The sequence below is a fragment of the Saccopteryx bilineata genome, chromosome 1, assembly GCF_036850765.1.
Source record: "Saccopteryx bilineata isolate mSacBil1 chromosome 1, mSacBil1_pri_phased_curated, whole genome shotgun sequence".
In the NCBI taxonomy this organism is placed as follows: Eukaryota; Metazoa; Chordata; class Mammalia; order Chiroptera; family Emballonuridae; genus Saccopteryx; species Saccopteryx bilineata.
In genome coordinates, this window is record NC_089490.1 from 393,389,733 (window position 1) to 393,444,207 (window position 54,475).

General features: G+C 39.9%; 1 protein-coding gene across 6 annotated transcripts; it reads right to left on the minus strand.

The window, feature by feature from the left end:
* Positions 1-295: 295 nt before the first annotated feature.
* Positions 296-32,111, minus strand: LOC136318749 (glycine N-acyltransferase-like). Of its 6 annotated transcripts, none has more exons than XM_066251582.1 (8): positions 31,932-32,111; positions 29,104-29,211; positions 27,635-27,761; positions 10,469-10,564; positions 9,502-9,609; positions 8,381-8,507; positions 5,925-6,105; positions 296-3,783 (listed from the first exon to the last, which is right to left on the minus strand). In XM_066251582.1, exons 3-8 carry the CDS (start codon positions 27,749-27,751, stop codon positions 3,381-3,383), a joined length of 1,032 nt encoding a protein of 343 aa, XP_066107679.1. In that variant the 5' UTR covers positions 27,752-27,761; positions 29,104-29,211; positions 31,932-32,111; the 3' UTR covers positions 296-3,380. The 6 variants fall into 6 exon arrangements, with proteins under 6 accessions (XP_066107679.1, XP_066107681.1, XP_066107678.1 ...); XM_066251584.1 differs by lacking the exon at positions 31,932-32,111 and adding an exon at positions 30,237-30,265 and having other exon boundaries at positions 5,925-6,003; XM_066251581.1 differs by lacking the exon at positions 31,932-32,111 and adding an exon at positions 30,237-30,265.
* Positions 32,112-54,475: the final 22,364 nt, after the last annotated feature.

The window sequence follows — 54,475 nt, forward strand, 5'->3', positions numbered from 1 at the left end:
GAGAACCGCTGGGCTAACAGATGACCTTGATCACTACACCAGCACTTACTAAGTTTATTCTAAGACTCCAGAGGATTTACATGAGGTCGTTGGTTTGCCAGGTGTTATCAACTGGCAGCAACATTTGCAGATGCAAGGTGAGAGCATGTTTGGGGCCACTCGTGGGAAAGACATGAGACTGGTAATGAAAGGGGAGAGGTGAATTTCTGGTACTAGGGTGGCTTTTGTGTGGCAGGTATACCAGTCAACCAATGACAGGGGAAAAGAAGCTTATGCAAACTTATGCATCTGTGGATGAGGTCAAGGTTAAAGTTTATTAAAAAACAAACAAACCACACAAGGTATGCAGCTCAAGCCATATGATGCAAGAAGGAATAAAACTTCTGGTGTAATCCAAGGCCAGGGCCAAGGCAAGGGAAATTCCTCAAAAATTAAAAAAACACCTTATTAATAAGACATTGATGATTTCTCATAAGATTGATGATTGCTCACATATATGTACATTTTGGGGGGCCACTGATATTTCTTCTATGAATTACTTATTACCATTGCCAGTATTGCTTTAGCTTGTTTATCTTTTGTGCTTTTGTTTTTCTATATTTATTTCGTTTTGCAATATGAGTCACACATCACAAACTTCACCCTTTTACAGTGTACACTTTCGTGGTTATAAGTGTATTCATAAAGTTTGTCTCGTGTGGTCACAACAGTTTCTGATCAGTTAGCTTTGTGGTCAACCAAGTGGTTTCCTTCAATGACTGGAACCAGTACTCTCCCCGCCTTTGCAGAAAGATTCTGCCTTTGTGTGGAGGCGTGTCTTCAATGTGCAGGCGGGCAGCGCGCCTCCACTTTAACCATCACTTTCTGTGTGTGGACGGCCTCAAGGTCAGGCAGAGGTGAGGGCTTAGATCCTTCTCTGTGATTTCCTGGGCATGCACATAATCCTAGGCATGTACATACCCCTATACACATGTAGTCTTCTAGATTTCTTAGATATAATTAGAAGACTCAGATCCTATAAAGAAAAACTCTGAGAAGGCTGCTTGGGGCCGTTCCAAGTCCATTCTGCCCTTTCCAGTAGCTCCTAGGCTGCAGGTTTTCACCGAGATCATAAGGCTGTTGGTTAACATGATTCTGAAAAGCTGGAGAAATGGTGACGGGGAAACAGTGATGGGGATAGGACAAGTTACAGCCCCATAAAGCTAATCATTCTTACCAAGAGCCAGCCATTTTCTGGAATTAAATACTCCTTGATTTGATGCATACTTTGGGTTAATTTTGGAACATGACAAAGTTCTCTGAAGGAATTTTTTTTTACCCACTTCTTTGCACTCTACTTCTCCTTAACTCCCCCTCCCTTTTTCCCCTGGGCCTTTTTCTTGGTGGAAAATGATTATTTTTTTTTACCTTTAGAAGATTATAATATAAAATGGAAATAAATGAACTTATTTAACTCTACCATTAAAGAAAATGTCCACATCAGAGCCCTTCTCAACTGCTTAACCCAATTCAAGGTTTCCATGGTTCTCTACTACACATTGTTGCCTTTGCATCATTCAGGAGCAAAACAACTCTTCCCTTAAGGTCAATGACCTTCTTATGCTAGCAGCTGTGCAAAAAACAAACAAACAAACAAACAAACAAACAAAAAACAACCCCTAACCTCCCTCCCCAACTATTTGAAAGAATATAGACTTAGACGAATGGGAGTCCCCCAGAAAGGTATGAGTAAAATGATGGAGGAGTTCACAGGAGAGAGAAGTCATTTTCAAATTGGACATTTTAGGGAAGGCTCTATGATAGGAGACGCTTTGGAGAATGGTTTTGAATAATGTGTTATTTTTAAGCTCTGGCAGTGAAAAGAGCATGGGAAAAGAGAGTAGAGGGTAGGAGATGGGAGCAGGTCCTGGAGCAGGAAGGGTGGGGAACTGGAGAGGAGAAGGGACTCCATCTGACATAGAGACGATAATATCATTTTGAGACCTGCTGAGATTCCCTAGAGACCATGAAACTGTAAGAAGGGGTTAAGGGTTTCTGCTGGACGTTTTCTTTAAAGAATAAGGTTATGAACTTTTACAGGTTACAGAGCACCCTGACCGAAAGCATGCCGATTGCTTGTGAACATGTCTGCAAGATAGGCTGGTCAGGTGTTTTGTGACTTGACTGAGTGAGTCACAACCACTTCAAGGTAAAACAAAAGGATCTTACAAACCCCATCTTCTTTCTAATACAGCTGCTTAGATCATGCTGCCTCCTGTTTCTCTAACAGGAGCCTCCTCCTACCTCTGCAAGTCAAGAGTCTATCTTACACGGATCTGTAGCTACTTTCACTTTATCCTTTACACACCTCGAATTTTCTCAGAATGAGTTGACTTATGTGATGGCACTGGTGATCTCCATCTCTTTCCTTAGACGCTTTACTTATGAGGTGTGCACAGTTAGGAATCATCTGTTCTGTTCACCCTCATAGCTGCACCAGCACAGTGCCTAACACTGTGCTCTGCAAAGGTTTGCGGTATGCGTGGGTTCTGCCATCCAATCTTCTCACTCAACATTCATACTCTTTCTGTCTCCCTTTTTAAATTGCACTGACACTGCTTTGTAACATCCTATGAGTTTCAGGTGTACGGTGTTATAATTTGGCACCTGTATACATGACAGCGCTCTCACCACCAAAGGTTTGGTTTCCATCTGTCAGTATACAGCTGACTCCATTTACCATTTTGCCTCCCTCATCCCCAACCCTTTCTGTCTGGTAATCAATAACCTATAGTCTGCATCTATTAGGTTTGTTTTGTTCATTTTTAAAAAATATCTCACTCATGAGTGAAATCATACAGTATTTGGCTTTCTCCATCTGACTGAGTTCACTTGCTTCCTGCCCTCATATTATTTAGGTTGTGCATTGTATTTCTCATGATTTAATATAAAGCTTAAGAAATGACCTGGGAAAGGATGACCTGTTGAAAAGACAGGCCACTGTCCAGAGAAAAAAACAAAAAACAAAAAAAGCCAGAGAGTAAAATCAGAGTGCTACACAAAATGTTACCACCTCCTGGCCAATTGGCCAGGGTCAATGAGCCAGACTTCCAGGAAGAGCAAGATAGGACAACACGTGACTGATCATGAAGTGCGCTGAAGGTCCTGCGGTGAGGGGCATGGGCCTCTGGACAACGTCCTCCCGAGGAAACGAAGGGACTCTGTGAGGGCTGAGCGTAAGGACAGAGGCCGTCCTGTGCGTCACCCAGCACTGTCTTTCCCCAGTGCTCAGAAACCGGGTCATTTCCACTGATTCCAATTGATTGTTTCTCTTTATTCACCATATGTTCCTCTTGCCACATAATCGTCCCATCCAACACCATTTTTTATTCAAGACTGCCTCACAGAGGCTCATATTTCCACTGGTTCCAGTCAGCAGGCATAGGGACAAATGACAGTTTGAAGCACACTTTGCGCATGGCGTGGTTGGCTCTATCCACATGAGAATACATGGGGAAGTTAAATTTCTCCAGAGCCTGGACCTGGGCCCTGATGACTTGAAAAACAAGACCGTGTCTTCGGTACTCAGGCATGGTGCCCGCCATTCGCAGCTCTCCTGTCTGGTCCATCAGGTCCCAGGACACAGGAGTCCCCTCGGGTCCCAGCACACAGAAGGTGGGGAAGTTCTGGATACAGCGCTTGATGAATCTCTGGCTCTTCTCATTGCCGCCAAAACTCCAGAATTTATCCACCAGGGCAGCATGGGTGACATCCAGGGATGAGAGTTTGAACATTTCTTGGTTGCTATTGAGAATGAAGAAAAATAACAGCCCATAATAGCATACATATGGGGAAGTATTATATTTGTTTCCCTCCAGATAATCCCAGGAGGCAAATTGTAGCCAGGCTGCTTGTGTTCATCAACTGACTACTTGTGTGATTTGGAGCTGATGACTTCATCTCTCCCTTTCTTTTGTCATCTAATAAATATGAATGAGAAGCACACCTGCCTCCTAGAATCATTATGAGGCTTACAGGAGCCCATGGATATCAGTGCTGGAACCAGTACCGAGGAGAGAACAAGCACCCCAGAGAAATAAGCTGCAATTGCTTCACTTGGCCTTGAACATAACCTCCAAGCTGGATAGGGCAAGTGTTCTTATCTTCCTTTTACCCAGAAGGGAAAGGTTTCAGAGCAAATAAACAAGTGCTCCAAACCAGAGGCGAGCAATCCGTAAAGTCAGAGCTGAGAACCATGGACTCTTAGAATACTGGCGGCGAAGGGCCCCTGGCCACTGTGGGGATGCTCAAGTCCATAGGGGGCAGTGATGTGGACTGCAGGTGGCCCCTGAGGTACAGAACATGATGTCTGAAGGTTTCTGCTGTGTTGTAAGGGGGCTCTGTGGGGTATCCTGAAAAGAGCCCACAGTGTAGAACTAGAAGATAGAGACTCAAGCCCCAGTTTTGCCTTGACCTTCCTTCCACGTGACCTGAACGGGCTATAGCATCATCTGAGCCTGTTTTCTGGTAGGAAAAGGGGGATAATATCTCCTACCTTGTCTATCTCATGGGATGGGCAAGAGAATCAAATGAGATTAAAGATATGGAAGAGCTTTTCTGGCATAATGTGTGATACAGTGTGACTAAAGCTTTTCCATGCATGGTAACCCAAAGAGGGTCACAGGGACGGGGAGTCTCCAGATCAAATCTCCACCATCAGTTTTTAACTCTCTTCAGTGTTCAACTAGACCTCAATGGGAGAAAAGGTAAAACTTGTTAAAAATCCTCTCTTTTGGAAATCTTCTGTTCTGTGAATTCACTAAACAGGAATTTATTCAGCATCTACTCTGTACTAGGTGCTGTTCTAATTGTGAGTCTCTATCATTGAACAAGACAGAGAAGGTATCTGCTCTGGGTTGGGGGGGGTTGCATTGTTGCATTAAGAGAGTTCAAACATCAAATAAGTATGTAAGTTGACTAAGTTAGCTAATTCCAAATGATCACAAATTGCTATAAAGAATATAAAACTGGATCATATGTGCAAAATAACTAGGAAGTGACCTTAGGTGAGTGGTTTAGCTAACACTCTTTGGTAGTGTGCCATTTGAGAAGTCCTGAATAACAAAAGAAGTCATGTGTGTAGAGTGGGCAAGGTGGAGGGGAGGCTGCGATGAGCCATGATGATTAACATCAGGAAGACCAGCGTTGTTGGGGAAGTAAGCAAAAGAGATAAGGTCTAAAATGTCAATAAATGCTGGCTCTTCTAAGGCTGTGAAGGAGTTTGGAATTATTTCAAGGTGAGATGGGAAGTAACAGAGTCTTTTAAGAAGGGAGAGATATGTTCTAATTTATAGTTTTTACAAGAAGTTTACTCTGGCTACTTTTCAGAAAAATTGGTAAAAAAAAAAAAAAGAGTCCAAGCAAGAGCTGGAAGAGAAGTTGGGAGGCATAGTGTGCTGAATGGCATGTCTACTTAAAAGATATTTCCAGCTGGAAACTAAAAATGTGACCTTCTTTTGAAAAGGGTCTTTGCAGATGTAAAGAAATTAAGGATCTCAACCTGAAATCATCTTGGACCTTAAGTCCAATGGCAATCCTTATAACAGGCAGAAGAGAAGACACATGCACAGAGGAGAAGGCCATGTGAGTGTAAAATCAGAGACTCGAGTGATGCAGCCACAAGCCAAGGAATGCTTAGAGCTACCAGAAGCTGGAAGAGGCAAAGAAGGATTCTCTCCTACAGGCTTTAAAGGGAACACTGGCTTGCCAACACCCTCCCTTCAGACTTCCAGCCTCTATTTATTCTCTGTGAGAGAATAGCTTTCTGTGGTTTTCAGCCACCTCAGTTTGAGGTGATTTTTTTTGCAGCAGTCAGAAAACCAATACACGAACTCCTGCAGCAGTGACAGAGCTGAGCAAAGCAGAGTGGCTTCTGTCAAACTTACAGAATTGTTGTGGAATTGTATGCAGCACCATCAGGTGATAACTTCTGGGCATCCAGCAGGGAAGGAACCAATTTCTTTGCTGTTCCAGAGAGCATAAAGAGGATGCATTGTTTTAGCTTGACCTGGCCGGATTTAATAGCTGCAAGATTTTTTATCACTTCATCCAGGCTAGACTGTGAACCTAAACGAAGGAAGTGAGAAATAACCTGAGATATTACTGTTTCTTTTTAATGTCAGGGAAACAGCCTAAGAGATGAAAAATTTGTGGGTTTAGAGTCCTCAAAACTCGTGCTTGATTATGACATGGGCTCTGTAAGATAATGCTTAAATCACTTTCAGATTTTTTAAATTTAAAATTGGGATACCACTGTATAATGAACAAAATAAACTAACAAGCAAAATAGAGACAGACTCATAAATAGAGAGCAGGCTGACAACTGTTGGGTGGGGGTGGGAGATGGGTATAAGAAGGTGGAGGAAATGAGAAAAAAGGAAAAGAAAAAAACTAAAAAAAAAATTGGGATAACACTATAATTCCTGAACATGTCACTGTACACTTATGGCTATCAAAAGAGATGAGGTATAGGCCCTGGCCGGTTGGCTGAGTGGTAGAGCGTCGGCCTGGAGTGCAGAAGTCCCGGGTTTGATTCCCGGCTAGGGCACACAGGAGAAGCGCCCATCTGCTTCTCCACCCCTCCCCCTCTCCTTCCTCTCTGTCTCTCTCTTCCCCTCCCGCAGCCGAGGCTCCATTGGAGCAAAGATGGCCTGGGTACTGGAGATGGCTCCTTGGCCTCTGCCCCAGGTGCTAGAGTGGCTCTGGTCGCAACAGAGCGATGACCCGGAGGGGCAGAGCATCGCCCCCTGGTGGGCAGAGCGTCGCCCCCTCGTGGGCATGCCGGGTGGATCCCGGTTGGGCGCATGTGGGAGTCTGTCTGACTGTCTCTCCCCATTTCCAGCTTCAGAAAAATACAAAAAAAAAAAAAAAAAAAGAGATGAGGTATAAATGTGATGACCAAAATTTATCCAACAATTTCTATACATTCTATGCAGTAGATTGGTGCTACAATAACCTCGAGAGGTTCTTTTATTTTCCTCACTATCCTGATTTTTCCTCCTGGCTTACAACTCTGGGCTTAACCGTGCAACTTGCTCTAGCCAGTGGAACAGTAGTAAATGTAATCTAATAGGAAGCCTGAAAAGGGACGGTGCCCTAAATCTTGCCCTCTCTCTCTTTTTCTTTAATTTAAATTTTATTTTTCTTGGCTTCTCTTCCTGCTTTTGAAAATGACATCTCTACATGGCCCACTCCACTTCCACCAGCACAGTCAACAGCTAGCACAGACAAACCCAGCATCAGCAGCCAGGCCCGGGGCTGTGGCTAACTCTCCTACTGGCTCACAGATAACCCCTGCTGATTGCGGCCACATGGGCGAGCCCAGGAGCGACTAGCTGAAGAATCACCCAGCTGAGTCCTGTCTAAATTGCTTCCCCAAGAAATTCTGAGCTAATAAATTATTGCTGTTAGAAGTCATTGTTTTGTAATGGTTTGAAAACCAACTGGTAACACCAGACACAGCTAATGCTAAGCATCTCTCAGGCAAGACCTCATATTATCTTCAAATGGCTCTATGTTTTGAGTACCACCATCATCCTCATTTTTACCCATAAGGAAACTGATCCACGGAGAGGATGCTACTTGCCCTAGATCACATAACTAACAACAGGCCCAACGAGATCACAATCACAAGATCACATTCTTAGGTAGCTTGGTTCCAGGGAACATATTTTTAACCACCAGATTTCTCCTTTGTAAATATGACAGAATGATAAAATAAAAACAAGAGGGGGGAATTCTGCTCCTTATATGGTTGCCCCTTCACAGACCTTGGAAAAATAAATCATGAGTCATTATTATTATTATTATTATTATTATTATTTTGTTACAGAGACAGAGAGAGATAGAGAGAGGGATAGACAGACAGGAAGAGAGAGAGATGAGAAGCATCAGTTCTTTGTTGTGGCAGCAGGGGGTTACAGCAGACCAAGTGACTCCTTGTTCAAGCCAGTGGCCTTGGGGCTCAAGCTGGTGAGCCTTGCTTAAACCAGATGAGCTTGCACTGAAGCACGTGAGCTCTGGGTTTCGAACCTGGGTCCTCTGCGTCCTAGTTTGATGCTCTATCCAGTACGCCACCTCCTGGTTAGGTTAAGTCTTTAGCTCTTAAGACATTGTATTACTCATGACTTCTTTTAGAAACCCCATATATTGCCATTTTCAGATTCTAATTCACCGTGAAGGTGGCGGCAGCTGAGAGCAAGAATGGCCAGCAGGTGGAGTGTGTGGGGCTTTACGTAAAGACATATGGAATGATGTAAGGGTGTCATTCAAAGTGAAAAGCGACCCTATAGGAGTAGACATGGAAGATCCCAACAACTGACACACATCCCAGTCCCCTTACTTTGGATCTGCAAGTGCTGTTTCCAGTTGATGACTTCTGGTGAGCCAAGGAATTCCTGACAGTTCTTGGGGTCCTTGGAGTAGATTTGGTAAGTATTGGTGTAATGATCAAGGTCATCTGTCATCTCCTGTTTGGTTTGGGAAAAATAGAATCAACCAAAATGTTTGTATTTCCTGATTGCAATAACTGTTTTCCATATCCCATTATATAATAGTATGATTTTTAAAAAAATACTAAAGTATTAGGTTTTTTTTTCCTGCTTAATGAATTGCCTTTATTAGGAATTATTTATATTACAAGATCAAGTCAAAACTTCCTTACTCAATTAATAATAAAAAATTACCAGAACAAAACTTTTTTTATGTGCCTTGACCAGGCAAGCCCAGGGTTTCAAACTGGTAACCTCAGCATTCCAGGTTGATGCTTTATCCACTGCACCACCACTGGTCAGGCTCAAGGCTGGTGTTTTTAAAAGGTAGGAAATAATTTTTTCCTTTAGGTTAAGAGTTAAAAATGAACTAGGGTCTGTTTTACTACAATAAAGATGTCTAGCCTTGGAGATGTTCTTTTAACATCTTCAACAAAAGGTATGACTTTTGTCTGTGCCATCAACATACCCTTAAATTAGCATAACCTTCAATTAAGTGCCTCTGTTCCCATAAACCAGATGCAAAAAAATAACAAAGTGTGGTCTACAGCATCACCAGGATGCAGTCTGGTGTCCGCTCTTGAAAACAAACTAAAACAATGAATGAGTATGAAGATGTGTCATGTACAGTTTCATCAGCTGTGTTATACCTTTAAAAAAAATTTTAGCTTTCAATTACAGTTGACACTCAGTATTATTTTATATTAGTTTCAGCTGTATAGCATAGCGGTTAGACAATCATTATCTCATTCATTCTCCTGTTGCTGCACATTTCACAACATTCTGTAATTTATTTGTGGACTTGCCTGTATTCTCCTCCAGGCTGTGGACTTTCTGAGGACAGGGACTTGGTAATCATCCCTGTGATTTATTTCTATATACCCAGGGTCTCCCACACATCCAGGTGTGTGATAGGGACCTAGCAAACACAAATATGACCACCATTTTATGAAGCATCTGGATGGAACCTTACCTTCTCTTGAGGACGAACAACCACTGTGTTAAAATCAGGCCACTTGTCCACCAGGGCCTTTAGCTTGAATGGGTTTCCCTGGTTCATGTGAAAGACGGTCCCATAAACCTATAGTATCCCAAGAAAATGAGAGTGTCACTATACAAGGGCTGGCAAGGTAGGCTTACAGTCTTTCATATGAGAAAAGACATGGAGGTTATGATTATTGCAAGTTTTATTAACTCTGTGTTTTGTATACCCACAACTATAGATGGAATTTTGTCCATCCTTGTATTAGAAAGGAATGGTGAAGTACCTTGCTTGATCAGGACAGGGTTATTTCTATAATCATGGAATTTTGGAATTTTATAGTGCTCTAATGAGCACTTCTGCCAAACAATTTTATGTTATAGATTTTTACCCCAGTAAATATCTTTCTTAAAAATATACTCATTTTGTAAAACATTCAGACCAATATAATTAATGAATAAAAATCATAGACTCTCCATAGTAGAATTTAATAAACCCAAAACTATTGTGATGTGTGCCAAGTATACCTCAATTATAAAAAAGGCTAAAAATCTTTCAATGCATTTACTTCTATTCATTTAAACACACAACAAATTTTACAAAATGCAACATTTCAGATATGTGAGATTTTGAAATGTTTTCCCTAATTGAGTAAATACATTCTAGTCATCTTTTTCAATAAATAATAATAATTTTAATGACTGTAGAGTGTTCTGTGATATGGATGAACCAACATTCATTTTTTAAACTTGTAATTTAACTCACACCAATTAGCCAAGAGAATGCAAAGAAGCTCCATAGTCTACCTCATTTACAAAGAGGTGATGTGAACTAAGTGAGGTGCAGCATGAGTGAATTTCTGCCACAAAACAGATGCTCAGTAAAGGCTGATTCTCCTTCTCATTTCTGTCACTGGAAGACACAACCCTCTGCTTCCCTGAGATTGTCCCAGGCTCACCTTTAAGGACTCAGGGAGGCCCTTTCTCAAGGATTTTTCTAGCATCTGCAGCATCTGTGAACCCTGCAAGTGAAGCATCTGGGCAGGAATTTTAGCCTAGAGGAAGGATCAACAAACATCCAGGATGAGAAAATGCTGAACCAGTAGGAATTAGATCCACACACGTTTACCTGAAACTTAGAAGGTAACAGGTAATGTAAGTCTGCCCGCTTGTAAACACTGCCTGGAAGGGAGAGGGAGAGAAAGTAGAGCTGTTGCAGGAATCGAAGGAGGACAAAAATGTCCAGACACAAAGGAAGTAGGATTTATTTAGCTGGCAGAGCAGCATGACCCCAAAAGAGGCAATAAAACACAAGCTCCCCGAAGTTAGATTTCTTACATCTTATGTACCTTTACAGCTTTAGCTTTCACGTGACAAATGCCTGACTTCTTTGACTTCTTTGTCTGCAGGCCTACGTGACTTTTTTGTCTCTGGGAGGAGAGAGGGTGAGAGAGGGGGCCAGTGGGCCTGTCCTTGACTTATTACTTGTTCTTGTCTCTGGAGCTGTGAGTTCATTTCAAGGAACTGACAACAAGCAAGGTCCACAGCTGTGGTTTGTTATTTTTCAGACTTTTCTGTTTGCCTTTGCTCCCTCAGTCCTGAACACTGAGGTCATGGGCTGGAGTGTAAGACCCCAGACACTGATGGCCCCAGACCCTCCTCTCCTTCGCATTCTTCTGGTTTCTCCTCCTTCACAGCCACTCTACATTCCTAGCCTTACTATGAAGAAGGGCCCCATAAAAGTTCTGAGGAGACCACCTCATAGAGGACACTATGAAACAAGAGTAGCAGGATCTATGTTAATGCTCAAACCTTCTTTAGTGCCCTCTAATTGATGGCACTGTCACTGAAGTCCTCACTAACGCCAAGGGAGGAGACTGGCAGAACGCACACGGTTTTCTTTTAGAAATATTCACTTCACTTTGTTACAGTACCCTGAATTTTGACTAAATACACATTCATTTTTGATAGACAGAGATAGAGAGAGACAGAGAGAGGGACAGATAGGGACAGACAGGAAGGGAGAGAGATGAGAGGGATCAATTCTTCATTGCAGCAAATTAGTTGTTCATTGACTGCTTTCTCATATGTGCCTTGACCAGGGCACTAGAGCAAACTGAGTGACTCCTTGCTCAAACCAGTGACTTTGGGCTCAGGCCAGTGACCTTGGACATCAAGCCAGTGACCTTTGGGCTCAAACCAGCAATGATGGGGTCATGTCTAAGATCCCACACTCAAGCCAGTGACCCTGTGCTCAAGCTGGTGAGTTCATGCTCAAGCCAGATGAGTCTGCGCTAACACCTGCAACCTTGGGATTTGGAACCTGAGTCTTCTGCATCCCATTCTGAAGCTCTACCCACTGTGCCACTGCCTGGTCAAGCTGACACATTCATTTTAATAAACATATCCTTTAAGTTTCCTTCTGCATCTTTTGGGGTTACATTGCTGTCAGTGATTTCCCCAGTGCCACCACTAACAAACTTTGTAATCTTCAAAGAGTTACTTAGCCTCTTTGTATCATGGTTTACTCATTAGCTAGTCCTAATGAAAACACACTTTACATAGAAAACTATTGTCTTTCTCCCATCTTGCAAGATGGTGAGAGAGGAAGCTGAGAATTCAGATATTAAGGAGAAGGCACCTGAAGCCAAGAAAGCTTTGCTGGTGGCAAGGTTATGAAGGGTAGCCCAGAAGACCAAGAAGCGTATAAAGAGGAAACTCCACTGAAGTAAAAACTTCATCATAGTCAGAGGAATTGGCAGATATTCCTGATCGGCTCTGTATTCCTGGAAGGCTATGTCCCAGAGCACATATTCAGTAAATTCAGGATTGAAAAGAAAAAAGAGGAAGTTCTTGCAACTGTCACAAAACCAGTTGGTGGTGACAAGAATATTCCATAACATAACTCCAAAGTAGTTAAACTTTAGAAATTGCCTATATATTATTCTAGTGAAGATGTGCCTACAAAGGTGGAATTTCTGGGTTCAAAGGAAAGCTTATTTTTTTTTCTTTTTTTAAAGAGATGAGAAGCATCAATCATTAGTTTTTCATTGCGCATTGCAACACCTTAGTTGTTCATTGATTGCTTTCTCATATGTGCCTTTACCGCAGGCCTTCAGCAGACTGAGTAACCCCTTGCTCGAGCCAGCGACCTTGGGTCCAAGCCGGTGAGCTTTTGCTCAAACCAGATGAGCCCACGCTCAAGCTGGTGACCTCGGGGTCTCGAACCTGGGTCCTCGGCATCACAGTCCAACGCTCTACCCACTGCACCACCGCCTGGTCAGGCAGGAAAGCTTATTTTTTATCTTTAAAAAATACTTAAGCCTGACCAGGAGGGGGCACAATGGATAGAACATTGAACTGGGACATGGAGAACCCAGGTTCAAAATGCCGAGGTTGCCGGTCTGAGCGCAGGCTCATCAGCTTGAGTGCAGAGTTGCTGGCATGAACGTGGGATCATAGACATGACCCCATGGTCTCTGGCTTGAGCCCAAAGGTTGCTGGCATAAAGCCCAAGGTTTCTGGCTTGAGCTCAAGGTTGTTGGCTTGAGCAAGGGATCACTCGCTCTGCTGTAGCCCCCTGGTCAAGGCACATATGAGAAAGCACTTAATGAGTGCAGAAATCAAAAGATATATGCAGACAAATGAAAATGACAATACGACATATCAGAATCTATGGGATGCAGCAAAAGCAGTGATAAGAGGGAAGTTCATATCACTTCAGGCATATATGAACAAACAAGAGAGAGCCCAAGTGAACCACTTAACTTCACACCTTAAGGAACTAGAAAAAGAAGAACAAAGACAACCCAAAACCAGCCGAAGAAAGGAGATAATAAAAATCAGAGCAGAAATAAATGAAATAGAGAACAGAAAAACTATAAAAAAAATTAATAGAACAATGAGCTGATTCTTTGAAAAGATCAACAAAATTGACAAACCCTTGGCAAGACTTACCAAGGAAAAAAGGGAAAGAACTCATATAAACAAAATCTAAAATGAAAGAGAAAAAATCACCACGGACACCGTAGATATACAAAGAATTATTGTAGAATACTATGAAAAACTTTATGCCACTAAATTCAACAACCTAGAGGAAATGGATAAATTCCTAGAACAATACAACCTTCCTAGACTGAGTCAAGAAGAAGCAGAAAGTCTAAACAGACCTATTAGTAGAGAAGAAATAGAAAAAAACATTAAAAACCTCCCCAAAAATAAAAGTCCAGGCCCAGATGGCTATACCAGCGAATTTTATCAAACATTCAAAGAAGACTTGGTTCCTATTCTACTCAAAGTCTTCCAAAAAATTGAAGAAGAAGCAATACTTCCAAACACATTTTATGAGGCCAACATAACCCTCATACCAAAACCAGGCAAGGATGGCACAAAAAAAGAAAACTACAGACCAGTATCTCTAATAAATACAGATGCTAAAATACTAAACAAAATGCTAGCAAATTGAATACAACAACATATTAAAAAAATAATACATCATGATCAAGTGGGGTTCATCCCAGAATCTCAAGGATGGTTCAACATACATAAAACGGTTAACGTAATATACCATATCAACAAAACTAAGAACAAAAACCACATGATCTTATCAATAGACGCAGAAAAGGCTTTCAATAAAATACAACACAATTTTATGTTTAAGACTCTCAACAAAATGGGTATAGAAGGAAAATATCTCAACATGATAAAGGCCATATATGATAAACCATCAGCTAACATCATATTAAATGGCACAAAACTGAAGGCTTTCCCCCTTAAATCAGGAACAAGTCAGGGTTGTCCACTCTCTCCACTCTTATTTAATGTGGTACTAGAGGTTCTAGCCAGAGCAATCAGACAAGACAAAAAAATAAAAGGCATCCATATTGGGAAAGAAGAAGTAAAGGTATCACTTTTTGCAGATGATATGATCCTATACATTGAAAACCCCAAATAATCCACAAAAAGACTACTAGAAACAATAAGCCAATACAGTAAGGTCGCAGAATACAAAATTAACATACAGAAGTCAATAGCCTTTCTATATGCCAACAATGAAACATTCGAGAATGAACTCAAAAGAATAATCCTCTTCACGATTGCAACAAAAAAAATAAAATACTGGCCCTGGCCGGTTGGCTTAGTGGTAGAGCGTCGGCCTGGCATGCAGAAGTCCTGGGTTTGATTCCTGGGCAGGGCACACAGGAGAAGCACCCATCTGCTTCTCCACCCCTCCCCCTCTCCTTCCTCTCTGTCTCTCTCTTCCCCTCCCACAGCGGAGGCTCCATTGGAGCAAAGATGGCCCAGGTGCTGTGGATGGCTCCTTGGTCACTGCCCCAGGCGCTAGAGTGGCTCTGGTCGCAACAGAGCGACGCCCCGGAGGGGCAGAGCATCTCCCCCTGGTGGGCAGAGCATCGCCCCCTGGTGGGCATGCCGGGTGGATCCCAGTCGGGCGCATGCAGGAGTCTGTCTGACTGTCTCTCCCTGTTTCTAGCTTCAGAAAAATACAAAAATAAAATAAAATAAAATACTTAGGAATAAACATAACAAAGAGTGTAAAGGACTTATATAATGAAAACTATAAACCATTGTTAAGGGAAATAAAAAAAGATATAATGAGATGGAAGAATATTCCTTGTTCTTGGTTAGGAAGAATAAATATAATCAAGGTGGCCATATTACCCAAAGCAATATACAAATATAATGCAATTCCCATCAAAATTCCAATGACATTTTTCAAAGAAATGGAGCAAAAAAATAATCAGATTTATATGGAACTATAAAAAACCCCGAATAGCCAAAGCAATCCTAAAGAAAAAGAATGAAGCTGGGGGCATTACAATACCTGACTTCAAACTATATTATAGGGCCACGACAATCAAAATAGCATGTTATTGGCAGAAAAATAGACACTCAGACTAATGGAACAGAATAGAAAACCTAGAAATAAAACCACATATATATAGTCAAATAATTTTTGATAAAGGGGCCAACAACACACAATGGAGAAAAGAAAGCCTCTTCAATAAATGGTGCTGGGAAAACTGGAAAGCCACATGCAAAAGAATGAAACTGGACTACAGTTTGTCCCCCTGTACTAAAATTAACTCAAAATGGATCAAAGATCTAAACATAAGACCTGAAACAATAAATAAAGTACATAGAAGAAGACATAGGTACTAAACTCATGAACCTGGGTTTTAAAGAGCATTTTATGAATTTGACTCCAAAGGCAAGAGAAGTGAAGGCAAAAATTAATGAATGGGACTACATCAGACTAAGAAGTTTTTGCTCAGCAAGAGAAACTGATAACAAAATAAACAGACAGCCAACTAAATGGGAAATGATATTTTCAAACAACAGCTCAGATAAGGGCGTAATATCCAAAATATACAAAGAACTCATAAAACTCAACAACAAACAAACAAACAATCCAACAAAAAAATGGGAAGAGGACATGAACAGACATTTCTCCCAGGAAGAAATACAAATGGCCAACAGATATATGAAAAGATGCTCATCTTCTTTAGTTATTAGAGAAATGCAAATCAAAACTGCAATGAAATACCACCTCACACCTGTTAGATTAGCTATTATTAACAAGACAGGTAATAGCAAATGTTGGAGAGGCTGTGGAGAAAAAGGAACCCTCATCCACTGTTGGTGGGAATGTAAAGTAGTACAACCATTATGGAAGAAAGTATGGTGGTTCCTCAAAAAACTGAAAATAGAACTACCTTATGACCCAGCAATCCCTCTACTGGGTATATACCCCCAAAACTCAGAAACACTGATACGTAAAGACACATGCAGCCCCATGTTCATTGCAGCATTGTTCACAGTGGCCGGGACATGGAAACAACCAAAAAGCCCATCAATAGATGACTGGATAAAGAAGATGTGGCACATATACACTATGGAATACTACTCAGCCATAAGAAATGATGACATTGGATCATTTACAGCAAAGTGGTGGGATCTTGATAACATTATACGAAGTGAAATAAGTAAATCAGAAAAAACCAGAAACTGCATTATTCCATACATAGGTGGGACATAAAAGTGAGACTAAGAGACATTGATAAGAGTGTGGTGGTTACGGGGAGAGGGGGAGAGGGAGAGGGAAAGGGGGAGGGGGAGGGGCACAAAGAAAACTAGATAGAAGGTGACAGAGGCCAATCTGACTTTGGGTGATGGGTATGCAACATAATTGAACGACAAGATAACCTGGACATGTTATCTTTGAATATATGTATCCTGATTTATTGATGTTGCCCCATTAAAAAAATAAAATTGTTTTAAAAAAAAGAAAGCACTTAATGAACAACTAAGGAAACTAAGGAGCCAAAACAAAGAATTGATGCTTCTCATCTCTCTCCCTTCCTGTCTGTCTGTCACTCTCTCTGTCTCTCTCTCTATCTCTGTAAAAAAAAACACACCTCAGAATATTTCAATTTTTTTAAGCAAAAATACTATTTTATAGTTATTGTTTACATAAAATATTTTAAATTTACTTTCTTTTTCACATGATTTAAATGAACAGTAAATGTAGCCTGCATTTGTAGTTCATATTTTACTGCATATCTCCTCTCTGATTTGAACAGAGTACTTTACTCTCCTGGTGAACATTTATACAAGGAACAAGCTGCCTCTTTTAAAATATTTCCTAAAGGAATAAGCTGAATAATGCCTGCACAGTGTCTGTAACCAGTAGCTGCTAAATAAATGTTATCAGGATCAAGCATGCTTTCTTGCCAAAGTTATTATATCTACATTCACCTACCAACTTCCAAAATCCCTTCATATCATTTATTTGTTTAGAATGAAAAGTTGACTTAGTTGTTTCAAGATTTTTTTTTTTCTGATAGTACATCTACTGGGAACATAATAGGCAAACATTTGTTGTTTCTTAAACAGAGTAGACTCCCTTTCCTGGGGTCCAAGTGCCACCAAATAATCTCAGCACTTCTGACTTGAAACCAACACGGTCACTTGACTTTTCCCACCTGTTGAAGGAGAAGACAGAGAAGGTGGTCACAAAGCAGTGGTGCTTTGCAGTGAGATGAGTTCTACCTGGAACGTTGCCTCCACATAGACTGGTCCACAGGAACAAATGAGAAACAGCAGACTTTTCCAGAATATAAAATTCCCTTTGCCCTGGATTGCTCAGCAACTTGCAAATTTGCTACAGGAATCATTACCCTGCAGCTTTTAATGTGGACCTTGCCCTTTTGAACACTTGAAACCTGTATGGTTTTGCCAACCTCTATCATCAAAAAACAAACAAACAAAAAACTCTGAAGGAAAAAGCTTCTGTTTGCTGGTGTGGGGTCCAGAGGCGTTCAGTCCTTCCGTCTGGGCAGCAGGTACAAAATGCTGGATCTTCAAGTTTGGGAGTCTGGTTGTGTCTCGGGGGTTGGATCCATTTACTAGTTCTGTGTCTTTGGCCAGTTTTCTAGCCTTTGTGCTCAGTCTCCTCATCTATACGTAGGGTAAATAATGCTGCCCACTGTCACTAGTTCTTTTTTTTTTTTTCTAATTAAATGAGCTAACATTTGTGAAATGCTATCAGAGGTGATAGTTCTGTTCTATTTTTTTTTAAAGGATATAAGTTACATGAGTGTAACCTTGTTTCAGTCCCATGAAACTGCAACTTAGGACCTGTGTATTTGTAAATTATACACCATTTTAAAAGAAAGAGAGAATCTCTGTGTATTAAACATTCTGATGAGTTCTTTTTACGCCCAGTTTGGAGTGAGATTTTGCAATCTTGAGACATTCCTCACTTTTGGAAAATCTTCTTCTCCTGTGGTTTCTGCCTCTTCTTTGATTTTCCTCCATTTACATTATTTTTATCACTCTAATTTCTCTGTTATCACTTTTTAGAATGCCATTTGGATGAATGTTCAAACTTGTTAATGTTGTTCAGTTCTCTTTTCTTTTATATTTCCAATCCCATCTTCATTTTGTGTCATGATCTGCTAGATCTAGTTTTCTAAATATCTGTCGACTGTGTCAACTTTGCTTATCAGTCCATCTACTGAGATTTTTTTACTTAAAGTTTTAATGGTTAATTTACAAAATGTTTAGGGGATTCTTTTTTAAAATGCACGTAGCATAAAATATCACAATTATACTTACCTTAAGTTTTCTACTTGTTCTATTTCTTCTTCAGTGGGTGTGAAGTCATCCACAGATTGAATCTGATGCCCCTCTTCTCCTTGTCAATTTTGTAGTCAATCTTGGTTTTCTTTTCATCTTTGAGTTTGAAAATTCTTATCCACACTTAAAAAAATTACTGTTGCCTCATAGTTTGGTAAGATGAGATAAGACACATTACATAATGTGACAATAGCTTGACATCTTTCTATGAAGCCCTTCACTCTTCCAAAGGTTAAAAGCTCTCTGTTGCTTCCCATCCCCAGGATCCTTCCTCACTGCCTCACATTTGCAAAAATTTTAACAAAAATCAGGATAGAATCAAGGGTAAAAAAACAAAACAAAACAACAACAACAAAAAACACAAGCTTTGGGCATTCTAGCTCTGATCAATAATAGCCTTGAGTTGTTTTACTTTAACTAGTGTGTTTGTTGACTCAGTGCTGATCCTCCCCCTTGTGCCATCATAGCAGATGTTTCACATATGTTATAGGTTTCTTACAGTTTCATTTGTCCATGGTCCTGATCCTTTTTACTCTCCAGCTTATAAAATTTCTCCAAAACATCTGAAGCATTAATGAATTCTGTCTTTTCTTCCCTGATTCTTATTGATGTTAATTTAATGAGGCTTAGATAAATAATGAGATAACTAGGTTTCATCTGAAATCTTGAGTAATTCTCTAACATACATGTATGCACTCCTTTTTATGTCTATTTTTACAGATGCATGCATTTTATCTGCATGTTAAAAATAGGAAACCAAACATACTGTGGTAATATGATTTGCTCAGTGTCATTCAGTGAGTGGCTGAACCACACCTGGAATTTAGACACATATTGACTTCTAGTCCTATGTTGTAACCACGTCCCTGAGCACACGATATTTAGGTATTTAAAACAATAGTCTGAATCAGGTTGAATGATGTCAGAGTAATGATTGTGTGAGAGATATTCCTGATCTCTCCCCTTAAAATTTCGAAAAATTGAACAACTATAATGCAGTAAAGGAACCCCAGCTGGGCTTGCAGGTGTGCCTGAAAGATTCATGCACTGAATGCACTAAAGGCAGGAAGGGCTGAAAATGGGGAGGGCAGAAGATAAAACACATTTGAAGTTCTCTCTGGGTAGGAGACAAACTCGGAATTGTTTTTTTTGTTGTTGTTGTTGTTTTCTGCCAGACTACAGGGAGGAGGGATGCTTGGGCTTTCTGGATTTTGTCTGAGAGGTATGGAGAGGGAAACCTGGAGTGACTGGGTCTCCTTCTTCAGGGAGGAGCGGTGAAATAAAGGGACAGAGTGGGAGATACTAAACCAAAGTGGCCAAAGTGCGGGGTCATGGCCAGTGTTCTTGTGGTCTGCCTGCAGCCTGCACTTTGGGCAGAGTCAGAGAAAACCAAAGTGTGGCCCTCAACCTCCCAGATTTTGCCTCCATCATCTTGCAGTACCGAGAGTGGCAGAGACAGACCCCACAGCTAACTCTCCAGAGCCACTCTCTCCTCTGAAGAATGGAGGTGCTTCACATCTGGTCTCCTGGTCTGTTCAGATGTGGGCAAAAGCACCTAGAGGCCCAAGATCACTATTACTAAGGCCATAGAGCCATAAAGCTAAAGCTGTAAAGCCATCACAACATGCCCCACCCACCAAGGTGACTGCAGCCCCACCTACATTATTGCAATAGCAACATCTCAGTGGAGGACAGCCCAGGAATTTCACAGAACTAAAACCTACAGTACAGTGACACTTACTGAAAAAAAAAACACAGTAATCTCTCAAAACTGAAATATATTTTTCCTTTATTACCCATTTTCCCTTTTTCTCTTTTGAATTTCATTTCCCTTCTTTTTGTATTTTTTTGAAGTGAGAAACAGGGAAGCAGAAAGACAACCTCCTACGTGCCCCCAACTGGGGTCCACCCTGCATGCTCACTAAGGGGTGATGCTCTGCCCATCTGGGGTGTTGTTCCATTGCAACTGGAGCCATTCTAGCACTTGAGGCAGAGGCCATGGGGCCATCCTCAGCATCTGGGCCAACTTTGCTCCACTGGAGCCTTTGCTATGGGAGAGGAAGAGAGAGGTAGAGAGAAAGGAGAGGGGGAAGGGTGGAGAAGCAGATGGGTGCTTCTCCCATGTGCCCTGGTTGGGAATCGAACCCAGGACTTCCACACACCAGGCTAATGCTCTACCACTGAGCCAACTAGCCAGGGCTGAGTTTCATTTTCTTTAATTTTTATATTTTTATTTTTATTTTTTGTGGGTCTTTTATTGGTTTTTTATTTTTTTGGTTTTCTATTTTATTTTACTTTATTTAGAAAATTAAATTTATCAGGGTAACATTGGTCAATAAGAGTGTATAGGTTTCAGCATTTGAGCTGTTGATTATGTTGTATACTTATCACCTGAAGTCAAATCATTTTCCTTCACCATATAGTTGTCTCTCCTTAAACCCAGCTTAAAAGGCATATTGGGTGATTGATTTATATTTATGAAATATTACAGTTGAAATCTTCTTAGAGTTGTGCTTTAATATTACAAGAACCCATAAAAGTTTTGATATACTGTGTGTGTAAGTTTTAAAAGTTATTTCATCAGAATTACAAGAATACTTAGTATTTAGAAATAGTTTATTTGTTGACAAAATTGGCATCTTAAAAGGGAAGATAAATATAGAGATAGAGCATAAGTTTCTTAATTAATTTTGTTTATAATCTAAGTGGGAGCAAATGTTATTTAAAGGGTCCTTAAAGAGCATAGTTTTAAAGTTGCAAACTTTTAAATTATTTGTAAACAAAATAATGGAATTCACCAGCTGAATTTAAAGCACAGACGCAATCCTTCATTTCACCCATCTACTCTAAGCCCTGTCCCAGAACAGAAGTCCTTACCCTGCCTCATCCACAGAAGACTGAGTGAAATCTTCAACAAGTCCATGGAGGCTGCATAGATATGTGGAATCAAGAAGCTCAGAATTTATGTGGGTATTATAGCGGCAGCAGGAAGACTTCCTCTCTACCCCTCATTATGTCCACCTCCCTCAATGGTCCCCTGCTGTATGGTAAACATGACCTTCTCCAGAAAACATACTTTAGCTTAATGGATAGTAAATGTAAATAAATAGATACATTTTATCTTCACAGAGGAGGAATGTAATGAGGGAATCAGCCACCTTGCTATAAAACAGCACTGAATATCTGTAGACCAAGAAAAAAAAAAAAAGATTTAACAAATTGAGGGATAAAAAACGCTTCATTCTCTTCTGAGTGCCATATGGTAGGCAACCCTTTCAAGTAGCTTTTTAAGGATGGCTGCCTGATGAATACCAAACCCACCCTCACTTTGTCTACTGTGATCCACAATACATCCTATTGGTTTCATGTATGTCACAAGATTGCCCTTCGTGCTTGTGTCACGAGGTGCTTTTCTTTACCTAAACCTGAGGTCCTTCTTCCTATCTCAGTGTCATCAGCCTCTTCCCCTCCCTGACCACAGGGACCTCTTGGAAGAGAGTCTTAGCTTGTTCTCATATAGAAATGAAAGCCTGTGGTTTTGTAGTGTTAAGGTGTTGAGTTGTGGACCTCTCTTCTCCACTGGGTGTTTAACACTCTCTCTATTCTTTCTGCAATACGATTTTTCTCAGTACCCAAGTCTTAAATGTTGTATCTACTGTGTAGTTTTTTTCCCCTTCAATCAATAGTATTATTTTATGTGGGGGTCTTAATTCAGCTTGACAGTAAAGTATATCTACAATTTAAAGAATAAGGTCTTTTTCTGCTCTTGACAAAGTCACTAAAAAAACAGTCTGCTTCCATGTGAGGAAGTCCCAGTTTGGTTCTCAAAGCACTTAGAATGCCAGACTGTGGATGCAATTGAGCTTGGGGAGGGTTGAAGGAGGCTCATGACAAGTAGTTGGAGAGCTGTGCTGGGGCTGAGCAGTACAGACAGAAAATGTGCCCCTAAATATGGGACCATGGAGGACGGTGAAAATGTCACCTTGAACATGAAAGATCCTTCAGGGACAATTTTAAACAACCTTGTTGAATATACATGCTTGACAAGTCTTAGCACTCAAAAGTCTGTGTTTTTTTCTTTTCCTTTTTGTTTTTTCCTGCACAACCCTCAAGAACTGAATATCTTTTATCTTATTTTAAAAGAAAAATCCCTTGTGTTTTCTAGTTGTCAGGTTTTATGGAAAAATAGTAAAAAGTTAGTTGATGCCTGTGTATTACACTTTTTAGTAACAACATTTGTATAAGCTTTAAGAATTATTTATGATGGACCTAGAGTATATTAGGCTAATTAAAATAAGTCAGAGAAAGATAAATACCACATGATTTCACCTTTATATGGAATCTAAAGAACAAAATAAGTGAACAACAACAACAAAAAGAAACAAGCACATAGATACAGAGAACAAACTAATTTTTGCCGTGGGAGGTTTGGAGGGCTCAGTAGAAAAGGCTAAGGGATCAGGAAGTACAAAATAGGTAGTTACAACATAGTCATGGTGATGTAAAAGACAGCATAAAAATACAGTCAATATTATTGTAATAACAGTGTATGGAGCCAGCTGGCTACTAGACCTATTGAGGAGATCATGTTGTAAATTTTACAAATGTCTGCTCACTCCACTACACACCAAAAGTTAATGTAAAAGAACATTTAAAGACATCTCTTTATTGAAAACAATTTTAAAATGAAATACTAAAAATCAATTAGACCACAACTTTACATTGATAACTACTATAGGAAGACAATGTACCTAATAGTGTGCAATATGAATTCTCATCTATAGGTCTAGAGAATAAGATATGTTCTATCATTTCACCAAGTTGGTGGTTTTTAATGTGTGGCTTCTGGACAGGAAGCAACAGGATTACCTGGGAACTTGTTAGAAATGTAAGTTATGGTACTCTACATTAAGTCTCCTTGTTGGAGGAAAGCCAAAGCACCGAGTGACTTTCTGTTCCCATCCTGAGGAAGTGAAGGTCGAGACCAAGCATACATGACTGAAAGCAGTCGCATCCAGGGAAGGTCCAAGGACGCAGATGCTTGGCCCTGCTGGAGCTTTCTGCAGGTCAGGAATCAGACAGCAGATGGTGTGGTGTTATGTCTCAGAAAGGGCAAGAGAAATCCAATCAGTTTTGCAAAACTAAATAATAAAATGCTACACTGTATTCTATTTGTTAATTTCTTACTCATTTTTGCTTAATAAATTGGATACCTGATCTCTCTAAGGCACCACAATCCTGGAGAGATTGGGGTCCTCCACTTGCAGTATTATTGCTGCCTCATTCCTTTGTGGCTCTTCTTCATGAAACCCTGAATATTAATAACATCTCCTGAATCAGAAAATCTAGGGGTGAAGCCCACAATCTGTATAAACAACCCTGCTCAGTAATCTTGATGCATCTTCAAGTGAGAGAACCTCTATTCTGGATCCAGTGGTTCTCAGCCAGAGGTGATTTTGCCTCCAAGGGATATTATTAACAGCTGAGACATGTTTGTTGTCATAACTGGAATGGAGGTTGCTACTGGCATGCAGTGGCGAGAAGCAGAGATCCTGGTACGTATCCTATAAATACACAGGATGACCCTTTAGGAAAGAATTGTCCACTCTAAAATGTCCACTGTGCCAAGGTTGAGCAAACTTATACTATTCTAAGCCTCCTCTCTCTTGGCTGGCCAAGAAAGTAAGCATTCATCATTGGTTTTTCTGTGTGTGGGGGCTTCATCCCCAATTTCATAGCTTAGTTTCAGGCATTCATGAACCAAAAAAGAACAGGTTCCTAATCCAGATGTGACTACCTTCGGTCCAGTGTTCTCTCTGTTGCAGAGTTTCAAAGTTGAGTACTGTTTCTCTTGAAATATCAGGACATTAAACTCTCCCAGCTACCCTGTCCCAACCAGTAAACAGATTCTTCCCTGTGACTGTTATCTGAACCACATAGAATTCAAGCATCCTGAACCAATGTGCCAGGTTCAAGTTAAACAGTAGGTACCCTGTTGTAGTGCCCTGCCCCTCAACATTCATTTCTTCTCAATAACTCTCTACCCTCCTGGTTCTAGGTCCTCCTACTCTCCATAAAATCAACCCAGACTCTTCTCACCATGAACCGTTAAACACCAACTTCTACAATCAAACACAAATCCTTTTATTGTTTGGGGGTATGGGTGGATTTAGGAAGCTCTGCTTTTAGAACCAGTTTTGAATCATTTTTCCAGGTGTGGGAGTGAGAAGAGGATAGACTAATCTAGTCTTTTTTTAGTAACCCTCCTTGTTATATTGTATAATTATGTTTAACTGAATATTTCAACTATATTTGTTCCTAATTATTTAATGTAACAACAAGTCACCAATTAGAGGAGAGGATAATCTCTGCATTCTCGTGAGCAGAGTTCACTTATTGACTATGAAGAGAAAGGCCATAGAATAGAGAAGAATGAGTCATAATGCCCAGAAATTACTACCCTACTCTGGATAATCTGGCAGGGCTCTACTGATCCCTGCAGTGGGGCTCCAGGAGAAGCCATTTGGGGCTACATGGAGCTGTTGAATGTGTCCCGTAGATCCCAGAGTTGTGGAAAACTGAACTATGTGGCATCCCTGGGATTGCTCCACACAGAGAACTTGAAGGGAAGCCCATTATGTCTTGAATAAAGAGACCTTAGTGGTTGATCATTCACATGCCTCCTCAGAGTAAACTACTTTAGTGATGACCACAAGTACAATTTATTTTTTTCTCCCTGACTAGCCATCCACTGCTCCAACCACATGCTTGTGCCCATTGACAATGTCTTGTGTGTAGGATGGCATCACAGGGGTATGCAGTGCCACTGGTTCCAGTCACAGGACAGGCGGATATGATGCAGATTGTAACTCATAGTCTGTATAATTTTGTTGTTCTTGTCTGTGTGGAAATACACAGGGAAGCCGAGTTTGGTCAGAGCCTGGGACTCAGTATAGTTGAGATAGGTGATGAGGCCCTGGCCCCTGTACTCCGGCACGGTGCCTCCCATCCGCATCTCTCCTGTCTGGTCCATCAGGGACCAGCACACAGGAGTCCCTTCGGGTCCCAGCAGACAGAAGGTGGGGAAGTTCTGGATACAGCGCTCGATGAATCTCTGACTCCTGTCATTGCCACCAAAATGCCATATTTCATTTACCAGGGCAGCGTGGGTGACATCCAGGGATGAGAGTTTGAGCATTTCTTGATTGCTATAGAGGTTCCAAGAGAAAAGTAATGTTTATGAGCACTTACTATATTTCTTCTTACCCCTATTGTATAACTTGCATTTCTGAAAATGACTCCTCTGGCTGCTCTGAGGAATATTGAGTGTAGGGAGACCAGAGTGAAAGCAGGAAGAGAAGTTGGGAGGTGACCTCAGAAATGAGAGGGGTGAGCAGTGCAGTGACTTTCAGCAAACTTACATGGCCTTGGGTTTGCCATCGCCAGGTGGTAAGTTCCTTACATCCAACAGGGAAGGAATCAGTTTCTTGATGGTGTCAAACGACATGTAGAGAAAGCACTGTGTTTGTTTGACTTGGAAGGATTTTGTGGCTGCAAGATTTTGTATTACCTCATTCAGGCTGGACTGTGAACCTAGAAGGGATTTTCAGGAGAGATGCAATGGTTTCAGAGCATCCTGTGGAGAAGCTGTGCAGTGGAGTAGGAAGTGCCTGCACATGCAGTCCCAGAGCCCTGGGTTTGGGTTGGTGCTGCCGCTGTGTGACTGGGGTCTCATTGTCAGGATTTGTGCCATGAACGTGCTCAGACATTCATGCAGCCATGGTCATAGCATTTGTGACAATATCAAGACTGAAACTAAGTTTCCTTCAGCTACATGATCATGTAGTTTTGAAAATCACAGCATATGAGGTATAAAAACAATAGTGGCCACAACCTATTGTGTACGTATTCTGTTCCCAGTGTGTTTTATTATTGTAAGAATGACCCATAGTTTACCCACAACTTTTTGTATCCATTCCCTAGGACAGTCCCCACCTGCTCTGCATCTGACACTGGTACAGGACTTGCTTTTGTCAATGGGAAAGAGTAAATTTGACACAGAGAGTGGCTTAAGAGTGCTTGCACATTAGGGCTTTCTCTTTCTTTGTGCTCCTGAGTACTTTGACACCAGCATGATACAAATAGGTTTAGGCTCACTTACTAAGTAAGGTCTTGTGCTCCTATCATGCTGTCACCGTAGCGGTCACAACAGACAGCCATGACCATCATTCAGACATGTGAATGAGGCCATGCTAGAGCCATCAGCCCATAGTCCATCCATTAACAGATCACAGCTGCATGAGTAAAGCGAGATGAAACCAGCAGAAGAGCTGCCTTGCAAAGCCTAACCCAAATGTGAGTTCACAGATTATGAGGTTTGCTCTGCAGTGCAAGTCAATTGAGACATCCAGGTATTGTGTTAAGTAATTCTTAGGTAAAATTTTATCTAATCTTTTAATCACACCCGTGTTTCAGCTACCATTAGTTACCTCATTTTTATATATGATATCAGTGAGGATAAGTCATGTGCCTAGGATCATATAGCAAATAACAGACAAATGCCATTCTAGGAAGTCTATTCTGGGGGGCATGTTCGTAACTATGACAGTTGTCTTTTATGACCATAAAAGTGCTTTATGAAACGAATTATCATTCTTTTTTCAGGCATAGAGGGACCTAGGGAAAACTCTACTTTTGCACCCAACCAACCTAAGGGATCTTGAACATATTTGAAAATTATGCCATATATTCTTGGCTATCCAGGAATTATACTGTGTTTTCCTTTATGAAGCCTACTCTTAGCAAGTTTTGAGGGTGTTTTTTCCACTTTACAAGTATAGTCACAACTGAGGCAAAAAATTGACACAGGCTGAGGGTCTGAAGAATGGGGAGAGGGGACATGAGTCATAGGGATAATTATTCAGGACAGAGAAGTGAGGAGCACCTTTCCCGTTCCTCTGACTTACTTTGGATCTGCAGATGCTGTTTCCAGTTGATGACTTCTGGTGCACCAAACAGTTCCTGACAGTTCTCAGGGTCCTTGGAGTAGATTTGGTAAGTGTTGGTGTAGTGATCAGAGTCATCTACCATCTCCTGTTGTCATTGGAGAAAGGGAAATAAAGCCAATTTCATGTAGTTCATGACTGCGATTCTTATTTCCAAATTTCATTACACCGTGAGTACTGGCATATTGGTGCAGTACTATGATTTCTAAATCATTTAAATCATGATACCAAGATAAGAGAACTAAGTATTCAATTTATGGTGGGAGATGGCAGGACAATACTATTTTCTACCACAGAATTGCGTTAGAATATCAAAACAAAGACACAACAGTTTACAAAGCATTCTTCTGTATTTCCATCATCCTCAACAGGAAGATGGGACAAGCAATTCACAAAGAGTAGCTTCTGTTAAAAATTAATTTTACTACAGTTTAAATAGTTGGGTAACTCTGGATTATAACCTCTCTCTATAGTTAAAGAAGTCAAAAAAGATGGAAAAATACTATAGTTAAATGAATTGTGTTCCAAAAGAATAAGGAATCTTCTTGTTTTAGAAAGATCCCCTTAAATATTAAATAAGAGATGTGATTCCTAAAAAGAAAAAGGCACAGGAAAATATTACCAAGACTAGTGAAAGAAGTAGAAAGCCTTTTTTAAATGGTTAGAAAATGTAGAAAATACACTCACAAGTCCACCATGATACCACTAAGTCATTTAAGGCCACAATCAAGATAAAAAGATATATAATTTCATATTAGTTTTTATTATAATAAAATTACAACTACAGTATAAATGTCTTCATTTTATATACTGTTTTAATTAGTGGTCTTAAAATAATTCTTAGGTGTCTGAGATATATACTACTTGTATTTTTCTAAACTCATAATTTTACTAAATGTTTTCAAGTAAGGTTAGATTTTTTTTTTAAATGGAGTTGTACTAATTCTTAAATGTTTCCAAACATGTTTATCAAAATTCTAGTGTTATAAATTTGCTTTATACAATTATGCCGACAAATTGCCTATTTTACATCTTCCTGCCTTTGGCCTTATCATGTGTTCTTTTCCTTATCAGCTTAACAAAAATATAATAATCTACAAAATGCCATTCAGGGGGACCTTCTACTAATAGACATGTCTAACCATATCCTGTGACCGCCATCTTCAACCTCCGTAGTGTAATCAGCTTCTGTCTGTGCTATTTCTGTATGTTGTGCACCTTCCTTTCTTACACACTAGGTACCACATTGTAATTCACTTGCTCATGTGCCTTTTCCTTCAGGCCATGAGCTGCCTGAGGACAAGGACTTGTTCACCATCACTGCGATTTATTCCTGTGACCCCAGGCCCTACCACATTTCCAGGGACGTGGTGGGCTCATAGCAATCAAGAACACTGAGAAGTGTATTCATTCCACATCTGGCACCTTACCTGCTCCTGAGGGCGGACAACCACTGTAGTAAAGTCAGGCCACTTGTCCACCAGGGCCTTTAGCTTGAATGGGTTTCTCTGGTTCATGTGGAAGACTGTCCCATAAACCTTTAGGATTCCAAGGAAGTTGGTAATATACCAGATGGCCAAAGTAGGTTAGAGTAGTTCGTATGGAAAAAGACATGTAGGTTATGATCAGTATAGTAGTTTTGTAAACTATGGTTCTTTCCTGTTCTTTCTATTTTTCTGAGAGAGGCAGGAAGAGAGAGATACAGAGAGACAGGAACATCGAGCTGTTCTTGTGTGTGTTCTGACCAGGGGTTGAACCAGCAATTCATGCACTTCAGAATGATGCACCAACTAATCAAGCTATCCAGCCAGGACTAAAGTAACTGTGTCTCCCATACTCACAACTGTAAACCTCTTTTTGCCCACCTGTGTATTAAGAAGGAGTGGTGAAGTACCTTGCTTGATCGGGATAGCGTTATTTCTATGAAACCATGGTATTTTAGAATAGAAATGTAGCTAATGAGCACTTCTGTCACCTAATTTTAAATATTTTTTGCCACAATATGTATATCTTTGAAAATATATTTATATTGTATAACATTCAAATGCTTAAAATTTATGAATAAATATCATAAACTCACTCATTGTAGAATTTAGTATGCCTGAACCTGATGTATGTCAACTATACCTCAACTTAAGAAATGCAAATTAATATTTTAATAGATTTCCTTAATTCATATACACACACACATGAAATTATGGAAAACAAAAAAATAAATTAGGTACATGTGATTTTAAAATATTTTCCCTATTGAAAAAATATATTTTGTTCATATATTTTATTTAATAATAATTTTATTATTAATAAAGTAGAGCATTATGTGATATGGATGAACCAATCTTCATTTCTTAAACTTTTTATCTAAGTCAAACAATGTAGCAAAGATAGTACAAAGGGATTCCATAGCATAACTCCATCATAAAGAGGTGATGTGAACTAAGTGAGATGCAGCCTGGGTGAAATTCTGCCACAAAACAGATGCTCAGCAAAGGCTCATTCTCCTTCTCACTTCTGTCACTGGAAGACACAACCCTCTGCTTTCCTGAGATTGTCCCAGGCTCACCTTTAAGGACTCAGGGAGGCCCTTCCTCAAGGATTTTTCTAGCATCTGCAGCATCTGTGAACCCTGCAAGTGAAGCATCTGGGCAGGAATTTTAGCCTAGAGGGAGGATCAACAAACATCCGGGATGAGAAAATGCTGAACCAGTAGGAATTAGATCCACACATGTTTACTTGAAACTTAGAAGGTTGAACAGGTAATGTAAGTCTGCCCATTGTAAAGTCACTGCCTGGAAGGGAGAGGGAGAGAAAGTAGAGCCACTCTACATTTCTAGCCTTACTATGAAGGAGGGCACCATACAAGTTCTGAGGAGACCACCTCATAGAGGACACCATGAAACAAGAGTAGTAGGTTCTATGGTAATGCCCACACCTTCCTCAGTGCCCTCTACTGGTGGCACTGTCACTGAAGTCCTCATTAACGCAAAGGAAAAAGGAGACTGGCAGAATGCACATGGCTCTCTTTCAGAGATATTCACTTTGTCACACTACCCTGAATTTTTACTAAAGACACAGTTATTTTATTAAACATTCTTGAAGTTTCCTTGTACATCTTAGGATGACATTGCTGTCAGCGATTTCCCCAATACCACCTCTAATAAGCTCTGTAACCTTCAAAGAGTTACCTACCCTCTTTGAACCATAGTTTTTACTCATTAGCTAATCCTAATGAAAACAGACTCTACCTAGATAATTATTGTCTGTGTCCCATTTTGCAAAATGGAAGGTGAGGAAGCTGAGAAGCCAGATAGGAAGGAGAAGACACCTGAAGCCCAGAAAGCTGATGATGGTGGCTAGGTCAAGAAGGGTAACCCCAAGGCCAAGAATCCGAAGAAGAAGAAGACCCACTGCAGCCAAAACTTTATCCTGTTCAGAGGAATCATCAGATATTCCCGATCGACTCTGTATTTCTGAAGGCCATGTCCCAGGGCAAGTATTCAGCCGGGGAATGTGGGATTGAGAAGAAAAGAGAGCAGGTTCTTGCAACTGTCACAAAACCAGCTGGTGGTAACAAGAACAGTGGTACCTGAGTGGTTACACTTTGCAAATTGGCTAGGGACCATACTAGTGAAGATGTGCCTATAAAGATGGAATTTCTAGATTCAAAGAAAGCTTCTTTTTTAACTTTAAAGAATACTCAAAATATTAAAAAAATTTAAAGTAAAAAAGAAACACTATTGTATGGTTATAGTTTACACAAAATTTTTTAACTCCCCTTTCTTTTCACAGGATTTAGATAAACAGTAAATGTGGCCTGCATTCTAGTTCATATCCTGTATATTTCCTCTCTGAATTGAAGAGAGTACTTCACTCTCCTGGTGAACATTTATACAAGGAACAAGCTACCTCTTTTAGAATGTTCCCTAAAGGAATAAGTTGAATAATGCCTGCACAGTGTCTGTAACCAGTAGCTGCTAAATAAATGCTATCAGGATCAAGCATCCTTTCTCACCAATGGTATTACATCTCTATTCACCCACTAGCTTCCAAAATCTCTTCATATTATTTATTTGTTTAGAATAAAAAATTGACTTAGTCATTTCAAGATTTTTTCCCACAGTACATCTACTGTATACATAGTAGGTGCACATATGTTGTTTCTCAAATGGAGTAGACTCCCTTTCCTGGGGTTCAAGCGCCACCAAATAAGCTCAGCACTTCCAACTTGAAACCAACAAGATCATTTGACTTTTCTCACCTTTTGAAGGAGAAGGCAGAGAAGGTGGTCACAAAGCAGTGGTTCTTTGCAGTGAGATGAGTTCTACCTGGAAAGTTGTCTCCACATAGACTGGTCCACAGGAACAAATGAGAAACAGCAGACTTTTTCAGAATATAAAATTCCCTTTGCCCTGGATTGCTCGGCAGCTTGCAAATTTGCTACCAAATCATTACACTGCAGCTTTTAATGTGGACCTTGCCCTTTTGAACACTTGAAACCTGTATGGTTTTGCCAACCTCTATCATCAAAAAACAAACAAACAAAAAACTCTGAAGGAAAAAGCTTCTGTTTGCTGGTGTGGAGTCCAGAGGCGTTCAGTCGTTCCGTCTGGGCAGCAGGTGCAAAATGCTGGATCTTCAAGTTTAGGAGCCTGGTTGTGTCTCGGGGGTTGGATCCGTTTACTTGTTCTGTGTCTTTGGCCAGTTTTCTAGTCTTTGCGCTCAGTTCCCTCATCTATACGTAGGGTAAATAATACTACTCACCACTGAAATGAAACAGCAGAACTTACTTTCTCTAAAACAAAGAGACTTTCAGCAGAACTTACTTTTTTTTTTTTTTTTAAAGACTCCCTACCCTTGGCCTTGAAGCTGTGGCCTTGGGCTGGTTCTGCAAGTTTGCAGATGTTCCCAAAATGTTTCTCCCTGAATTAACCCTATAGATACACATTGTAAATGAATTTGGTTCACTGCTTTGTTTTACTCCCCATTCCCCAATCAGTGTGTGACTGTGTCTTTAAAAGCTCATTTCAAACTGTGTTCGGCCACGTGATGTGGCTGACTTAGGTGTCCTTGCGGTTGCCAGCATTTTTGTGGGGTTTTTTTGGTTGCCAGCTTTGAATAAAACACTCCTTTAAATTTGTACTTTGGTGTGGAGAACGTCTGTATACTTTCAGTGGTTTCGCTACAACACTATCACTAGTTTTTTTGTTTGTTTTTTTCATTAAATGAGCTAATGTTTGTGAAATGTTATCATAGTGATAGTTTTGTTCTATTTTTTTTGTTTGTTTGTTTGTTTTTTTTGTTTTTTTTTGTATTTTTCTGAAGCTGGAAATGGGGAGAGACAGACAGACTCCCGCATGCGCCTGACCAGGATCCACCCGGCACGCCCACCAGGGGCGATGCTCTGCCCACCAGGGGGCGATGCTCTGCCCCTCCGGGGTGTCGCTCTGTTGTGACCAGAGCCACTCTAGCACCTGGGGCAGAGGCCAAGGAGCCATCCCCAGCGCCCGGGCCATCTTTGCTCCAATGGAGCCTCGGCTGCGGGAGGGGAAGAGAGACAGAGAGGAAGGAGAGGGGGAGGAGTGGAGAAGCAGATGGGCGCTTCTCCTGTGTGCCCTGGCCGGGAATCGAACCCGGGACCTCTGCATGCCAGGCTGACGATCTACCACTGAGCCAACCGGCCAGGGCCCTATTTTTTTAAAGGCTGTAAGTTCCAGGAATGTAAGCTTGTTTTATCCCCCAGGAATGTAAGCTTGAAACTGCAACTTAAGATCTGTGTGTTTGTGGTGCTGGCCTGTTGGCTCAACAGTAGAGCACTAGTCCGCCAAGTGGAAGTCCTTGGTTTAATTCTCTGTCAGAGCACACAGAAGTGACTATCTGCTTGTCCACCCCTCCCCTCCTCTCTCTCTCTTTCCCTCCTACAGCCATGGTTCAAATGGTTTGAGCAAGTTGGCCCCAGGTGCTGAGGATGGTTCTGTGACCTTGCCTCAGGCACAGAAATAGCTCAGTTGCTAAATAGCTCAGGGCAAAAGAGCCCCAGATGGGTGGAGCATCCCTGGAAGTGGTCGTGCTGGGTGGAGGAGCACGAAGGAGTTTGTCTTTCTGCTCCTGCCTCTCACTTAATAATAATAAAGATCTCTGTGTTTGCAAATTCTACAACACTTTAAGAGGAAGAGAGAATCCCTGTGTTTTAAACTTCCTGAGTTATTGTATATAAAATTTTTAAAAATTTGTCCTTATTAGATGCTGTTTTGCCTTTCTTTTTACACATACTTAACATTTTAATTTTATAAGCATGTTTTCATTATTCTTAAATTTTTCATTACATTTAACATACAATATTATATTAGTTTCAGGTATACAACATAGAGGTTAGACATTTATGTAACTTACAAAATGATTACCCTGATCAGTCTAGTCTCCGTTTGACACCATACTTAGTTATTCCAGTACGAATGACTAAGTTCCCTATGCTGTAGTTCACATCCCCACATTTTGCCTTTCCTTATGATTGTAGGTCTAAGACCTGAAAACTTATATCACTTCTCTGTTTACTAAATACCTAGGGCTACCTGTGAGAAGTCTAAAGTCAGTGTGAGTCTTATTCTTCTGAACTTAACCAGTTTATTTTCTTTCTCTGGAATGTTATAGGATCTTGTCTACCCCTTTGGTATTCTGAAATAGCATAGTAATGTATCTGAAGAGTTCTTTTCACAGTCTGAAATGAGATCTTTTAATCTTCAGATATTCTTCACTTTTGAAAAATCTGTTTCTCCTGCTGCTTCTGCCTCTTTTTTTTTTTTTTTTTTGCTTTTTCTCCTTTTAAATTGTTTTTATCACCCTAATTTTTCTGCTGTCACTTTTTGGAATGCCATTTAGATGAATATTCAAACTTTTCCATGTTGTTCAGTTCTCTTGTCTTTTCTATTTCCCATCCCTTCTTCATCTTGTGTTATGATCCACTAGATTGTCCAGGATCTAACTGTTTTGTGAACCCTTTGCTACTCAGTCCATCTACTGAAATTTTTTTTTTTTGTATTTTTCTGAAGTTGGAAACAGGGAGGCAGTCAGACAGACTCCCGCATGTGCCCGACCGGGATCCACCCGGCATGCCCACCAGGGGATGATGCTCTGTCCATCTGGGCGTTGCTCTGTTGCAACCAGGGCCATTCTAGCACCTGAGGCAGAGGCCATGGAGCCATCCTCAGTGCCTGGGCCAACTTTGCTCCAATGGAGCATTGGCTGCGGGAGGGGAAGAGAGAGACAGGGAGGAAGGAGAGGGGGAGAGGTGGAGAAGCAGATGGGCGCTTTTCCTGTGTGCCCTGGCCGGAAATTGAACCCGGGACTCCTACACGCCAGGCCGATGCTCTACCACTGAGCCAACCGGCCAGGGCTCTACTGAGATTTTTAACTTAAAGTCCCAATGCTTAATTTTCAAAATCTTTAGGTGATTCTTTTTTAATGCATGTAGCAGAAAATTTCAAAATTACACTTAAATTCTTCTTTTTGTTCCATTTCTCTTTCAGCAAGTGTGAATTTATCCACAGGTTGTGTCTGATGCCTTTTTTTCTTGTCCATTGTATTATCTAGTTGTCAGGATTATTGGCATAGTAATTAAAGGCTAGTTTGACACTGTTTAATGACAATGTTTATACAAGTTTTAAGAATTTTTGCTTAGATGTGTTTCTTGTAGGCAGCATATAGTTGGATTTTCTTTTTTAATCCATTCTGCTACTCTGTGTCTTTTTATTGGTAAGTTTAATCCATTTACATTTAGTGTAATTATTGACACTTGTGGGTTCCCTACTGCCATTTTATAAATTGCTTTCTGTTAGTTTTGTATCTAGTTTGATTCTTCTTTTTTGTTTTTCTATCATTTGTTTTTGTTTGTTTGTGTTCCATACTTCTTTCCTCTGTTGCTACCTTTTTTAAGTCAAGTGTTTTTGTGGTGGTTTTTTTAAGGGTGGTTACCATTAAGTAATGAAAAGGGTACCTACCATATTCATTGTAGTACCCTATCTTATAAGTATTTCTGCACTTCATCATCCTTTGCTACTGTTAATCTCCATCCTCTCCCCCCTTTTTTTCCTTTGTTGTCACAGTTTAAGTTTGGTTTTATTGTGTTCTTGGTGGAGCTGTTACTTGTGGTGTTGTTTTCTTTTGTTCTTTGAATCTGGTTGGAAAACCCCCTTTAGTATTTCCTGGAGTGGGGGTTTTCTGTTGATAAATTCTCTCATCTTTTCTGTATTTGTGAATGTTTTGATATCTCCTTCATACTTGAAGGATAGCTTTGATGGGTATAGTATTCTTGGCTGAAAGTTCCTCTCTTTCAGGGCTTTAAATATTGGGGTCCACTCTCTTCTAGCTTGTAGAGTTTCTGCTGAGAAATCTGATGATAATCTAATAGGCCTTCCTTTATATGTTGTACTCTTCTTTTCCCTGGCTGCCTTGAGAATTTTTTCTTTGTCATTGGTTTGTGTCATCTTTATTATGATGTGCCTTGGAGTGGATTTGTTGGGGTTAAGAAAACTCGGTGTTCTGTTTGCTTCTTGAATTTGAGGCTTTAGTTCCTTCCACAGGCTTGGGAAGTTCTCGTCTATTATTTGTTTGAGTATATTCTCCATTCCATTTTCTTTCTCTTCTCCCTCTGATATACCTATTATTCTTATGTTATTCTTTCTGATGGAGTCAGACAATTCCTGTAGGGCTTTCTCGTTTTTTATTATTTTTGAGTCTCTTTCTTCTTCTCTCTGTTGTGCCTCAAGTTGTTTGTCTTCTATTTCACTAATCCTATCTTCAATCTGGGCTGTTCTGTTAGCTAAGCTTGTTACCTCGTTTTTCAGCTTGTGAATTGAGTTTTTCATTTCTGTTTGATTTGTTTTAATAGTTTCAATTTCCTTGGTAATATATTCTTTGTGTTCATTGAGTTGTTTTCTGATCTCCCTATATTGCCTTTCTGTGTTTTCTTGTATATCTCTGAGTATTTTTAAGATTTCTATTTTAAATTCTCTGTCATTTAGCTCCAAGGCTTCCAATATGTTAAGTCTTTTCTCCATAGATTTTTCCACATCTATTTGTGTTACCTCTCTTTCTTTTGTATCCATAATATTCGATTTCCTCTTTCTTATCGGCATCTGAGGGTGGTCTTTTTTTTTTCTTTTTTCTTTTCATTTTTCTGAAGCTGAAAACAGGGAGAGACAGTCAGACAGACTCCCGCATGCGCCCGACCGGGATCCACCCGGCACGCCCACCAGGGGCGACGCTCTGCCCACCAGGGGGCGATGCTCTGCCCATCCTGGGTGTTGCCATGTTGCGACCAGAGCCACTCTAGCGCCTGAGGCAGAGGCCACAGAGCCATCCCCAGCGCCCGGGCCATCTCTGCTCCAATGGAGCCTTGGCTGCATGAGGGGAAGAGAGAGACAGAGAGGAAAGCGCGGCGGAGGGGTGGAGAAGCAAATGGGCGCTTCTCCTGTGTGCCCTGGCCGGGAATCGAACCCGGGTCCTCCGCACGCTAGGCTGACGCTCTACCGCTGAGCCAACTGGCCAGGGCTGAGGGTGGTCTTATTGATAGCACTAATTAGAATTAATAAAGAGTAAAAAGTAAAAAAAAAAAAAAAAAAAAAAGGTAAAACACCCCACAAAAAAAAACAGTAATAATTTATTATTTCCCCCTTTTTTTCTCTCTTCTCTTTCCCTCCTCTCCCCTCCTCAGGGAAATATCATGCCTATAATGGAGGGCCTGATTTGGGGTGAAGAGTTCAAGGGGCAAAAAAAAGGGAGTAGGGACCTACTAAATGCAAAAAAAAAAAAAAAAAAAAAAGGAAGAAAATCTTAGACAAGCATAAGATGATTTGCTTGTATGTGATGGTCAACTAAGAGATATAATGAGAGGGATAAGAGGGAACCAGAAAAAAGGACCAAAAAAGAATAATAAAGAAGAAAAAATAAAAATAATAAGTAAAAATCTGTTGTATTAAGTGGAGCGAAGACTAAATACAATGGAGACCTTGGGTTGGGAGGGCCCAAAATGCCACAAAAATAAACAAACAAGAAAAAAAAATAAAAACAAAAGCAAAAAAGAGAAATAAAGCCAAAAAAAAGCCTTGAGTCCCAAATTAAATAATTTGTTCGTGATTGAGGATTATATGGGAAGAAAGTAAAATGAGAAAAGAAAAAACGAATAGAAAGGAAAAAATAAGAAAAAGAGAAAAACGAAGGAAGAAATAAAATAGGAAGAGAAAAAAACAAAATAAAGCAAGACAAAAAAAAAAAAAAGAGGAGAAAGTGAGAGTTAAGTGTTTTGGAGTATAACCTTAAAGGAGGGTGAGGATGAAGAAGAAAAATAAAATGCAACACTCATGGGTAGTGTAGTTCAAGAAAGGGGAAGCATAAGATGGGCAGAGAATAGAAGGACCGAGGTGGAGGAAATAAAGGCAAAAAGATAGAAGAAACAAACAACAACAACAACAACAACAAAAAATAGTGGATCAAGTTGTAAAGTCTGTGGGTTTTTCTTGATTTTGAGAGGTTAACTTCTTCCTTTTTCTTTTCTCTCCCTCTTCCTGGTCGGTGACTCTGTACCCCAGGCTCTGCCCCTGTGTCACTCTTAGGTAGGGATTTGCAGTTGATGGGATTCTATGGCAATGTCATATAATTGGCTTTAGTCTTGCTGGAAGTAAAGGCTTGTTGGCGTTTGCAGGGTCCAACAATGAGAGAGTTTGCTTTCCTGGATTCTCTCTCCTAGTCCCCCCTTTCTGAATTAGCAGCCTGGTGATCCAGCTATAAGGCTGCAACTGCTTCTGCCTGGGAAGTAAGAGGCTCAAAGAGCTGGGAAATCCCCACTCTATCCCCACTCAGTGCAAGGCTTTGGGAAAGGCTCTGACAGTCAGGGCCTCCAGTGTAATCAGGCGGGGGTGGGAGTCAATTGTTGTCAAGGTGACTGTTCAGCGCCTATCATTTAGTTGGACCTCTCTACCCAGGCTTTCCACACTTTGTAGCCTGTTTTTGCAGGGAAGAAGAGGCACTAGTCTCTGCTTACGACTAGTGTAGTATAGACCTTATTATCTGCCAAGTCCTTCTTGTTAGCGTTTATCCCTAAATATGGAGGCTCTATTAATCAGAAGTTGCCCCCGCCCCTTTAGCGAGAGGCACTAAAAAATATCACGCCTCTTGTCTTGGAACGCTGAATTGAGAGAGATCTTATCAATTAGAACCGAGGGTGCGCAGATTTCATGGGTTAAGCTAATTTCAGTGATTGGGTCACAGCTGTGCTTCCAAAGGTATTTTAGGCTGCCTGCGCGCGCCCCTCCCCCAACGCTTGATTGTTAGCTTGAATGGCTGGGTGAGGTGCCCCGCCCACGGAGAGAATCTCCCAAGCCTCTCCCGCTCGCCCCGCCGCTGGCGGCTGGACCGCACCAGGCGCAGGATAATGAGCCCCCTGGGTGTGCGGGCCAGCAGGGCGCCCTGGGCGCGTGGAATGCCCAAGGCACGTGCGCGAATGGGGCGCTCCGGGCACCGGTGGCCAGCGACCCCCACTCGCAGTGTGCGGGCCGCTGGGAACGTCAGCGGTGCTCAACCGGACCGGGCGCGCGCGCGGCCGCTCGCGGCGGCGGCTCGCGGGGGCTCGCGGCGGCTCGCGGTGGCGGCTCACAGCGGCTGCTCGCGGTTCCCAAGTATATGGGCTGACTCACCACAGGCGCACTTCCTTGCAGTTTGAAAGAACGTCCCTGTGGTCGATTCCTCCACACCCTCGTCTCTCAGATTCAAGTGATAACAGTCCTTTCGCTATCAGTTTGTGTGGAACTCCGGAATGCTCCGAGGATAAATTTTTCTGTTTCTAGTTGATAAATTTGTTGTGATTTAGGGGAGAGCTGTCGGACGCGCTGCTCACGGCGCCATTTCCGTGACGTCACTCCTCGGGCTGCTTCCTTCTATGCTTTAATAATACATTTAATATCTCTGTGTACAGTCCACCAGGTGATTTACTAACACAATCCTCACTTCAGTCAAGATTGGTAGAGTCTAAGACATGAGTGGGAAGCAGTGAGAAAACCATGGGGAAAAAAAAATCTCAGCTCTTACTGACCTTGAACTTTACTGCTACACTGTCAAGCTCTTTGTCAAAAAGAAAAGGGGAGGGAGTAAAAAATGTCTTTTAACCCTGAGCTGTGAGTATTTACTATGTACCATGTTCTTTCAATGGATTGTATCCTTAGGACAGCCTTCAAAGAAAAATACCAGTGTAGGGCGGGTTTATGGCCATGCAGGTTCACACTGATTCGGGCAGACGGGAAAGGAACTGTGGAGCCAGATGGTGGAACATTCTGTTTGTTAGAGTCTCCCAATGGCAGATGAGTAAGCAGGCTGGGAAGACCGCTTCTGTCTCTCTCCCTAAACTCACTAGCAAACAGATCTGGCTGGGCACAAATTGAAATGAACCAGGGTTAAAATTTTCTAGACTCAGAGCAGCAAATAAGATAGAGGGTAAAGATTTTGAGAATAAGAGAATGAGACACTTTAAATGAAATTAAGACTTCGGCGCACAAGAGAAAGGGGAAAGTCAATTAGGTTGAGGACCAATCAATTAGGAAAAGGTAAAGAAAGCAAGGGGTAAAAGCACTTTATGAGGTCATAGAATCATAGCAATGATGATAGACAGAGAGAATGTATTCAGAATGAGAGATTGGGATTAGAAATTAGGCTCCTACAGGGTAAAACTTCAGAAGTAAACCAGAAAAATAAACAGGAGTAAATCAGTTCCCAGCATATGACTGTTGACTTCTACTTCAAGAAAATAGACAAGGAGTTAATAAAGAAATAGGTATTACAAGTGTCATAGACATCACCAGGATGTCACAGGAGTTTAACGAAGAGAAGTATCTGTGAACCAGGTGCCAAATACATAAATGACTAGAGAGAAATTAGACAGAGAGAAAAGGGTAAAGATTTACTAAGCAACCTGACACAACATTCAAAGAAAAAAGAGTTTCCTACACAAATGAGCAAGTAACACTTTAGAACCATGGGTTGAAGGCCAGAAGAATGGTGACTCTTGTCTTTACTCACTGTGTTAATATGGGTGTCTGGCGGGTGACAAAGAAAGGTACACATATATCAGTAATTCATAGTACAAGGAGAGCATTACACACACTGTCCTTGTAGATTTCTTTTTTTAAGATTTTATTTATTCGTTATAGAGAGGGGGAGAGAGAGAGAGAGAGAAGGGGGGAGGAGCAGGAAGCATCAACCCCCATATGTGCCTTGACCAGGCAAGCCCAGGGTTTTGAACCGGCAACCTCAGCGTTTCCAGGTTGACGCTTTATCCACTGCACCACCACAGGTCAGGCTGTCCTTGTAGATTTTTAAAGTACTTTCCAGCTCTAGATACCTACAATTTTTTGAAGAAATGGTTCTCAATATTAAACTCTGTTTAATGCTCCTTCTTTTTTGACTTTAAATAATTTTTAGCTTTTCAGTTAGAGTTTCCACACAGCATTTTGTTAGTTTCAGGAGCACTATTAATGATGAGACATTATACAAATTACTAAGCAATCATCTCAATAAATCTTATACACATCAGACTTCATACACACTCATTACGATATTATTGACTATATACAATTGAAGGACATATCAAAAGCTTCTCAGGCAAGACAAAACTAAAGGAGTTATTCACCTCCAAACCAGCATTACATGAAATGTTAAACAGTCTTCTTTAAGAAGAAGGAAAAACTGAAGATCAAAAATAAAAAAATGACAATAAATATGTATCTATCAGTAATAAAATCTAAAAAACAAAATAAACAAGCAGGACAGAAACGGATCAGAAATACAGAGAATATGCTGACAACTGCCAGATGTTAGGGGAGTTGGGGTGGTGAGTGAAAAATATTAAGGGATTAAGAAGTACAAATTGTTAGTTACAGAATACTCATGTGGATGCAAAGAACAAATACAAATATTTTTAAGACCAGAATCCTAAGTAATTGAAAGACTAAAAATAAAGAAGAAACTTGCTGTTCAAAACAATTCTGCTAACTTGAAGTTTTGTTGTAGACCTGCATGCACACCACCTTCCACAGTCACTCAGGGTGGTGATGAAGAACCTGCTATACCCACAACCTGATAGACTCAACCACTCTAAACCTGAACTGACTTAGACTGTCACTGCTTAGCGTAAATCTCCAAAAAGTTCTAGGTTTCTAAAGAGCAAACCTGAGAAACAGTCTGCTGAAGAGAAGGCAGAGGTTTCTCGGACCAGAGGAAGGTAGGGAATGTGTTCTATATGAGACAATGTCTACAATTGTAAAAGTTTCCCACTGAAGCATTTATTTAAACATTATCACTTGTAGCTGATTGGCTCTTGCAAAGCAATAATAATAAGGCAATGTATGAAGTTGGCAGAAATTGTCTAGCTGCAGGGTTATTTAAATAGTGGCATTAAGGCAAACAGAAGACTTAAAAATTTGTTTTCACTTCAAAATACCTGACCCAATACCTTCAACCGTGTGACCTGGGAGAAGCCAAGAAATTGGTGATGTTGCTGTTAGCACATGAACTGAGCTTTGCACATGTTGTCCTCCGCTTTGTGTAATGTGAATGAAGGTGAATGGGGGAGGGAAGATTGTAAACATGAGAAAAATGAACACTTCCTGCACAAAAGTTTGGGAGAGATTAAAATTCTTTTTGGAGAAAAATATAGGTAAATATATTTTTTCAAAGTGTGCTCCTCACATTATCCACATCAAGATCATCTGGTTTGCTTAGTAGAAATACAGGAACTTCTAATCAACTGAATCTGGGCATCCAGCATGTTGGGAATCTGTGCTTTATAAAAAGCTACCTAAAAGAGTGATAAACGTGAGCATTTTGAAGACATTATGCCAGAGGAAAGGAAAAAGAAGCTACCAAATTTTACCCAGTTTCTAAAATGTTGTGAAAGAACTTCGCAAATTTTGATTATTTATGAAGCAAGAAAAAGAAAGAGTTATTTTCATACATAGTTAGAGCTAAATCCTCATTGATTGGTTTGAATAAGTCAGCCAAAGTGAATGAAGCAGGTTTGTAAGAAGAGATAATGACCATGTGTTGGGGACCACTCACTGAGAAGTACGGGTTCATTGAAAGAGCCGGGTCTTTGGATTCTGATTGGGGCACTGCTGCTGGCTACTCTTGCGACCCTGGGGAAGACATTAATTCCTTTCATCTTCATTTTACTTATTTGTGCATAAAGGCAATAATGTCAGACAGAAATTGCAATGTATTTCACTCAGTGTGCCCGCCTCTCCCACCACCCCATCACCTCCTCCACCCCTGAGATGGCAAGACCATCTTTTTATTTTATTTATTTATTTATTTGTTTATTTATTTATTTATTTATTTATTTATTTTTAAGATTTTTTTTTTAATTTATTTTTTTAAGATTTATTTAAAAAAATTTTTTTATTCATTTTAGAGAGGAGAGAGAAAGGAAGAGAGAGAGAGAGAGAGAGAGATAGAGAGACAGAGAGGGAGAGAGAGAGGAGAGAGGGAGACAGAGAGAGAAGGTGGGGAGGAGCTGGAAGCATCAACTCCCATTTGTGCCTTGACCAGGCAAGCCCAGGGTCTCGAACCAGCGACCTCAGCATTTCCAGGTCGACGCTTGATCCTCTGCACCACCACAGGTCAGGCGGCAAGACCATCTTGCGTTTTTCATTTTCCTTGACATATTTAACATGAAAACGATGAGAATGAAGGAATTTATGATGAACTACCTCTACTTAATAAATAATACATAATTATCATGCTATGCAATTAGTAAATTTGTTGTGCATGTGTGTGAGTATTTTTGTGTGAAAATCTTATAACTGATGGGAAGAACTGTATGAGACTTTATTGTGTTACTGTCGTCATCATGGTCATTGCCTGAGTATTTACTGTGCAGAATCTCATGTGCAAGACTTGTACTGAAGCAGATAGCCTATCCTCACACAGGCACAGGAGAGTGCTAATGTAGATTAATGTGTTAGTTTTCTTAGTGTTTTACAACTTGCTTTTAAAGAATTTCATTGTCATGCAGTATGCCCTCTTTCAAAATTGGAGAAACTGCATATCAGTCTAACATCAAAGAAAAGTGCTTTTTTAAAAAAATGAAACCATGTTTATAACATTATATTATTATTTTTAATTTTTGTTAATTTTATTAAGATAAATTTTTGAATGTTAGCACACTGTGAGTACTCCATGTTTTTGGTCATTACACAGTTCACTTTTTGTTTAATTGAATATTGTTGGGTGACACTGGTTAACAGAATTATACAGGTTTCAGGGAACAATTCTACAACACATCTTCTGTACACCATATTGACATATTGTGTGTTCACTTCCCCCCCAAATTGGAGTCTGCATCATATGACACTAACTCTGAAAATCATAAAGATTTATAATTATTTATTCATTAGTGCATAGGGAAGGTTACTATGAAGAAATTTTATCGATTGGCCACCATAAAGCAATCTTATTGCTACATCTTCATTATCAATGCATGAATGCATAGCTATAAATACATAGAAATTTCTCTTTAACATTATCTTTTCATTTTTGATATCTAGTGTTAGTAGTGTGTATAACACTTAGTGTTTTGTATCATACAAGACAATATTGACATACGAACTGAGAGGCAGACAATTCATCTTGGAAATGGATACATAAACTTATACATAGTTGTGATACAGCATAGTACTAGAAATGTATTTTCTCCTCTTTGTGATTTTCTTAACATTTTTTCTGTAGTTTATTTTGCTATAAGAATACAGTATATAATGAATATAACATATAAAATATGTGTTAATTGACTATTTATGTTATTGGCCAGGCTTCCAGTCAACCATAAGCTATTAGTAGTTCAGTTCTGGGGGAGTCAAAAACTGTATGTGAACTTTTACATGTTCAAGAATGTTGTTCAAGAATCAACTTACTTGATTTTTGTTCAGAGAAAGACAAATAAACATAATTGTAATAAGTTTTATTTTGAACACCATTGGGTACAATAAACCACTTATTTTCTATTCCTTTATCTAATAGATATTGGTTGAGTACACACTCTGTTAAACAGTGTCCTAGATAGAAAATGTGATAATTAAGCCAAATCTCCTGAAGAAAGAATTAGAGCCAGTCCAGTGAAGGAGTGTTGGGACATTGGAGTTGGTGAGAACTATGCTCTGGACAAAGGGACATCTGTGACTTCTCAGAGCAAGAGGGAGTCCCACACTTTGAAGGACCTAAATGAAGACTTTGAGTATGACCAAACAATAGATGGGAGGATGTCAGGTGGGAAGAGGTTTATCAGCCCTGTTAAGGAGTTTCTAATTCTTCCCCAAGCTGGTGAGAAACCATTGAAAGTTAAGATGAAAAATATGCCTGGGCAGCAGATGTCTGCTGGAGGGTCACACATAGCAGATGATAACCACCCAAGCTACTGCAGGAGCCAATGTGATGGAAAGAGGTGGATAGATCTGGGATAGCTCCAAGGTAGGATTAGCAGAATTTGGTGAATGTATGAGAAAGATTTAATCTAGGTTTATGAACAGATCTACTCGATGAAATATCAATAATATTAATTAAGAAAAAGAAAAATTATGTACATCAAAAAGTGTTATTTTACTTGAGGTCTTTAATATGTTATTATAGTGATTATAACCAAATGTCTCTCTGTTTATGAATGTACTTACTATTCAAGGACTTTCATTGTTTCAAACTTAAAGTTTGTTTTCTTGGACTTATTCTTTGTATGAAATGATATGACTCTCAATAAAAGTTCTGCAAAGGATATTATTTATTAACAAATTAGGGAAGTTATTGTGGTGACACTTGTTAATAACATAATATAGATGTCAGGTGTACATCATTCTATGATACAAAATTTGTTTATTGTCTTGTGTGTTTACCACCCCAAGTTCAGTCTTCTTCCATCATCATTTATCCACTCTTTACCCTCTTCTACCTCCCCCAAACCTATTTCATCTTGTAATGCACATAGGGTTGTTTGTGTCTATGAGTTTTTCTTTTCTTAATTAATTCACGTTTTTGCCTAGCTCTACCTTTACCTTCCCCTAATGCTTCATGAAGAAGCATTTGTTATTTTCCAGGAAAACTATTTTAATCTGCTTATGGACATGCAATTAGAAAACAGTGAAAATTTAACTAACAGAAATTTAAAGATGTCCCCACATTGCCGCACTATATATAGGTTTTGAATAATAATGGCCAACATTTATTGAGTAATTGTCAATGTACCAGGCACATTTTATCTTATTGACATACTGTTTTATTTGATCCTCACAACCACTCTATGAAGTAAGAATGACTATTCTTTACAGTTTGTAGATTATGCAACGTGCTGAATATCAAATAAAGTGGAAATAGCTGAGCCAGGGCTCCAAATCCACGTAGTCTGATTCCAAGGATGAAAGCTCTAAAATCTTTGCCCAGAGTCTCCAAATCAGATGAGAACACAAATATCATTCTGCTTCTGTCTGCCATCAGCTGCTTGAGACCACATTATCTGCCAGTGTCATCATTTCTGTGGATGTCTGATTTCCCAGACAGACCACAAAAGATAGAAATAGTAAATAAATATTAGAAATAGTTTTGTTCAGCAGTTCTATTAAAAATGAATTTCTTAAAACATAAAATGCTACTTGGTTCAATATATGAGAGATTTAAAAAATTAAATCAAGCTAGTTCAGAATACATATAGTACACAGTTTCCTGGACCCAGTACTTCTGGGAGATTAACAAATAGCTGATGAGGGAGGGGTGGGGCGAAGGGTATAAAGAGGGACAAATAAAAGGTGACAGAAAATGATTTCACTTTAGATGATGGGGATATAACATAATCAACAGTTCAAATGCTATAGAAATGTTTACCGGGAACCCGTTACTCTTATTGATCAATGTCACCCTGTTAAAGTTAATTTTGAAATAAAATTTAAAAATGAAAAATAAATGAATTTGTTATTTGTATCTGTGTTGTTTCCTGTTTTCAACATTCAGAAAATAACAATGTTTTCATGGTAATCACAGATGTCAGAAAAAAGATTAGCGGAATTTTAGGTCATCTTGCTTTTACATCTTGTTTTTTACATGAGCTTGGAGGATGCTATGATATTCTCTACGAAAGATACATTTCCAGTGCCAGTCTTTCTTGATACTCATACCTATGTTTCACCAAATCATAAAAGATGTGAGAATTTGTTGTTTTTTGCTTTATTGAAATGTTAATAAATGAATGCTTTATTCTATTCTAAAATTCCTTTTTACAAAAGAAAAAATTCATTACCTTAAATATATATTTGATAGTAATGCAAAATCCTTTCTTCTTACTTTCTGTGCTCTTAGAATGGTAGGCTGTCTTAACAGAAAATTTGAGTGTATAGTCATTCTCCTGAACATTTTTGAAGCTTTAATTTTCTAGAATGCACAAAATATTAGTACATACTATATAATGTTAGTTTGAATGTTATTTTTAATATATAATATTATTTTATTACTATTATTAAGTGAAAGGCAAGGAGACAAAGACAGATTTCTGCATGTGCCCCTCCAGGATCCACCCGACAAGCCCCCTATGAGGTGATATTCTGCCCATCTGTGGCCGCTGGTCGGTTTCTCAGCAACGGAGCCATTTCAGCACCTGAGGCAGGCCATGGAGCTGCTCTCAACGTCCGTGGCCAACGTGCTCAAACCATTTGAGCCATGGCTGTGAGATGGGAGAAGAAAGATGGAGAAAAGTGGGTTGGGTGGAGATGGTTGTTTCACTGTGTGCCCAAACTGGGAATCAAATCGGAACTTCCATGTGCCAGGCTGACCCTCTAATTCTGAGCCAACCCGTCAGAGCCAATATATTATATTCTTTATTAAATGGTATAAAATGTATTACATTTTGGTATAAAACTAATGAATATTATCAACTATGAAATCATCCTTTCACACAATAAAATATTGCATCGGAAATACCCTTCTCTACCATGTAGTCTTGTTTAATTCATCTTTGTACTACAACTTAAAACAAACTGATAACATGTTAGGTTTTATTTTTCCTTGTCCTTTTAGAAAACATTTCTATTTGCCGGATTTGTGGTGGCACAATGAATAAAGCTTTGACCTGAAATGCTGATTTCGCTGGTTCAAAACCCAACACTTAACCAGATCAAAACACATACAAGAAGCAAATACTAGGTTTTGATGCTTCCCACTCCTTCCCCACCCTTTTTTCTTTCTCCTCTCTTTAATATCAAGAAATAAATTCTTTAAAAAATAAATCAGTTATATTTAATATTTATCATTTCAATCCAGTTTATAGAATATAAATGTAATATGTGATAAAATTTCAAAAATTATATACACTTTGATAAATTTCCTTGATTTACCATAAATTAAAAAAAGTTGGCTATAGCCTAACAACTACGGTACAATTTTTTGCATATATGTTGTGTTTCTGAATATTAAGATACTAAATTGTCTTGTTATTGTAATACGACAAAGTACTTACTAAAGTCTCTGGCTCTGAGAGAAACTGAGTGACATCAGAAAAATGGCACCATAAAAGGTGATCCCAATATCTCTCCCGGAAATTTTAACAAATTCAACAACTAAAGACAGAGAAATAAATCTCTGGAGCATCTGAAATATACACACACCTCACAAAGGTATTACTGGGTGGAAAGGTGGCTGAATATATAATACTGGAAAACAATTTTTATTCCTTTTCTGTTGCATGAGGTTTTAGAACTTTTTCTATATATCTCTGCATCGCTGATTCCAAATGTGAAATTCATTTTTTGGAGCATGCTCTAGTTTTTATGCAATTTTAATTTCTTTTTGTTACAGTTAATGGCATTCATTGGTTTTTAAATTGGAGTTAAAGGGCAATGACTGTTGGATTGAACATAACCATAAGGCAATTAATGTTTTACAAACATCACTTTTATATAAGTATAGTGTTTTTAAATGTAAAAAAGTTATTATCTGATAAAAACACCCTCTTATTTTAAGATTGAATCATGGCTTCTTTGAGTAGCCGTAAATGTAAGAATAGTCCTGACACCTTCTGTTATATATGTGGCTGTTACACACTTCAACATCAAAGGCGCAATATTTCATCATTTGTGACACATGCATATATTTTCTATTTCCAAGTTCCCCTTGGTGATCAAGACAAGAATTGGGCTCCTCATATTGTGTGTCATAATTGTGAGGAAATGTTGGTGACTGGACAAAAGGAAAACGAAAAGGAATGCCTTTTGGTATTCCCATGGTTTGGCATGCCCATGGTTTTGCATGAACCTAAGGACCACAGCAGTGACTGTTATTTTTGTCTGATCCATACAAAGGGCATCGGCAAGAAAAAACGGCATATAATTACATTCCTAATATTCCTTCAGCAGTACGATCTATCCCACACTCTGAGACACTCCTGATTCCGGTTTTCAATGGTTTTATTTCCTCTAAGGACAAAGAAAGTGAACATGGTGATCAAGTGTATTTTGATAAGATGCATGAGGAAATGGTTGTAGAATCTGAAGGGTCTTCTTCTGATGCCAAGCACTCATTAACCCTTCAGCAGTTTAGCCAACCCGAATTGAATGATTTAGTAAGAGATTTGGGCCTATCAAAGAAAGCAACTGAGTTATTACCTTCCAGGATTCAAGAAAAGAATTCACTTCACCAGTCAGCTAAAGTATCCCATTTCAGGAAGTGTGAACAATTTTTTGTGGACTTTTTTCTGAAGACAGACACTTTGTTTACTGTCATAATAACAGTAGTCTTCTCAGCCAGCTAGGTGTTACCACTTAGAATCCAACAGAATGGCGTTTATTTCTTGATAGCTCTAAACGGAGTCTGAAATGTGTTCTCCTACACATGAAAATGTTTATGCAGCGGTTCCAATTGGTTATTCAACACTTCTGCGAGGAGATTATAATGACATAAAAATTGTCCTTGACTTACTGAAGTAGGAGGAGTATAACTGGGTCATTTGTGTGGATCTTAAAATGGTAAATTTCCTGCTAGGACAACAGAGAGGTTTCATGAAGTATCCTTGCTATCTGTGTTTGTGGGACAGCTGAGCTCAGGAAAAACACTGGACAGAGAAGGAGTGGCCAAAACGTGAAGCTCTGGAAGTAGGGATGCAAAATATTGTGAATGACCCTGTAGTTAATCGAGACAAGATCATTTTCTCCACTTCACATCAAACTTGGCTTAATGAAGCAGTTTATTCAGGCTTTAAATAGAGAAAGTGAATGCTTTTAAAATTATTTCTGCTTTGCCTGCTTTGTCATTCAAGAAGATAAAAGCAGGTGTATTCGATGGACCTCAGATTCGAACCCACATATGTGACAAAGAATTTGCCAGGAAGATGAATATAGAGGAGAAAACATCATGGAAGTCTTTTGTGGAAGTTACAATGAACTTCCTTGGCAACAAAAAAGCAGAAAACTATGCCGTTCTGGTTTAGAGGATGCTGTTGGCTTTCTGTGACATTGGATGTAACATGAGTGTTAAAATTCACTTTCTGAACAGTCAGTCACCTTGATAAGTTTCTCGAAAATTTTGGAGCTGTTAGTGATGAGCAGGGAGAATGCTTTCATCAAGATCTGAAGATGATTAATGAGCATTATCAGGGGCGATGGGACAGAAATATGATGGCAGACTACTGCTGGAACATCAAACGAGATTGTCCTCAACAAGTACACAAATGCAAGAGTTACAAACGCAAATTTTTGCCTAAATAGAATTTAAATAAGTTTGTTGCAAATTTTATGATTAAAATAAGTGTTTTAATATGTTCTATTTTGAAATTGTAGACAAATTCTGATGCAATAATATATTTTAGTGTATTAGTGTATTTACTGCATTGTATGAATTATTATATTTTTACAAAGATGATGCCCAAGACAACATTCTACTTCATTACGTTAAACTACAATAAATGTTGAAAATTTTACAATAAGATGAAAACCTAATATCTTGAATTGCCAAAAAACTAGCTTACAGAGGAAAACTAATGTCAGATTTAAGATAAGCAAACTCAAATTAGGTAAGAACAAGTGTTTTTGTGGAGACAACAAAAATTCTGTTTCTCAGTGAATCCACTTTGAAGGAAATAAGATGGAGAATGGAGTATTCTGCTTTCCTCTCTGATCTGAAGAAAGGCTGCATTCATCTGGAACAGGGAGAAACTAAGGATCTGGACAGAGTGAAGAAGCTGGGATAGGGTGAATGATCAAGCAGAGGAGCGAGTGTGCTGGCTTGGCATGAGATCATTGCAGAGAGACTAGCGAGGGCGGCAGGCTCTCACAAAGGTTGCCTGAGTGGGTTGCCTGTGGAGGCCGGGGTCAAAGAAGCTTTGGGCTTTGTGTGCTCCCAGATCCGCGATTGTGGGCAGTGTGCGAGTGGCTCCACCTGGCGCCTCTGGTGTGGGTGTGTTTATTCACAGGCAGTGAGGCTAGGCCCAAGACTGTCAGTGGTGGTCTTCTCCATGGGCTATAGACAGCCTGTCTGTGTGGTCCCATCTCCCTGACCAACAGCACGGGAAGTGCACAAGGGCTTGGATTTAGGCCTTGACCTGTCCAGGTGAGGCGTCTCTTTGAGCCAATATAGGTCACAAAACTCATTTCTGCATCTCCAGCACTAACTGAGATCACAGGCATTGTGACCCTAAGTGAGCAGGAGCAGACCTCTATGTGCACTGCAGATGTCATGAGGGCAGGTGCGCGCATGTAATTTGCTGGAGGCTACCAAACAGGGCACAAGGGAGAAGTCTGTGGAGATTAGACCCACAGAGATCTGAGGCATACTAGACATTTTCAGGGGCCCTTAGAAAGCAGTCTGAACAGCAATCAGGTCCCTGACCTGCCTGCTTTCACTGGCGATTCTGGTTGGCACATCCTTATCCAGAACAGTGGTTTGAGCAGTGTTGGAGGAGAAACTTGGCTGCTATTAGAGCCTCTTCCTCTGCAAGCAGTGGCTGGGGCAATCTCACAGCTAAGTTCCCAGGCTGCTAGCTCAGGAGGGAAAGATGTGGGGAGAGGCACCTAGAAAACTAACTGAGTCTTCCATTGTTGGAGCCTGCAAACCCTAACAAGCCCCACCTACCAATGGGACTGAGGCCCAACCTACATCATTGCCATAGCAACACATCAGCAAATTTCTACTCAAGAGCCCCACAGGGGCAAAACCTGTATTACAGCACAACCTGACAAAAAAAAAGAAGAAAGAAAGAAAGAAAGAAAGAAAGAAAGAAAGAAAGAAAGAAAGAAAGAAAGAAAGAAAGAAAGAAAGAAAGAGAAGAAGCTACATCTCAAAACCAGAAAAAAATTATACTTTTTATAATGTCTTTTTCTTTTTTTCTCTTTTCCTCCACTTTGGTCATTGTATCTTCTTTCCATTTTATTTTTTATTTTTTCTATTGAACTTCATTATCCAAAGTGGTTATATTTTTCATTCTTGTTTTTTTCATGAGGGTTACATTTCAAAACCCTTAACATTTATTTTTCTTTTCTGTTTTTTTTTCTTTTTCTCTCATGTGGTCGCCATTTATAACATATTATTGTATTCTGTATTCATATTTTTCTCTGTGGCATTTTGCATGTTTTTTTACTTCATTTTTTATCTCTTTGTCATTTTCCCTCAGTTCTGGCTCCTTGTTCTCTGTAGTTTTTGCTCCACTTATCATAATACAATTTTCATTTTTTTCACGGTATTTTTTCAATTTTTATTTTAGTTTTTTAATTATCTCTTACTAGTGTTATTAACAATACTACTCTCAAATGCTGTTAAGGAAAAAGCAATAAAATATCATCGTTACAAAAGACAGAGATGTAGCTCAGATACATGATGAAAAATCTCTAGGAAAATAATTCAATTGCTTGGAGACCTTGGAGTTAAATGACAGATAATTAAATATTTAAATCTTAAAAATACTCAGGGAAATACAAGAAAGCATGGAAAGGCCAGTTAGAGTGCTCAGAAAAAATTTCAATGAACAAAAAGAACACATCACCAAGGAAATAGAAACTAGAGAAAGGAATTAAACAGAGATGAAAAACTCAATACATGAACTGGAAAATGAGGTAACAAGCTTAGCTAATAGAAGAGGCCATATAAAGGAGAGAATTAGTGACATAGAAGACAGGCAACTGGAGACACTACAGAGAGAAGAGTAGAAAGACTCATAAATTTTTTATTTTATTTATTTATTTATTTAAATTAATTTTACCTGGGTGACATCAATAAATCAGGGTACATATGTTCAAAGAAAACATGTCCAGGTTATCTTGTCAATCAATTATGTTGCATACACATCAGTCAAAGTTAGATTGTCCTCCGTCACCTTCTATCTAGTTTTCTTTGTGTTCCTCCCCCTCCTCTTTTCCTCTCCCTTTCTCCCCCCCCCCGTAACCACCACACTCTTATCAATGTCTCTTAGCCTCGATTTTATGTCCCACGTACATATAGAATAATACAGTTATTTTTTTTCTGATTTACTTATTTCACTTTGTATAATATTATCATGATCCCACCATTTGGTTGTAAATGATCCAATGTCATCATTTCTTTCTTTTTTTTTTTTTTTTTTTTTTTGCATTTTTCTGAAGCTGGAAACAGGGAGAGACAGTCAGACAGACTCCCGCATGCGCCCGACTGGGATCCACCCAGCACGCCCACCATGGGGCGACGCTCTGCCCACCAGGGGACGATGCTCTGCCCATCCTGGGCGTCGCCATGTTGCGACCAGAGCCACTCTAGCGCCTGGGGCAGAGGCCAAGGAGCCATCCCCAGCGCCCGGGCCATCTTTTTGCTCCAATGGAGCCTTGGCTGCGGGAGGGGAAGAGAGAGACAGAGAGGAAGGCGCGGCGGAGGGGTGGAGAAGCAAATGGGCGCTTCTCCTGTGCACCCTGGCTGGAATCGAACCCGGGTCCTCCGCATGCTAGGCCGACACTCTACTGCTGAGCCAACCGGCCAGGGCCAATGTCATCATTTCTTATGGCTGAGTAGTATTCCATAGTGTATATGTGCCACATCTTCTTTATCCAGTCATCTATTGAAGGGCTTTTTGGTTGTTTCCATGTCTTGGCCACTGTGAACAATGCTGCAATGAACATGGGGCTGCATGTGTCTTTACATATTAATGTTTCTGAGTTTTGGGGGTATATACCCAGTAGAGGGATTGCTTTGGGTCATAAGGTAGTTCTATTTTCAGTGTTTTGAGGAACCACCATACTTTCTTCCATAATGGTTGTACTACTTTACATTCCCACCAACAGTGAATGAGGGTTCCTTTTTCTCCACAGCCTCTCCAACATTTGCTATTACCTGTCTTGTTAATAATAGCTAATCTAACAGGTGTGAGGTGGTATCTCATTGCAGTTTTGATTTGCATTTCTCTAATAACTAATGAAAATGAACATCTTTTCATATATCTGTTGGCCATTTGTATTTCTTCCTGAGAAAAGTGTCTGTTCATATCCTCTTGCCGTTTTTTTATTGGATTGTTTGTTTGTTTGTCATTGAGTTTTATGAGTTCTTTGTATATTTTGGATATTAGGCCCTTATCTGAGCTGTTGTTTGAAAATATAATTTCCCATTTAGTTGGCTGTCTGTTTATTTTGTTGTCAGTTTCTCTTGCTGAGCAAAAACTTCTTAGTCTGATGTAGTCCCTTTCATTTATCTTTGCCTTCACTTCGCTTGCCTTTGGAATCAAATTCATAAAATGCTCTTTAAAACCCAGGTCTAGGCCCTGGCCAGTTGGCTCAGCGGTAGCGC

Coding starts and splice junctions, on each gene's coding strand:
- LOC136318749 (XM_066251583.1), bottom strand. CDS start 27,751: ATGACTCTGATCACTACACCAACACTTACCAAATCTACTCCAAGGACC. Junction 9,610..10,468: donor GCCTCCCTGAGTCCTTAAAG/GTGAGCCTGGGA, acceptor GGGATACTATAG/GTTTATGGGACCGTCTTTCA. Junction 3,784..5,924: donor TACAATTCCACAACAATTCT/GTAAGTTTGACA, acceptor CATTCTCAATAG/CAACCAAGAAATGTTCAAAC.